This window comes from Triticum urartu, chromosome 3A (assembly GCF_056163025.1).
Source record: "Triticum urartu cultivar PI428250 chromosome 3A, HENAU_Tu73, whole genome shotgun sequence".
Classification (NCBI taxonomy): domain Eukaryota; kingdom Viridiplantae; phylum Streptophyta; class Magnoliopsida; order Poales; family Poaceae; genus Triticum; species Triticum urartu.
The window spans coordinates 646,810,210-646,882,298 of record NC_141875.1 but is presented as its reverse complement, the minus strand read 5'-3'; the positions used below and the strand labels follow the sequence as shown (position 1 = coordinate 646,882,298).

The 72,089-nt window shown below is 45.5% G+C and overlaps 3 protein-coding genes and 1 pseudogene across 3 annotated transcripts; all 4 read left to right on the top strand.

The window, feature by feature from the left end:
- The first annotated feature begins 17,232 nt into the window (after positions 1-17,232).
- On the top strand, positions 17,233-17,914 carry LOC125549015 (uncharacterized). Its single transcript, XM_048712519.2, has one exon. It carries the CDS (start codon positions 17,335-17,337, stop codon positions 17,569-17,571), a length of 237 nt encoding a protein of 78 aa, XP_048568476.1. The 5' UTR covers positions 17,233-17,334; the 3' UTR covers positions 17,572-17,914.
- Positions 17,915-25,335: 7,421 nt separating this feature from the next.
- LOC125549014 (uncharacterized) lies at positions 25,336-26,148 on the top strand. The gene is made up of 2 exons (XM_048712518.2): positions 25,336-25,438; positions 25,543-26,148. Exons 1-2 carry the CDS (start codon positions 25,375-25,377, stop codon positions 25,938-25,940), a joined length of 462 nt encoding a protein of 153 aa, XP_048568475.2. The 5' UTR covers positions 25,336-25,374; the 3' UTR covers positions 25,941-26,148.
- Positions 26,149-35,780: 9,632 nt separating this feature from the next.
- LOC147981060 (uncharacterized) lies at positions 35,781-39,842 on the top strand (annotated as a pseudogene).
- A 10,659-nt stretch (positions 39,843-50,501) lies between these two features.
- LOC125549013 (cationic peroxidase SPC4) lies at positions 50,502-51,731 on the top strand. The gene has a single exon (XM_048712517.2). The coding sequence runs from the start codon at positions 50,565-50,567 to the stop codon at positions 51,594-51,596; it is 1,032 nt and encodes a 343-aa protein (XP_048568474.1). The 5' UTR covers positions 50,502-50,564; the 3' UTR covers positions 51,597-51,731.
- Positions 51,732-72,089: the final 20,358 nt, after the last annotated feature.

Here is a 72,089-nt window from a genome sequence, read left to right as displayed (position 1 = left end):
GTGAGGAGCTCGCCGGACGGCGAGGTGGTCACGGTGGAGCGGTGAGGCGGCGCTTGCCGGCGCGGTCTTCGGGCGGCGGCGACGAGGGAACCGGGCGGCGGGGCAGGCGGGCCGCAGCGGGGCGATGGTGGAGTCGACACGTGGCGGCTCCGGATACGCCGGAAGCGGCGAAGGCGAGGCGTGCCCGGCGCCGGCGGACACGTCCGGCACGCGGATGAGGAGTGGGGCTAGGGTTAGGGTGGAATGATCCGAAATTTTCGGGGGAGTGGCCTTTTTATAGGTAGGAGGAGCTAGGAGGCTCCAAATTGAGCACGGTTTTTGGCCACGCGATCGTGGTCGAACGATCTAGATGATGGAGGGGGTTTAGGTGGGTTTTGGGCCACTTTGGTGGGGTGTTGGGCTGCAACACACACGAGGCATTTACGGTCCCTCGGTTAACCGTTGGAGTATCAAACGAAGTCCAAATGGCAAGAAACTTGACAGGTGGTCTACCGGTAGTAAACCAAGGCCGCTTGGCAAGTCTCGGTCCAATCCGAGAACGTTTAACACCCGCACACGAAAAGAGGTAGAAAGGGACACCCGAGGACTTAGGAGCGCCGGAATGCAAAATGGACAACGGGGAAAATGCTCGGATGCATGAGACGAACACGTATGCAAATGCGATGCACATGATGACATGATATGAGATGCATGACAAAGACAAAAGCAACACGAAGACAAAAACCCGACACGAGGAAATATCATAACTTAGTGCCGGAAAAGGCAAGAGTTGGAATACAAATATGGCAGGTTACATACGGGGTGTTACACAAATAATATTCATAGATAATCTTGTTCATAAACCCACAATTCATCGGATCTCGGTAAACACACCGTAGAAGAAAATTACATCGAATAGATTTCCAAGAACATCGAGGAGAACTTTGTATTGAGAATCAAAGAGAGAGAGAAGAAGCCATCTAGCTAATCACTATGGACCCGAAGGTCTATGGTAAACTACTCATGCTTCATCGGAGAGGCTATGGTGTTGATGTAGAAGCCCTCCGTGATCGATTCCTCCTCCGGCAGATCGCCGGAAGAGGCCCCTGCTGGGTAACGTAGTAATTTCAAAATTTTCCTACGCACATGCAAGATCATGGTGATGCATAGCAACGAGACGGGAAGAGTGTTTTCCATGTACCCTCGTAGACTGTAACCGGAAGCGTTATGACAACGCGGTTGATGTAGTCGTACGTCTTCACGATCCGACCGATCCTAGTACCAAAAGTACGGCACCTCCGCGATTTGCACATGTTCGGCTCGGTGACGTCCCACGAACTCACGATCCAGCAGAGTGTCCAGGAAGATCTTCATCAGCACGACGGCGTGATGACGATGATGATGAAGCTACCGGCGCAGGGCTTCGCCTAAGCACTACGACAATATGATCGGGTGGATTATGGTGGAGGGGGGCACCGCACACGGCTAAGGGATCAATGATCAACTTGTGTGTTCATGGGGTGCCTCCTCCCCCCGTATATAAAGGAGTAGAGGAGGGGAGCGGCCAGCCTCTCTATGCCGTGCCCTAGGGCAGTCCTACTCCCACCGGGAGTAGGATTCCCCCCTTCCCTAGTTGGAGTAGGAGACGAAGGGAAGGAGGAGTAGGAGAGAAGGAAAGGCCCCCCCCCCCAATATTCAAATTCGGCCTCCTGCCCAAGGGGGGCGACCAGCCCCTTGTGGGCTGGTGTGCTTCCTTCTTATGGCCATAAGGCCCATAACTTCTCCCGGGGGGTTCCGGTAACCTCCCAGTACTCCGGAAAAATTTCCAAACCACTCGGAACCATTCCGATGTACAAACATGGGCTTCCAATATATCGATCTTTATGTCTCGATGATTTCGAGACTCCTCGTCATGCCCGTGATCACATCCGGGACTCCGAACAACCTTCGGTTCATCAAAACACATAAACTCATAATATCGATCGTCTCTGAATGTTAAGCGTGCGGACCCTACGGGTTTGAGAACTATGTAGACATGACCGATACTCGCTTCCGGTCAATAACCAATAGCGGAACCTGGATGCTCATATTGGTTCCTACATATTCTACGAAGATCTTTATCGGTCAAACCGCATAACAACGTACGTTGTTCCCTTTTTCATCGGTATGTTACTTGCCCGAGATTCGATCGTTGGTATCTCAATACCTAGTTCAATCTCGTTACCGGCAAGTGTCTTTACTCGTTCCATAATGCATCATCCCACAACTAACTTATTAGTCACAATGCTTGCAAGGCTTATAGTGATGTGCATTACCGGGAGGGCCCAGAGATACCTCTCCGATACTCGGAGTGACAAATCCTAATCTCGATCTATGCCAACTCAACAAACACAATTGGAGACACCTGTAGAGCACCTTTATAATCACGAAGTTACGTTGTGACATTTGGTAGCACACAAAGTGTTCCTCTGGTATTCGGGAGTTGCATGATCTCATAGTCATAGGAACATGTATAAGTTATGGAGAAAGCAATAGCAACAAAATAAACGATCATCATGCTAAGCTAACGGATGGGTCAAGTCAATTACATCATTCTTTAATGATGTGATCCCGTTAATCAAATGACAACTCATGTCTATGGTTAGGAAACATAACCATCGTTGATTCAACGAGCTAGTCAAGTAGAGGCGAACTAGTGACACTCTGTTTATCTATGTATTCACACATGTACTAAGTTTCCGGTTAATACAATTCTAGCATGAATAATAAACATTTGTCATGATATAAGGAAATAAATAATACTTTATTATTGCCTCTAGGGCATATTTCCTTCAGTCTCCGACTTGCACTAGAGTCAATAATCTAGTTCACATCGCCATGTGATTTAACACCAATAGTTCACATCTTTATGTGATTAGTTCACATCTCCATGTGACTAATACCCAAAGGGTTTACTAGTCAATAATCTAGTTCATATCGCTATGTGATTAACACCCAAAGAGTGATCATGTTTTGCTTGTGAGTTAAGTTTAGTCTACGGGTCTGCAACATTCAGATCCGTATGTATTTTGCAAATTTCTATGTCTACAGTACTCTGCATGGAGCTACTCTAGCTAATTGCTCCCACTTTCAATATGTATCTAGATCGAGACTTAGAGTCATCTAGATCAATGTAAAAAGCTTGCATCGATGTAACTCTTTACGACGAACTCTTTTATCACCTCCATAACCGAGAAATATTTCCTTACACTAGTAGAAAACGGAGCTTTAAAACCGGTTCGTAAGGGTGGGCACTAAAGCCCCCCCCCTGTAGTACCGGTTCGGCACGAACCAGCGCTAAAGTGCCACCACATGGCGTAAGCTCGCGCCCTGGTATGGGGGCACCAACCGGTACTAAAGGTTTTTTTTGAATTTTTTTTTTGAAAATTTTGGGAAAAAATTGATTTTTTTTCAATTTTTAATTTTTCTGAATAATTTGATGATTTAGTCTCTAATCACCCCTCTTAACTGCTCAAGTGTGGATCACTCATTCCAAATCGCCTAACTTCCCGGCCGGTCACCCATCCTCTCACTCCCCCAACCTGAGCACGCTTAACTTCGAAGTTCTATTCCCCCTACATACCAAGTCTGCACTTGTTGTTTTCCTGACAAATGTAAGCTGTCAATCCTATTAACCCTCAGCAGTTTAGCTTGAGCATTAGGTCACACGTTTCACCATTTGAGTTTGAAACTATTATTCTAAAAAACAGTAATTATTTATTAACACTAATATTTCTTGAATAAGTTTGACCATAGTTTGACCATAGTTTGACCAGATTTGACCAAAATTCAAAAAATTGAAATAATTATTTAGTAACACTAATATTCTTGAATAATTATGTAGTAACATTAATACTTCTTGAATAAGTACTTTGACCAGATTTAACCAATTTTTTTTAAAAAAACTGAAATTTGACCATATCTTTTTTTCCTTTTGGAATTTGAGGATTCTAAAAAATTGCAAACAGGCCGTAGGCGGTCTCCATCGAATATGGATTTTCGTGCTGAATTTTTTGATATACTATACGTTTTTTCCGACATCGTATGCAAAAGTTATAGCCGTTTTACATTTTCCCTACACTTTTTGCAAAACATGTCCAAATTTAAGTTTTTAAATTTTCCTAACTAGTAGATGTAGTAATATAACTACCTCTCGAAGGATTTTATTTTTTAAAGTTTTTATCATTTTCTTTTGATTTTTTCTAAACTGAAATGGCGATACACCAGGGGGGTAGAGTTCGAAAATTGCCCTATAGTCCCGGTTTGTGTCTCCAATCGGGACTATAGGTCAGAACCCTTTAGTCCCGGTTCGTGGCACGAACCGGTACTAAAGGATAGCCCTTTAGTACCGGTTTGTGCCACGAACCGGTACTAAAGGTGATCGTGGGGCCCCGGCCTGACGCCAGCCTGCCACCAGCCCTTTAGTACCGGTTCATGGCACGAACCGGTACTAAAGGTTCAACACGAACCGGCATTAATGCATAGCCGTTCGAACTGCCACTAATGGTACCATTAGTACCGGGCCAAAATTGAACTGGCACTAATGTGTCTCACATTAGGTCCTTTTTCTACTAGTGTTTGTCCTCTAAGGATAATTTTGACCGTTGTCCAGTGATCTACTCCTAGATCACTATTGTACTCCCTTGCCAGAATCATGCTAAGGTATACAATAGGACTGGTACATAGCATAGCATACTTTATAGAACCTATGACTGAGGCATATGGAATGACTTTTCATTCTCTTTCTATTTTCTGCTATGGTTGGGTTTTGAGTCTTTACTCAACTTCACACCTTGCAACACAGGCAAGAACTCCTTCTTTGACTGTTCCATTTTTAACTACTTAAAAATCTTATCAAGGTATGTACTCATTGAAAAATCTTATCAAGCATCTTGATCTATCTCTATAGATCTTGATGCTCAATGTGTAAGCAGCTTCACCGAGGTCTTTCTTTGAAAAATTCTTATTCAAGTTTCCTTTTATGCTATCCAGAATTCAGTATCATTTCCGATCAACAATATGTCATCCACATATAATATCAAAAATGCTACAGAGCTCCCACTCACTTTCTTGTAATACAGGCTTCTCCAAAAGTCTGTATGAAACTATATGCTTTGATCAACTCATCAAAGCGTATATTCCAACTCCGAGATGCTTCCACTAGTCCATAGATGGATCGATGGAGATTGCACACTTTGTCAGCACCTTTAGGATTGACAAAACTTTCTTGTTGTATCATATACAACTCTTCTTTAAGAAATCCATTAATGAATGCAGTTTTGACATCCGTTTGCCAGATTTCATAAAATGTGGCAATTGCTAACATGATTCGGACAGACTTAAGCATCGCTACGAGTGAGAAAATCTCATCGTAGTCAACACCTTGAACTTGTCAAAAACCTCTTTTGCGACCATTTGAGCTTTGTAGATAGTAACACTACCATCAGCGTCTGTCTTCCTCTTGAAAATCCATTTATTCACAATGACTTGTCGATCATTGGGCAAGTCCACCAAAGTCCATACTCTGTTCTCATACATGGATCTCATCTCAGATTTTATGGCCTCAAGCCATTTTTCGGAATCTGTGCTCATCATCGCTTCCTCATAGTTCGTAGGTTTGTCATGGTCTAGTAACATGACTTCCAAAATAGGATTACCGTACCACTCTAGCGTGGAACGTACTCTGGTTGACCTACAAGGTTCCGTAGCAACTTGATCTGAAGTTTCATGATCATCATCATTAGCTTCCTCACTAATTGGTGTAGGAATCACTGGAATTGATTTCTGCGATGAACTACTTTCCAATAAGGGAGCAGGTATAGTTACCTCATCAAGTTCTACTTTCCTCCCACTCACTTCTTCCGAGAGAAAATCCTTCTCTAGAAAGGATCCATTCTTAGCAATAAAGATCTTGCCTTCGGATCTGTGATAGAAGGTGTACCCAACATTTCGGGTATCCTATGAAGACGCACTTCTCTTATTTGGGTTCGAGCTTATCAGGTTGAAACTTTTTCACATAAGCATCACAACCCCAAACTTTAAGAAACGACAGCTTAGGTTTCTTGCCAAACCATAGTTCATACGGTGTCGTCTCAACGGATTTAGATGGTGCCCTTTTTTAACGTGAATGCAGCTGTCCCTAATGCATAACCCCAAAACGACAGTGGTCAATCGGTAAGAGACATCATAGATCACACCATATCTAATAAAGTGCGGTTACGACATTCGAACACACCATTATGATGTGGTATTCCAGGTGGCGTGAGTTGCGAAACTATTCCGCATTGTTTCAAATGAATACCAAACTCATAACTCAAATATTCGTCTCCGCAATCAGATCGTAGAAACTCTATTTTCTTGTTACGATGATTTTCTACTTCACTCTGAAATTCTTTGAACTTTTTCAAATGTTTCAAACTTATGTTTCATCAAGTAGATATACCCATATCTGCTCAAATCATCTGTGAAGGTTAGAAAATAACGATACCCGCTGCGAGCCTCAACACTTATCGGACCGCATACATCAGTATGTATTATTTCCAATAAGTCAGTTGCTCGCTCCATTGTTCCGGAGAATGGAGTCTTAGTAATCTTGCCCATGAGGCATGGTTCGCAAGCATCAAGTGATTCCAAAATCCCATCAGCATGGAGTTTCTTCATGTGCTTTACACGAATATGATCTAAACGGCAGTGCCACAAATAAGTTGCACTATCATTATTAACTTTGCATCTTTTGGCTTCAATATTATGAATATGGGTATCACTACGATCGAGATTCAATAAACCATTTATATTGCGTGTATGGCCATAGAAGGTTTTATTCATGTAAATAGAACACAATTATTCTTTGACTTAAATGAATAATTGTATTGCAATAAACATGATCCAATCATATTCATGCTCAATGCAAACAGCAAATAACACTTATTTTAGGTTCAATACTAATCCCGAAGGTAAAGGGAGTGTGCGATGGTGATCTTATCAACCTTGGAATCACTTCCAACACCCATCATCACCTTGCCCTTAACTAGTCTCTGTTTATTTTGCAACTCCCATTTCAAGTTACTACTCTTAGGAACTAAAACAGTATCAAATAGCGAGGGGTTGCTATAAACACTAGTAAAGTACACATCAATAATATGTATATCAATTATACCTTTGTTCACTTTGCCATCCTTCTTATCCGCCAAGTATCTAGGGAAATTCCACTTCCAGTGACCATTTCCTTTACGGTAGAAGCACTTAGTTTCAGGCTTTGGGCTTCTTCATGGGAGTGGAAACTTGCTTGCCATTCTTCTTGAAGTTCCCTTTCTTTCCCTTACCCTTTTACTTGAAACTAGTGGTCTTGTCAACCATCAACACTTGATGCTTTTCTTGATTTCTACCTTCGTTGATTTCAGCATCACGAAGAGCTTGGGAATCGTTTCTGTTATCCCTTGCATATTATAGTTCATCATGAAGTTCTAGTAACTTGGTGATAGTGACTAGAGAACTCTGTCAATCACTATATTATCTGGAAGATTAACTCCCACTTGATTCAAGTGATTGTAGTACTCAGACATTCTAAGCACATGCTCACTAGCTGAGCTATTCTCCTCCATCTTGTAGGCAAAGTGCTTGTCAAAGGTCTCATACCTTTCGACAAGGTCATGAGTCTGAAATACTAATTTCAACTCTTGGAACATCTCATATGCTCTGTGGCATTCAAAACGTCTTTGAATCCCCGATTCTAAGCCATAAATCATGGTGCACTAAACTATCAAGTAGTCATCATATCGAGCTTGCCAAACGTTCATAACGTCTGCATCTACTCCTGCAATCTGTCTATCACCTAGCGATGCATCAAGGACATAATTCTTCTGTGCAGCAATGAGGATAATCCTCAGATCACGAATCCAATCTGCATCATTGCTACTAACATCTTTCAACTTAGTTTCTCTAGGAACATATCAAAAATAAAACAAGGGAGCTAAACGCGAGCTATTGATCTACAACATAGCTATGCAAATACTATCAGGACTAAGTTCATTATAAATTAAATTTCAATTAATCATATTACTTAAGAACTCCCACTTAGATAGACATCCCTCTAGTCATCTAAATGATCACGTGATCCAAATCAACTAAACCATGTCTGATCATCACGTGAGATGGAGTAGTTTTCAATGGTGAACATCACTATGTTGATCATATCTACTATATGATTCACGCTTGACCTTTCGGTCTCCAGTGTTCTGAGGCCATATCTGCATATGCTAGGCTCGTCAAGTTTAACCTGAGTATTCCGTGTGTGCAAAACTGGCTTGCACCTGTTGTATGTGAATGTAGAGCTTATCACACCTGATCATCACGTGGTGTCTCGGCACGACGAACTGTCGCAATGGTGCATACTTAGGGAGAACACTTATACCTTGAAATTTAGTGAGAGATCATCTTATAATGCTACCGCCAAACTAAGCAAAATAAGATGCATAAAGGATAAACATCACATGAAATCAAAATATGTGACATGATATGGCCATCATCATTTTGTGCCTTTGATCTCGATCTCCAAAGTACTGTCATGATTTCTATCGTCACCGGCATGACACCATGATCTCTATCAATGTGTTGTCATATGGTCGTCTCGCCAACTATTGCTTTTGCAACTATTGCTATCGCATAACGATAAAGTAAAGCAATTGCATGGCGCTTGCATCTTATGCAATAAAGAGACAACCATAAGGCTTCTGCCAGTTGCCGATAACTTCAACAAAGACATGATCATCTCATACAACAACTTATATCTCGTCACGTATTGACCATATCACATCACAACAAGCCCTGCAAAAACAAGTTAGACGTCCTCTACTTTGTTGTTGCAAGTTTTACGTGGCTGATATGGGCTGAGCAAGAACCGTTCTTACCTACGCATCAAAAACCACAACGTAGTATAGTGATTGCTTTTTGATCTTCAGAAAGAACCCTGTTCATTGAAACCGATTCAACTAAAGTTGGAGAAACAAACACCCACAAGCCACATGTGTGCGAAGCACGGCGGTAGAACTAGACTTGCGTAAGCGTACGCGCAATGTCGGGCTGGGCCGCTTCATCCAACAATACCGCCGAATCAAGAATCAACTAGTAACGGCAAGCAATATGTATATACTCACGCCCACAACTCCTTTGTGTTCTACTCGTGCATATAACATCTATGCATAAACCTGGCTCTGATGCTGTTGGGTAACGTAGTAATTTGAAAATTTTCCTACACACGCAAGATCATGGTGATGCATAGCAACGAGAGGGGAAGAGTGTTGTCCACGTACCCTCGTAGACCATAAGCGGAAGCGTTATTACAACGCGGTTGATGTAGTCGTACGTCTTCACGATCTGACCGATCCTAGTACCGAAAGTACGGCACCTCCGCGATCTGCACACATTCGGCTCGGTGATGTCCCATGAACTCATGTCCCAGCAGAGTGTCGAGGGAGAGCTTCGTCAGCACGACGACGTGATGACGATGATGATGAAGCTACTGGTGTAGGGCTTCGCCTAAGCACTACGACGATATGACCGAGGTGGATTATGGTGGAGGGGGGCATGGCACACGGCTAAGGGATCAATGATCAACTTGTATGTTCATGGGGTGCCCCCTTCCCCGTATATAAAGGAGTGGAGGAGGGGAGCGGCCGACCCTCTCTATGGCGCGCCCTAGGGGAGTCCTACTCCCACCGGGAGTAGGATTCCCCCCTTCCCTAGTTGGAGTAGGAGAGGAAGGGAAGGAGGAGTAGGAGAGAAGGAAAGCCCCCCCAACCTATTCCAATTCGGCCTCCTGCCCAAGGGAGGCGCACCAGACCCTTGTGGGCTGGTATGCTTCCTTCTTATGGCCCATAAGGCCCATAACTTCTCCCGGGGGTTCCGGTAACCTCCCGGTACTCCGAAAAAATGTCCAAACCACTCGGAACCATTCCGATGTCCAAACATAGGTTTCCAATATATCGATCTTTATGTCTCAACCATTTCGAGACTCCTCGTCATGCCCGTGATCACATCCGGGACTCCGAACAACCTTCGGTTCATCAAAACACATAAACTCATAATACCGATCGTCAACGAACGTTAAGCATGCGGACCCCATGGGTTCGAGAACTATGTAGACATGACCGAGACTCGCTTCCGGTCAATAACCAATAGCGGAACCTCGATGCTCATATTGGTTCCTACATATTCTACAAAGATCTTTATCGGTCAAACCTCATAACAACATACGTTGTTCCCTGTGTCATCGGTATGTTACTTGCCCGAGATTCGATCATCGGTATCTCAATACCTAGTTCAACCTCGTTACCGACAAGTCTCTTTACTTGTTCTATAATGCATCATCCCGCAACTAACTCATTAGTCACAATGCTTGCAAGGCTTATAGTGATGTGCATTACCGAGAGGGCCCAGAGATACCTCTCCGATACTCAGAGTGACAAATCCTAATCTCGATCTATGCCAACTCAACAAACACCATTGGAGACACTTGTAGAGCACATTTATAATCACCCAGTTACATTGTGACGTTTGGTAGCACACAAACTGTTCCTCCGGTATTCGGGAGTTGCATGATCTCATAGTCATAGGAACTTGTATAAGTTATGGAGAAAGCAATAGCAACAAACTAAATGATCATCGTGCTAAGCTAACGGATGGGTCAAGTCAATCACACCATTCTCTAATGATGTGATCCCGTTAATCAAATGACAACGCATGTCTATGGTTAGGAAACATAACCATCATTGATTCAACGAGCTAGTCAAGTAGAGGCAAACTAGTGACACTCTATTTGTCTATGTATTCACACATGTACTAAGTTTCCGGTTAATACAATTCTAGCATGAATAATAAACATTTATCACGATATAAGGAAATAAATAATACTTTATTATTGCCTCTAGGGCATGTTTCCTTTAGCCCCAAGATGGGATCTCACGGGTACAGAAGGTTGCGGCGGTGGAAAAGTGGTTTCGTGGCTCTCCGCGATCGATCTAGGGTATAAGAGTATATATAGGTGGAAGAAGTACGTCGGTGGAGCTATGAGGGGCCCACGAGGGTGGGGTGCGCGCCTACCCCCCTGGGCGCGCCCTCCTTCCTCGTGGCCGCCTCTTGGCGTTCCAGACTTCAACTCCAAGTCTTCCGGTTTGGTTTTGTTCCAAGAAAGATCATCGTGAAGGTTTCATTCCGTTTGGTATTCCTTTTCTGCGAAACTCTAAAATAGGCAAAAAAACAGAAACTGGCACTGAGCCTCCGGTTAATAGGTCAGTCCCAAAAATAATATAAAAGAGCATATTAAAACCCATTAAACATCCAAAACAAATAATATAATAGCATGGAACAACCAAAAATTATAGATTTGTTGGAAAATAAACCCAATATAGTCCAAAACATTAGATAATATAGCATGGAGCAATCAAAAATTATAGGTACGTTGGAGACGTATCAGGCATCCCCAAGCTTAATTCCTGCTAGTCCTCGAGTAGGTAAATGATAAAAACAGAATTTTGATGTGGAATACTACCTAACATAATTATCAATGTAATTTTCTTTATTGTGGCATGAATGTTCAGATCCGAAAGATTAAGACAAAAGTTTAATATTAACATAAAAATAATAATACTTCAAGCATACTAACAAAGTAATCATGTCTTCTCAAAATAACATGGCCAAAGAAAGTTCATCCTTACAAAATCATATAGTTTAGCTATGCTCCATCTTAATCACACAAAGTATTCAAATCATGCACAACCCCGATGACAAGCCAAGCAATTGTTTCATACTTTAGTATTCTCAAACTTTTTCAACTTTCATGCAATACATGAGCGTGAGCCATGGACATAGCACTATAGGTGGAATAGAATGGTGGTTGTGGAGAAGACAAAAAGGAGGAAGATGGTCTCACATCAACTAGGCATATTAATGGGCTATGGATATGCCCATCAATAGATATCGGTGTGAGTGAGTAGGGATTGCCATGCAACGGATGCACTAGAGCTATAAATGTATGAAAGCTCAACAAAAGAAACTAAGCGGGTGTGCATCCAACTTGATTGCTCCCGAAGACCTAAGCATTTTGAGGAAACCCATTGTTGGAATATACACGCCAAGTTCTATAACAAAAATTCCCACTAGTATATGAAAGTGACAAAATAAGAGACTCTCTATCATGAAGATCATGGTGCTACTTTGAAGCACAATTGTGGAAAAAAGGATAGTAGCATTGGCCCTTCTCTCTTTTTCTCTAATTTTTGGCCATCTCTTTTTTTAACCTTTTCCTTTTTTTCTTTTTCTTTTTTTATTTCCTCACATGGGATAGTGCTCTAATAATGATGATCATCACACTTCTATTTATTTACAACTCAAGGATTACAACTCGATACTTAGAACAAAATATGACTCTATATGAATGCCTCTGGCGGTGTACCGGGATGTGCAATGAATCAAGAGTGACGTGTATGAAAAAAATTATGAATGGTGGCTTTGCTACAAATACGATGTCAACTACATGATCATGCAAAGCAATGTGACAATGATGAAGCGTGTCATAATAAACGAAACGGTGGAAAGTTGCATGGTAATATATCTAGGAATGGCTATGGAAATGCCATAATAGGTAGGTATGGTGGCTGTTTTGAGGAAGGTAAATGGTAGGTTTATGGTACCGGTGAAAGTTGCGCGGTACTAGAGAGGTTAGCAATGGTGGAAGGGTGAGAGTGTGTATAATCCATGGACTCAACATTAGTCATAAAGAACTCACATACTTATTGCAAAAATCTACAAGTCATCAAAACCAAGCACTACACACATACTCCTAGGGGGTAGATTGCTAGGAAAAGACCATCGCTCGTCCCCGACTGCCACTCATAAGGAAGACAATCAAAGAAATACCTCGTGCTTCAAATTTGTTACACAACGGTTACCATACGTGCATGCTACGGGACTTGCAAACCTCAACACAAGTATTTCTCAAATTCACAACTACTCAACTAGCATGACTCTAATATCACAATCCTCATGTCTCAAAACAATCATCAAGCGTCAAACTTCTCATAGTATTCAACGCACTTTATATGAAAGTTTTTATTATACCCATCTTGGATGCCCATCATATTAGGACTAATTTTATAGCCAAAGCAAATTACCATGCTATTTTAAAAGACTCTCAAAATAATATAAGTGAAGCATGAGAGATCAATAATTTCTATAAAATAAAACCACCACTGTGCTCTAAAAATATATAAGTGAAGCACTAGAGCAAAATTATCTAGCTCAAAAGATATAAGTGAAGCACATATAGTATTCTAATAAATTCCGATTCATGCGTGTCTCTCCCAAAAGGTGTGTATAGCAAGGATGATTGTGGTAAACTAAAAGGTAAAGAATCAAATCGTACAAGACGCTCCAAGCAAAACACATATCATGTGGTGAATAAAAATATAGCCTCAAGTAAAGTTACCGATAGACGAAGATGAAAGAGGGGATGCCTTCCAGGGCGTCCCCAAGCTTAGGCTTTTGGTTGTCCTTGAATTTTACCTTGGGGTGCCTTGGGCATCCCCAAGCTTAGGCTATTGCCACTCCTTGTTCCAAAATCCATCAAATCTTTACCTAAAAACTTGAAAACTTCACAACACAAAACTTCAACAAAAAATCTCATGAACTCCGTTAGTATAAGAAAATAAACCACCACTTTAAGTTACTGTAATGAACCCATTCTTTATTTATATTGGTGTTAAACCTACTGTATTCCAACTTCTCTATGGTTCGAAACCCCCCCCCCCCCAGATACTAGCCATAGATGCATCAAAATAAGCAAACAACACACGAAAAACAGAATCTGTCAGAAATAGAACAGTCTGTAGTAATATGAAGGTTTCGAATACTTCTGTAACTCCAAAAATTCTGAAACATTAGGACGACCAGGGTAAAAAGTATATTGATCTACTGCAGTTAGAATTGGTATTTTATCGCTCTCTAATAAAAATCAAAATAATTTTCGTGAGCGCATACTTTCTGTTTTTATCAGCAAGATGAAACAACAATCACCCAAGAAGATCCTAAAGGCTTTACTTGGCACAAACACTAATTAAAACATAAAAGACACAATCATAACAGAAGCTAGATGAATTATTTATTACTAAACAGAAACAAAAAGCAAAGAACAAAAATAAAATTGGGTTGCCTCCCAACAAGCGCTATCGTTTAACGCCCCTAGCTAGGCATAAAAACAAGAATAAATCTAGGTATTGTCATCTTTGGCCTTTATCTTTTTAATGGAGTTATGCTCGAATCCGGGAGGTTCCTTATGTTTACCTTCATACTCAGAGATTTTTAGATCTAGAGCATCCAACCGCTTATTGCAAAGAGTGATCAACATATTCATGCGGTGAAGGTTCCCGCTAACATTTTTAAGAGGTTCAGAAGATTTTTGCAAAAATTTAGTTACTTCGCATAGTTTCTCAAAAACTTGGGTTCCTTCTTGAGTATGATGTAGTATCGTTTGTGGGGGTAGTACTCCTACTATTCCCTCTATAATCTCATACGCAATACTGGGATCAATTTCAATAAAATTCCCTTTAGCGGCAAAATTCAAGAGTTGTCTATGGGACATGGTTAGCCCAACATAAAAATTACGAAGTAAAACCTTGAAATCTACCTCTATTGTGCAATTACGATAAGATTCTATCATCCTGTACCAAGCATCTTTTAAGTTTTCTCCTTATATTTGTTTGAAGTGAAGAACTTCAAAATCGGGAGACAAAGGAAGAGATAAAGGGCTAGCCATGAAGGCGAAACAAACGATCTAACACACGGACGCACGAGAAGCAAGCGAAAAGAGACGAACGGAAAAGGGAAGAAGAAAAGGCAAAGGTTGTGAAGTGGGCGATAGGAAAACGAGAGGCGAATGGCAAATAATGTAATGCGAGGGAGAAGAGTTTATGATGGGTACTTGGTATGTCTTGACTTGGCATAGATCTCCCCGGAAACGGCGCTAGAAATCCTTCTTGCTACCTCTTGAGCATGTGTTGGTTTTCCCTTAAAGAGGAAAGGATGATGCAGCAAAGTAGCGTAAGTATTTCCCTCGGTTTTTGAGAACCAAGGTATCAATCGAGTAGGAGACAACGCACAAGTCACCTAGTACTTGCAAAAACAATCAAGAACCTTGCAACCAATCGATAAAGGGGTTGTCAATCCCTTCACGGTCACTCGCAAAAGTGAGATCTGATAAAGATAATAAAGTAAATATTTTTGGTATTTTTGTTGTATAGATTGGAAAGTAAAGATTGCAAAATAGTAAACGAGATACGATTTAAGTAAAAGAGATGAAATATAATAAGAAAGAGACCCGGGGGCCATAGGTTTTCTAGTGGCTTCTCTCAAGATAGCATGTATTACGGTGGGTGAACAAATTACTACCGAGCAATTGATAGAAAAGTGCATAGTTATGATAATATCTAAGGCAATGATCATGAATATAGGCATCACGTCTGTGTCAAGTAGATCGAAACGATTCTGCATCTACTACTATTACTCCACACATCGACCGCTATCCAGCATGCATCTAGAGTATTAAGTTCATAAGAACAGAGTAACGGTTTAAGCAAGATGACATGATGTAGAGGGATAAAGTCAAACAATATGATATAAGCCCCATCTTTTTATCCTTGATGGCAAAAATACAATACGTGCCTTGCTGCCCCTACTGTCACTGGGAAAGGACACCGCAAGATTGAACCCAAAGCTAAGCACTTCTCCCATTGCAAGAAAGATCAATCTAGTAGGCCAAACTAAACCGATAATTCAAAGAGACTTGCAAAGATATCAAATCATGCATATAAGAATTCAGAGAAGAACCAAATAATATTCATAGATAATCTTTTTCATAAACGCACAATTCATCAGATCTCGGAAACACACCGCAAAAGAATATTACATCGAATAGATCTCCAAGAACATCGAGGAGAACTTTGTATTGAGAATCAACGAGAGATAAGAAGCCATCTAGCTAATAACTATGGACCCGAAGGTCTGTGGTAAACTACTCATGCTTCATCGAAAAGGCTATGGTGTTGATGCAGAAGCCCTCCGTGATTGATTCCACCTCCGGCAGATCACCGGAAGAGGCCCCAAGATGGGATCTCACGGGTACAGAAGGTTGCGGCGGTGAAAAAGTGGTTTCGTGGCTCTCCGCGATCGATCTAGGGTATAAGAGTATATATATAGGCGGAAGAAGTAAGTCGGTGGAGCTACGAGGGGCCCACGAGGGTGGGGGCACACCTACCCCCTGGGCGCGCCCTCCTGCCTCGTGGCATTCCAGACTTCAACTCCAAATCTTATGGTTTGCTTTCGATCCAAGAAAAATCATCGCGAAGGTTTGTTCCGTTTGGTATTTCTTTTCTGCGAAACTCTAAAATAGGCAAAAAAAAACAGAAACTCGCGCTGGGCCTTCGGTTAATAGGTTAGTCCCAAAAATAATATAAAAGAGCATATTAGAGCCAATTAAACATTCAAAACAGATAATATAATAGTATGGAACAATCAAAAATTATAGATACATTGAAGACGTATCAAGTGAATAGATCAAAAGTTTCTAAAAAAGGAAAAATAAACATGTACATTGGTCCCCGCACGTTGTTGCGGGGATATTTTGCAATATTTCAATGTGATTCGTTGCATGATACATGAATATTTGAAGTAATAATATAAAAAGCTCAAACAGAAAATACATATAATTTATTATGTTTGATTACTATATAGTTATAATTCTTTTACTAATTATAAATAGCATAATAGAATGAAATTTCTTATGTATGTTTGGATGTTGAGATGAGTCTTTTTTTTCATGCATGTTTAATGATGAAGTGCCATGCTTGTATGTAGAGAAATATGATAGTGTGGGGTGAGCATTTTCTCATGCATGTTGTGGGATGATGTGGCGTGCTTGCATGTTGAGAGAAATAGTTAGTGGGGGCTAGCTATTTAGATATAAAAGATTACTGTGTGAGCCTATAAGCACCCAAATGGTTAGTGTGCCTCTCAGCCTCAGGTTGAAGGCATGATCACCATGCAGTTCGCTCCTGATGAATGTAATTAGTGTGCCTCTCAGCCTCAATTGGTTAGCCAAGTTTAGCCAAGTTGTTCAACCACCACCCGTCTTGCCTTCTCCTATACCACTATAAATCCACAAGAACACCTCCTCCTTCCTCCACCCACCAGAGCTTGCGAATAATCCACCGCAATAAACAAATAAACCCACCTCCATCCGCGCAATCTCTCAATCTTCCACAGGCATCAATGGCGGGCGCAAGGAACAACGAGCTGCGCATGACCCTGCTCGGCCTGGCCCTGCTGGGGCTCTTGCTGCTGAGCCACACCGCGGCGCCGGTGGAAGCCGCCGCGGGCGTGCAGGAGAACATCTTCTCCGTGAACAGCGTCGGCGGCCGCAGTCTCAAAAGCTTCAGCATGAACACCGCCGAGAGCGGCGAGGTCGCCAAGGGGGGGAATGCCAAACCCGCCGCCGGCGACTTCTGATCGACGACCCTCCATCCGCCGTTGTCGAGTATTAGTTAAATAATTTATCCTCCGGCTACCCCGTGCTTGTGCATGCATGCGTGCATGGCTCCTGCGGTGGGCGCGCAGGATCGATCGCATCGGCCGGCCGCCCGGAGCTCCTGCATGCACGCGCGCGAATGCTGCCTCGTTTGATTAGGTATTATGATTTTTGTTTGTGTGTGTAATTTGGATGTGCAGATGCAGTGCGTGTGCTGCACCCATCCGTTGTGTTCTTCAGTGTAAGGGCCGTCTGTTCGTTTGTACATGGCCTCACTGATCATTATGAAAGTTATTATTATATTACTAGTATTTTTTAAACCAATGGACCGTAAGAGCATGGTTAATAGAAGAGCCGGCAACGGGCTCTATACGAATGCCAGGTCACTTGTAGCCACCAAGAAAGAACTCTCGTATAATAAAGTTGGTTGTAGGCATTAGCTATAGTAATTAATGTCTACATGCATGGCAGAGAGAAAAATGCAATTGATTGGAGAGGAGGAAGCTGCGCTAGCTTTAAGCCCTTGCATGCAATTTCTTTGTCTCGAGCCTTGCGCTGCAGCCGGCGACTCACGAAGCGCCCGCTCCCTTCTCTCTCCTGTATTCTCTTCCCTCCAGCTAGACTTTATCTGAGGTGGAACGGCTTGTAGCCAGCTGACTAGGCGCTATTATACTTGCTCTAAGTGGTCGTTTGATCTACCGACGTAACAAGGTGGCCTTGCTTTCTGCTCCTTCCATTTTTAAATACAAGCACTCCAATGGTTGTAAGATAGTTGTTGGTAGACTTTGCCACATAGAATTTTTGATGATGTGTCATACAATAAATGAGGAAAGAGAGGAAAGTTGTATGTACATGAACCAACACCCATTGCACAAGCTCCAATGTAGAATGAGAGAGCATCTCATTTATTATCTCGCATCCTATTAGGCAAACTAGATACAACCCATTGGAGTTGTTGTATGTTAAGGTGTTGATTGATGACATAGCATATTTTACCAACAAGCTAACATACAAATTATTGGAGATGCCCTTAGAAATTTCAATACGAACTACATACGGGTCAAGGATGAACTAAGACAAAAATGCCCTGGTGTCCATAGGGAATACTATCACATATGCATGTATATCAAGTAATGCTATATTACCAATTAAAAAAGGTAATGTGTTATTACAATGCTTAAAGATTATAATTAAATTTCAGCAATTAAAAATGTTGGACGACAAAAGGCTTATCATGACGGTTAAATATTTCTTTCTGTTTGAGATAATATATAGCTGATTGTATACTGTATAACAATAATAGAGCATAAAAGACTCCAAACTGTGGAAACGGAGATGATTTGTAAAATTGAAAAATTACTCCAAAACTGAAAATTCCCAGTAATACAATTTGTAAATAGATGTGAACCGCCGTAAAATTTCAAATAGATGTGAATTACTCCAAAATAAGAAAATCACAATAATCCAATTGGAAGGCAAAAATGGAGAGATGAGCACGTTGCCTTGCCATAATGTCTTGACCGATCTAGGCAACCCCGGCATGCCGCGGTGAGATGGCGAGTTGCGAGTTGGCGAACAGGATGAATCAGACCGGGGAGGCGAGAAATCAGCAGGCAACAACAGGCGCACGACACACGTCGATTCAATCAATCAGATTGGTCAATTGATCTTTTTTTTGGCATATTTTCTTCTCTTTTTTTTGAGAAAATTTTGAGGCATAATTGATCAATTGATCTTGTGTGCTTCACGTATTGCTTAACCACATGGGCCGTCAGATGGGCTTGTGCCTGCGCGCCAGTGTCCTGTGACACTGGTGGGGTGCACGAAGGTCCACCCCTGATATAGATGTATATAGACATATTTCAGACTGTAAATTTATTTATTTTGCTTCATATGTAGTTTAAATTAGAATTTCTAAATGGTCTTATATTTAGGAACGAAGGGAGTAGTTCCATGGGCAACATAATGAACAATCCTAAACTTTTTGACTTCGGGCTAGCAAAAGTATTCACGTAAGTAACGCATGAAAATTATTACGTCATTTCAGCGGCTTCATTACTCCCTTAAATGCTTCCAAGGGCCTAGTCTCTAGCAAGTCCGATGTGTTCATCTTAGTGTTTTAATATTTGAGATACTTAGCGGGATAAGAAAGTATGGTAGCCGTCAATGTTAGTTCAACTAGCTGCATTCGCTTGTACTCATAGAAAAACAGATTATGCACCGTATTGGGGTCAAGCACTTTCTCAAGGAAGGGGGAATGTTAACACTTCTACTTCGAGTACTCGTGCCTCGATTACGACACAAGGTTGACATCGGCTCATGAGATAGACCTAGGAAAAATATGAATTCAATTTCCCCAATCATGCACATGGATAAGTCAGAAGACAGTTTCAGAGGGATAGGATTCTTGATCGGGCCAAGCCGGCATAACATTTAGTAGTTCGCTTTACTTTCCCTTCCGAAGCACGCACATTCGAGTTCAGTATGGGTGCACTGAGCGCTTAGGACCACTCAGCTGCATACATCACTACACTTCCATTTGACACCTATTTAAATAGCTCATCTCGCCGCTACCTTATCATATTTCCATACTTCTGTCGCTCCATCCCCATCCGGGTGGGGAACCCGTCGATGTGTCAGCTGACACGGCCTCTTTTTGATCCTCATTGCCTTGTAAAGGAGGGTCAAATGCTTGGAAACTAGCATAACTCTTGCACAGAATGAACCTTACCATCAGTCACAATGAGAAGCACTAGGGGGGGGGGGGTCTGAACAAGGAGAAAACACAACCAACAATTCATATCAAAATCAACCATTTATCATATAAAACAGGAATCTTCATTCTAATTTGATTAGCCACCCCCTCCCCCCCCCCCTCGCCCCTCGAGTCGTATACTTTCTGATCACTCTCATATGCTGGTTAGTTTTCTTTTAAACGTTATATCATTGCAGGTCCTCGTCCTTCAGGTTGAAGGAGATGTGTACTCGACTTCCTTTAATTAAATGGTTGCCCATAATAATATAGACGTATATAATGGTAACTTAACCAAAGTAATAGACTCGAACTCTTCCACGCCCCCTTGCCAGCGGTTTTAGAGTGAATCTATTAGAAGTTTCTCACAAATAAACTAACATGTTACTCCCTCCGTTCTACAATACAAGATGTTATTACAATCAATGTACTCATATATTGGTTGTAACAACATCTTATATTATGAAACAGAGGGAGTAGACGTTACTACAATATTGCTAAACCGCAAGACTATGTACCTGCTTGAGCCTAAGCACCCACCTTATTCTATATAAAGGTAGGTAATGAAGACGAAATCTTTGCTACTTGGTCCTTCCGTGTCAACACTATGCCCATATGTGGCGCAACTGCTAGATAATTTTAGTTTTTTTTTTAACACAGATAATTTTAGTTTCTATCTTGTGGTTATTGCTGAGCTGTTATAGAATAAATAATATGTTAGATGTCGTAAATGCATAATTTTAGTTGTTCCATATAGTGCATATTTTTCTCTCTAAACTATTGAAGAATTGGAATGTATGTTGCATTGTGGATGTAGCCAATCAAGACCATAGTTGTGATTGTGCATTCCGGTATACTTTATGAGAAATATGGTGAAATGATCGATTAAGTAAGATATATGAAAATGTTAATGTTATAAATGAATGTAAATTTGTAAGGTACTTTGTCTTCTTAAATAATATCAATCTAATGATTAAAGAGTGCCAACTACTGTTCCACATTTACAAGGGGAGGCGGACATACATACCACTTATTTAGCTATTTCATCTCTTTTTTCTTACCAGTTGAGTAAATGACAACGATTAGTGTGCCCCTCTACCTATGTTGGTTAGCTAGGTTCATCCATGGCTCGTGGATGGATAATCACATGTAATACGTATTCTTGGGCAACTTCTCGTGGTTCGTGGCATTCTAGCTCTGCAAAGCCATCCATAGGCACATGATTATTTTTTCTGACGCCATATAATTCTATGTGTTTCTCCTTCATTTTATTGGTATATCAACATATACACACGCTTATGCCGATGTAAGGAATTGCACATGGTATCAATTTTTATTGAGTGTTGGCCGTGCCTGAATGAACGGTGAAGCTTGTGTTGCCTGCCATCTACTCCCTCCATTCCAAATTACTTGTCGCAGGTATGGATGTATCTAAATGTATTTTAGTTCTAGATATATCCATTTCTACGACGAGTAAGTTGGAACGGAGGGAGTATATATAGAAGAAGGAAACATCAACTAAGGGTTGGTGTGCTATTCGATACTGCTGACTGAAACACTGTCCTACACACATGGCACATGGAAGATCTTACTTCTTTATTATTCATCTTAAAGTGAGTTATTGACCAATCTTCTTTCTTAATTGTCTCCTACACTAAGTGCTTTAATTTGTGGCTTTAGGTTTTTGGTTCCTAACAGTCTTGCATTTTATCCTTAAGGTGGTACATGGCGAGGAGGGGGGTCTGGTGGCAGCGGATCTGGGGCTCTCCCCAGCCGCCCGCGGGGGCGACGTGAGGAGAGACACGAAGAGGCGCGAGGAGGGGCAGAGGAAGATGTGACGGAGGCGGAGAGACTCGTTGGCGGAGGAGATGCGAGACCTGACGCGGGCCTGCGAGTCGTGTTTATGTTTTTCACGTAGACCAATAGATCTATATATGTACTCTACTGTAATTATATGTGTCATGTGTATGTGTAGTTGTTAACTCTTAATCGGTCCAATCCGGCCCTTAGGTACGCAACCAAATGCCACGTGGTGCATCAGCCCAAACAGACAAGCAAACACGACTTCCCTAATGCAAGTAGCTCATATGTACCCTATCAAACTATTTCTACCATCCAACGCAGTATGTATCTAGTGGCGGATGTTCTCACGGGCCAACCTACGTTGTCCCCCCCCCCCCCCCCCCCCCCCAAGCCCAAGGATTTTTTAATGAAATACCCCTTAGCATTAGGCCCATGTGTGAGAAAAAAATCAGCCCAAAACACATATTCTTTGCCCCTAGCCCATGCCCCTCCCGGGCTTTGCGGGCGTCCGAACCACTACCACATCCACGTCTAACCACACTAGCCCACCCAAAACCCTTCTCCCTCTCCTGCGTGTGTACCCGCCTGGCGCCAGCTGCCTGCATTCATGACGTTGTAGAGTGACCACTCCGCAATGACGTCAGCCCAGAGCAGATGCTGACTTCTCACTGGCGCCGGCACTGAAGCGTCACGGGTCTTGAACCCCGCCACCATTCATGGAGACGGCAGATGGAGGACCTGGCCGCCGAGGCGGAATATAAAAGAAGTAAACGACAGCCGCCACGTAGGATAGGTTTAGGATCGGGCCGCTTTTTGTCCTAAGTGTTCGAAATGTAATGGATTTCATTTGGTTTGTATTTGTGTGAATTTCATTATGTAGTTGAAACCTGACTTGAAATATATGTAGGCAGCATTGGATGGTTGTCTTCCCACTCGTGTCTGTGGACGGATGCCAGAGCAAATTTGTGGGTCCGTGTTAGAAATGACCTTAGATCACTAAAACAGTGATCTAATAGATCTTATATATTTTTTTACACAGAGAGAGTATATGCATAAGAGCAACTCCAACGGGCCGACCCAAACGGACGGCGCTTTCGTTCACTTTTTGTTCGTTTGGGTCGGCCCGGCGGACACAAACGTCCGGCGCTATGTTTGGGTCGGCGCGAGCGCCCAACGCTGGCCCGTCTCATTTCGTCGGCGCGGCAAAAAAAATATTGCGAGCAGTTTGAAAATAAATACATGCATTTAATTAAACATAAAAGCCGGCCACGAAGGCCGACGAAAGTCCACATTACATTAATTAAAACACTAAAATCTAGACAACGCGCTGCCCTAGGCATCCTCGGCGGCGGCGGCGCCAGCGTCGGGACTGGTGAGGTCGATTAACGTCGGCGCAAGGCCGGCCCAGGGGAACGTCGTGTTCCAGACGGCGGTGATGTCGGGCTTTGCCGCCACTGCCTGGGCCTGGCGCGCCTCCTCTTCGGCCTCGTGCTCGAGCATCTGCAGACACTTGCCCTCCCGGCGCTCCCCGGCCAGCCGAACGCGGCGCCAGTGGTCGAGGTAGGCCGCCTCCTGCTTCTCCGCCGCCCCGAGCCAGATCGGCGGAGCGCTGACCCACTTGCGCACTACTCTGGTCCAGGAGTAGCGCTCGCGGTAGACCGGCTCCTCCGGCTCGGCTTTGGGCGGGGCCGGCGGGGCCACCGGTGGCACGACACAGTCGCCCGCCGCGGAGAGGGCCATGGCCTCTGCCATGGCAGCCTCGAAAACCGCCTCGTCCGCCTCCCTCCACCGCTCCTCCTCCTCGCTCTCCTTGATGGTCGCCTGGTAGGCGGCCTCGGTCTCCTGGTCCTCGTCGCGGACAACGAGCGCGGGCGACGGCAGGCTGTGATCGACGCCGCGGACGCCGCGTCGCCTCACCTCCTCGTGCTCGAAGGCGAACCATCGAGCCCAGTTGGGCGAGTCGACGACGAAGTGCGGGTCGGCATGCTGCTCCGACGTCAGCAACGCCCGCCGGCGCCGCACCTCCTCCGCATGGGCCCTCACCGTCCGCAACACCGCCGGCACTGGGATCCTCTCCGGATCCAAATGCTAGTCATGCGGCAGCGTCACGTCCGGGTACGGCAGAGGCACGCGGTGGTGCCAATGCCACTCGGCCTGGTGCAACGGCACGTTGATGCGCTGTCTCTGCCGGGGAGCACGTGTCGGCGTGGGGAGGGAGGGGGAATGGCGGGCGGGGGCTTTGCCCTTGCGGCTGCTGCCGATGCCGGACAAGAAACCCATGCTGGCGGTGGCTAGGGTTGTCGCCGGCGTGGGGGCAGGGGTGGCCAGATGGGGACGGGGGGCGAGTGGTAGTGGATGAGGACGGCCCCGCCGCACGCCCGGCTTAAAAAAGGACGGCCGCCGTCGCTGATGCGTGGGTCCAAAGTGGGCGGTCGTCATAAATTATGTTGACCGTGGCGGTTGGGTGGCTTCCAGGTGGGGACGCGGCGGGCGGCGAGGAGACGCGCGGCGCGTCCGCTTCGCGTCCGCGCCGACACATTCCAGGCGCAATTTTGGGACGGAAATGGGTCGGCGCGGACGCCGGGCGGACACGATTTGAGTTTGGGTCGGCGTGTTGGGCAGTCACTTTTGTTCGTGCCGACTCAAACGAACGCGGACGGACAAAATGGGTCACCTCATTGAAGTTGCTCTAGCATGACTTTTTTGCGTGCATCCACTCAGCTTATCCCAGTTGAGCCACGAATGGAGAGAGGCCAAAAACGATGCAATCTACCGAGCGTCTCCTGTCTACTGAATACATGGGCAGAGCGACAACCCCAGCAGTGCAGCAAACCTGTACTTAGCATGGTGGCATCTCAGGACCTTATGTCGCTGACTCACGCCAAGCCCTGCACTAAATTATTCAGATTAAGAACTGAACAAACTGAATCTAACTGAAACTAAATAAAGACAAAAGTGCAGTTAACTTGGCGTGAGGTTTGCAGCACCTAACGAGGCCTACCAGCCACTCCGCTCTACCCGGTCTCGAGGCAGAGGCACTACAACCAACTTGAACTCATACGTGCAACTACCCCACCTTTACATCCACATAAACCACCATAACCACCTCCATTCTTTGACTGCCTTCCCTTGCACTCCACACTTCCTCTCTCTATATAACAAAGACCAGACACCAAACTGAGGCACCCACGGCACACTTTCCCGCCTCGCCTCCTGAGAGCACTCCAGAATGACATCGATGATCAGCACGGACGATGGTGCTGCGACGAGCCATGTCGACGCTCCACTCCCAGGTAAGAGTGTGGATCTTTTGTACCTTCTCTCTCGCACAATTCTCTCGATCGTGCGCCCAAAGGATCGACATGATTCTGTCTGGTGCGCGCGTGCGTGCATGCAGTTACGACGAGGGATCACGGGGAGGCGGCGGATGTCGCCGGCAAGGGCGCCGCGTCCGCGGAAGAACAGGAGCAGGCGGCGGCGAGGCGCGACGTCTTCCTGCTGGCCGGGATCAGGAAGCTCATCAAGAGCTTCAGGAGCCTGTCCCACATCTTCGAGATGTACAAGGACGAAGAGGAGGAGGACGACGACATCCAGATCGGGTTCCCGACGGACGTGGAGCACGTGGCCCACATCGGGCTGGACGGCTCCAGCAGCGTCGCCAGCCTCAGGGGGATGGACGGGGCCAGGGAGCTGCTCTCCCTCTCCACCAACATCTCCCTCCAGCAGTTCGAGTTCGCCATGGCATCCATCGCCGCGCATGACGACCGCAGCGCCGCCATAGCAGCTAGCCCGTAATAATTATTTACAGTGCTTAATTAATAACTGGGCCACAACTCGCGCCGCGCACGTACGTTCTACTAGTTCTTCTATCCCACTGGCGCTGTGTAGCCTACATGCTCTTCCCCGTTCCAGGCCAATGCTGGCAGCCACTACGCCAAAACAGCGATTGGCAGATGGTGTATATAATGTCACCTATGGAAATTTTTGTAATTTGAGACGCCAACTGCTTTGGTGTGGGACGTGAATGTACATGGTGTGTCACGCACGGAGATCTCGACCATTTTTTTATCTGCGAAAAAACAGCTTCCTTAGATTAACCTTTTTTTTTGGCAACAATTTTACTTACTTAATCGCCGCAAAAACATATATTACTTTTTTAACATCATATGTGGGACTTTTTTAGCTCAGATGGTTAGCCTGACATCAATAACCGAGGGTGGGGTGTTAAATTAAGAACTACTCAGTGGCAATGGCGGACCAAACATGGTCATGAGGATCGAGACAGCAACAAAAACTGCACACACACACACACACACACACACACACACACACACACACACACACACACACACACACACACGCACACACACACACACATGAGTTTGCCAAATCAAATGGTCTATCAAGTGGCGTTTGAAGAAGCAAAACCCATTGTCAGGTCAATCAAAATTCGACAAATTTCATACATTTATTGTCAGGCGTTGCAGTAAATTAATCTAATGAAAAAAAAGCACATCAAAAATTACTTAAACCGCTGTAGTTCTTTACCTCTTCCCAAGAATTGAAAATCTCATCGATGGCTCTCGTTACTGTTGTCAATCTCCTTTCCATTATCGGGCCCTAGTGACGGAAACTTTGAGGGACATTAGACTATTGTAGCACAACGTAGCATAGCGTACCATCATAGCACTTGTTTTGAATTTAAGTCATGATACCATGCTCTGAATAATAATGATCTCAAGGTGCTGCTGGGAGGCTGAGTATTTTGGCTAAGTTATAAAAGAGATATCATTGCGTGCATTTGTTTCTTTGCCTATCCCTCCTTCTCCCATGTGTTTGCTGACACCGTTTCCTTCTCTGCCTACTTCAATAATCTTGTCATACATTTGTATTTATGTTGATTGTACCTATTTACCATGACGAAATGATCAGAGAATTTATTTCCAAAAAAAAGTTCAGAGAACAGTGTAGTGACATCAAAGTGTAAATTGTGGACGAAAGATATGACAGACATTGCCACTAATTACTGAGGTGAAGATGTGTCACGTCTGACGGAGCAACCCCACCGCCACCGCAAGGCACTGACGAGCCGGGACCACAAGGCAGGAAGATCGAAGCTGGGCAAGGAGCTGAAACTCTTATAGGCGGGCCCGGAGAGGCAGAGTAGTAGGTGTGCGTGATTTGGCTGCGGCCGTGATGTATTAAAGCCTCCAAGCTGGGTGTGAGTGGGTATGGTTGAACACGCAACTGAAACAGATCGAGAAGCTGCCCTTCTCTTATCGGCCTCCTTTCCCCTCCTCAGATCCTCTCTCTCTCTGTCGATCCCCTTCTCCCACCTGCCCTCTAGATCGGTGCTGTTACAAGTGGTATCAGAGGTCCGCTCGATCTAGAGACTGCGTATCCCAAGCCGCGCTACCAAACCAAGCAGGCGAAGCAAGCGGCGGCAATGGAGCAGCAGCTCGCGGATCTGATCAGATCCGTCAACGAGGGGCGCGCGGCAAACGACGCTCGCCTGGAGGCGATCCAGGCGTCCCTCGAGCTCTGGAGGCCGGCGGTCTCCAACCTGCAACGCGAGCTCGACGAGCTCCGCACCCAGGTGGGACGGATCGCCCTCCATCCAGCCCTCGCGATGCAAGGCGAGGTGGTGGAAGAGGTGGTGGTGCCCCTGGCACCGTCTCATCCGACGACGGGCCCCGAGCACCACGGGCCAAGTGGCCACGGCGAGATCTTCAACTCCGGGGGTGGGGTTCATGGGGTAGTCACTACCTTGCAGCCGCCTCCGGTCAAGGATACGTACCAATCCCCACTGGAGAATTACGCATCTGTAGGAGTCGAGTCGAGTCGCATGATTAGTGGGGAGTCACCGCACGCCGCACAGCAGTCACCACACGCGCATCACTGGGCATTGCCGAAATTGGATTTTCCCCAATTCGACGGCGAAAATCCACAGTTCTGGAAGTCCAGATGCGAAAAATACTTTGATGTCTACGGCATCCAGCCCGATATTTGGGTGCGTGTAGCCACCTTACACTTCACAGGCACCGCAGCTCACTGGCTGCAGTTGCACGAGACGGCGAGTTGTCTGTCCACTTGGGATAGCCTGTGTGCAGCCCTGAAGGAGAAATTTGGACGGGACCAGTACCAGATGCATCTTCGTCAGTTTAATGTTCTGAAACAAACTGGGTCCGTAGAGGAGTATATGGGGCAATTTGAGGAGTTAATGCATCTTATTCTTGCTCATAACTCTGGGTTCGACCCAATTTACTTTACAACCCAATTCCTAGATGGGTTAAAAGCTGAAATTTGTGCTGGAGTTGCTTTACATCGACCCCAAAACTTGGACTCTGCGTTTTCCTTGGCCCTGTTGCAGGAAGAGCTGGTGGAAGCGATGCCACGGCGGGAATACAGACGGTATGATCCAGCGCCACCAAGACCTCCAGCGCGGCCAGCGCCAGCGGTGGCCATGCCAGCAGCACCACCACGCATACCGTTGCCTGCTCCACCAGCTGCAGCGGAAGATCGCCGAGCACTAGACGCCGCCCGTGCATCGGATCGTCGCCCCGAACCAGGGCGAGGCGAAGACCGTGTAGCTGCACTGCGCAACTACCGCAGAGCGAGAGGACTATGCTTCAAATGCGGCGAACACTGGGGCCAGGGCCATCAATGCGCGGCCACTGTCCAACTACATATAGTGGAGGAACTCCTCGAGCTATTGCAGGCAGAAGAGCAAGACAGGCACGAAGCAGACTCAGATTCAGAGGAATAGGTGCTCATGTCCATCTCGAAGTTAGCCACGACAGGGCAAACCACTCCACGCACAATTCGGCTGCTGGGGCAGATTGGTGAACATGAAGTGTTGATACTGGTGGATTCAGGCAGCTCCCACAGTTTTGTCAGTGAAGAAGTGGCGACAAGTGTAGCAAGCCAAGTGCAAGCGATGGCGCCTGTGTCAGTCAAGATAGCAGACGGAGGGTTATTGTCGTGCAAAGGGTACATACCGGCGTGCGAATGGACGACGCAGGGGCACCAATTTACCACAGATCTGCGAGTGGTGTCTTTGGGATGCTATGACATGGTGCTGGGAATGGACTGGCTAGAACAATGTGGACCGATGCTAGTGGATTGGGGAGCTAAAACACTTCGGTTTCAGCATGAGGGGAAGAGCATTCTGCTTCAAGGCCTGACGAACGCTTCACCAACAGTGATGGCAATATCAATGACAGAGCTGCAGGAGTTAGAGAATAGTAATTCCATTGCTCATGTGGTACTGCTGAGCATGAGTGAAGGGCAAGTTGAAATTACACCGGTACCAGCCACCATCCAGCAAGTCCTTGATGAGTACCGGGACCTGTTTCAGGAGCCAACGGAGTTGCCACCTCACAGAGAGTGGGACCATGCCATTCCCTTACTACCAGGAGCAAAGCCAGTAAATCTCAGACCATACAGATACACACCAGAACAGAAAGACGAGATCGAGGCTCAAGTTAAAGAAATGTTGGAAAAAGGGCTTATTACCACCAGCACCAGTCCATTTGCCTCCCCAGTTCTGCTTGTAAAAAAGAAGGATCAAACATGGCGACTGTGTGTGGATTTCAGACATCTGAACGCAATCACCCTTAAGGCCACGTATCCAATGCCAATAATTGAAGAACTCCTGGATGAACTAGCAGGGGCATGCTGGTTTCCAAGATGGACCTGCGAGCTGGATACCACCAGATCAGGTTGGTGCCGGAGGATGAATTCAAAACCGCATTCAAGACGCATATGGGTCACTTCCAATTCAAAGTGATGCCGTACGGTCTTGCTTATGCCCCAGTCACATTCATGGGAAATATGAACACGGTATTGGCCCCAGTCAACCGCAAAGGAGTTGTGGTTTTCATGGACGACATCTTAGTCTTCACAAAAACATTGGAGCAACACAAAGTCCTCCTTGCACAGGTGTTGCAGCTGTTGAGGAAGCATCAGTTCTACATAAAACTGTCCAAATGTTCATTCGCACAGCAAACAATCAACTACCTGGGGCACTATGTGAGCAAAGATGGAGTGTCAACAGATAAAAGCAAAGTTCAGACAGTACAGGAGTGGCCAGTACCTGAATCAGTTAAACAACTCAGAGGATTCCTTGGGCTAGGAGGCTATTACAGGAAGTTTGTTAAGCACTTCGGGATAATCTCCAAACCATTGACAGATCTTCTCAGGAAGAATACACCGTTTGTGTGGACGCCAACCACAGATGCAGCCTTTCGGGCACTCAAGCAGGCATTGATCGAAGCCCCGGTGTTGGCCCTGCCCGATTTTACCAAGCAGTTCATGGTAGAAACTGACGCAAGCGGCACAGGCATTGGAGCGGTCCTCATGCAGAACTCGCATCCCATCGCCTACCTGAGCAAAGCGTTGTCGCCACGCAATTTGGGGCTCTCAGCTTACGAAAAGGAGTGTCTGGCATTACTGTTGGCAGTGGACAGATGGAGGCCATACCTTCAACACGCAGAGTTCATGGTGAGAACAGACCAGAAGAGCTTGCTACACCTAACTGACCAGCGGTTACACACTCCGATCCAGCAACGTGCATTCACTAAGCTAGTGGGGCTGCAGTTTGCCATCCAATACAAAGCAGGGTTGACTAATCGCGCTGCGGATGCTCTGTCTCGTCGAGATCATGGCGAGGGGGGCGAACTGGCGGCGATCTCAGTCTGCAAGCCGGCCTGGCTCGAAGCAATCAAAAACAGTTACCAAAACGCCCCTCATGCTACAAAGAAGCTCACCAGCTTAGCTGTCGACCCAGCCAGTGAATCAGAATTTTCGGTACAGGACGAAGTCCTCCGATTTCAAGGCAGAATCTGGATTGGAGAGGATGCGCAAATACAACGCCATCTAATCAACTCACTGCATTCGAGCGCGGCCGGGGGTCACTCTGGGTTTCATGCCACTTACAATCGCATCAAACGATTGTTCGCCTGGAAAGGACTAAAGAAGCAGGTCAAGGATACAATCAAGAATTGTATGGTATACCAGCAAGCAAAAACAGAAAGGATATCCCCGGCAGGCCTGCTCCAACCATTACCAATACCGAAGAAGCCATGGGCAGTGGTATCGCTTGATTTCATCGAAGGCCTGCCCAAGTCCTGTGGGTATGACGTGATCTTGGTGGTAGTGGACAAGTTCTCGAAGTATGCCCACTTCGTGCCGATGGCACACCCTTACACAGCTCTCCAAGTGGCCAAGCTGTTCATGAGAGATATATTTCGTCTCCACGGGCTACCACTGGCTCTCATATCAGACAGAGACCGAGTGTTTACGAGCAACGTGTGGCAGGAATTGTTCAAGTTATGCCGCACTGAACTGCGAATGAGCTCATCTTATCATCCACAGACGGACGGGCAGACAGAGAGGGTGAACCAGTGCTTGGAGACCTACCTCAGATGTGCCGTCCATGCATGCCCGACCAACTGGGCGAAATGGTTAGCGCTGGCCGAATTCTGGTACAATACCTCGTTTCACTCCTCACTGGGCAGAACTCCGTTCGAAGTCATATATGGCCACATGCCTCGCGAGTTTGGAGTGTCGCAGATCGACAACTGTTCTGTTCCAGATCTGGCAGCATGGCTACATGAGAGAGAAGTCATGGTGGAGCACTTACAACAGCAGCTGAAGAGAGCACAGGATAGCATGAAGGCGCAAGCTGACCGACACCGAACTGAGCGTCCGTTTGAGGTCGGGGATTCAGTATTGCTCAAACTACAACCATTTATTCAGACTTCCATCGCCCAACGGCCATTCCAGAAACTTGCCTTCAGGTATTACGGTCCTTACAAGATCGTTTCCAAGGTGGGGGCAGTGGCATACAAGCTGGACCTGCCGCCCACAAGCAAAATCCATCCAGTGGTGCACGTCTCTTAGTTGAAGAAGGCGGAAGGCGCCGAAGTGTAGGTAAACCCTGTCCTACTGCCGGCTAACGAGATTTTGAAGGCAGAACATGTGCCGCTGGCCATCCTCGACACCAAGCAAGTCAACAAAGCGAACAAGGCCAGTACCCGTCTCTTGATACACTGGGCGGGACTGCCGGCATCGTTGGCCACCTGGGAAGATCCAAGTCGACTTCAACATCGGTTCCCCACCACACCGCCTTGGGGGCAAGGCGGCACTCAAGGAGGGGCGAATGTCACGTCTGACGGAGCAACCCCACCGCCACCGCAAGGCACTGACGAGCGGGGACCACAAGGCAGGAAGATCGAAGCTAGGCAAGGAGCTGAAACTCTTACAGGCGAGCCCGGAGAGGCAGAGTAGTAGGTGTGCGTGAGTTGGCTGTGGCCGTGATGTATTAAAGCCTCCAAGCTGGGTGTGAGTGGGTATGGTTGAACACGCAACTGAAACAGATCGAGAATCTGCCCTTCTCTTATCGGCCTCCTTTCCCCTCCTCAGATCCCCTCTCTCTCTGTCGATCCCCTTCTCCCACCTGCCCTCTAGATCGGTGCTGTTACAAGATGGGATAGGAGCACGTTTTGGGAAGAGACAAGCTGGGCACTTGGGATTTGATCCATCTGAAAACAATCGATTTCATGATAGAAAGAATATGAAGATAATCGATGCATGCTTTTTATTGAATGAAATACTCAACGGAATCCCCAACAAATTCTTCAAGATTCTGTAGGAATCATCTTTCATTCTCGAGAAGGGAATCATCTTTCTTCCTCACGTTTATGGGAAGGGAGTCATCTTTCGTCCTGAAGATTTTGTTGGAGAAAAATTGCAAGGCTGTAAAGCATGTCATGCTGAACACTAGCAAATGACAATGATCCCTAATTTGCACGTAGAGACCATAAAGAGGTGGCTAATCTCCATACCAAGATGAACAAGCTCTGTTGTGCTTTCTTGATGCCATCGGGAGCCACTATGGGCAGCTAGAGAACATACTTCTTCCGGGACGCCTCTCATTCCCAAGTATCCGTTGGCTGCTAATGAAATACATGGGAAACTATAACAAGATCGGCACTCGGCAGATTGTTTAACGGCGCTGTGATGGATCTACCTCAAGCTACCTGCCTCGCAACTTCTCTAGTTCTTTCTTTCCTGTCTTTCCGTATTTAACTTCTGTGTGTTTCTCTCGACCTCTTCTGTGAGGCTGAGCAACCCCTTCTTCTTATGCTCCTCTTTGCATCCTCATTGACGCCTCTTGGTGTACGGCAGTTAAGGGCCGCACGGCTGTAATTTTCAACTCCTGTCAATGAAAAGATACGCAATTTGCGTATTCACGAAAAAAAATTGTTTCTCTCGACCTCTTTGGCAATGAATGCTGAGACTGTTTTTCCACATGGAACATCAGGCCTTTGTACTACGTCCGTAAAAAAAAGGAACAACGTACTACTTCCGTATTTCTGAAGCAATATGTTTTGATAGCTCCACCAAACGAACAAGTTCATATAATCCTGTAACTGACGTATTGTTCATCATGGTACGTTATTTGTAAATGGTAGAGCGCTCGCTTAGCATGCGAGAGGTACGGGGATCGATACCCCGCATCTCCATGATATTTTGTTGTAATTTTTGTGTGTTTTTTTGACAAATGTACTTTTTTTAGGTGAACAAATGTACTTTCTGTGTTGAAAGCTTTTTTTCTGGACGCTAATGTAGTACCAGTGGGCCGTCCAAGTGTGTACGTGGGCCATTCACACGGCCCAATAGATTTTTCACCCCTTCCTAAGAAAAAAGGTTCGCTTCAGAAAATCAAGACCATGTTGCGATGCACGCAAGCAAAAGCATCGGTTCTTATTCTTTTTGAAAATGGAACACCGGATTCCATTAGACTCCAACCACAACTGTCGGAGTACTACCTCCGTCTAGGTGAATAAGTCATGGACGCGTCTAGTGGGCGGCCGGCCGCCCTGGGATCACTAGCCAGCGACCACCCGAAAAAGGAAACCACCTGGTCCCCCCTCGAGCGAAAGAGGAAACAGTCCCCCGCTCGCCCACGTGGTCCACCTGGTCCCCGCCGTCGGAGTGAAAAAGGCAACTGCCCCGCCCGCCAGCTGGCCGCGGGATCACGTGCACCCTCCTCGCCAAACCATGCCCCGCGGGATCACGTGCACCCTCCTCTCCAAACTGCGCCCTGGCTATCTTCTTCTTCCTCACGAAAGAAGGAGGATCTGCCCAGGTTGCAGAATCCATGCCATCGCTCGCCCCCACGCCTCAGCCCCACCGACGCTGCCTTCTTCTTCTTCTGCACGCCAGAAACAGATCCAAACGCAATCGCCCCCAGCCCTTCTTCCTCCTCCTACACAGCCGCCATGGGAGCCCCAAAGTAGAAGGAGCTGCTTCAAGATCTAAAGGGCAGGGTGGCCAGAGCCATACCAGGCAGTAAGATCGAGCAGGTAAGCCCCCTCTCCACTTCACTTCCCCCTTCTCCATGGATCCATGGAGAATCTGCTTCAAAAAAGAGGTGAATCTGGCACATCACACCAGATGTTAAACATGCTGGATGTGTTAAACATGCCAAAAACTACCACCTGGATGTGTTAAAACAAGCCAACTAAAAACGAGTTCTCTGGCCAATTAAAACATGATTAAAGCCAACTTCTAGTTATTGTTTGCAAAATGAACAAAAAAAATGACTGCCCAATGCTTTGTTGAACATGTGCAACGAAAAATTCATAAATGTGCAACTGAACATGCATCCCAGCCAACTGAACATGTATCCTGGGCAACTAAACATGTATCCTGCCAACTAAACATATATTTGGCAATACATGTTTCTGAGTGAACACTTTGGAAAAATGTAGTATATGTGGAAATAAAAAACATGTTTTCTGGCCAACTAAACATGCATGTTGGCCAAAAACTGATGACTAACTAAGACATATATTCTAGGAAACTAAGACATCTATTCTAGCCAACTGAATGCATTAACTGTCCAACTGAACATGCATGTTTGGCCACAAACTGAAAAAATTGCAACCTGGCCAGGTGAGACATCTATTCTAGCCAACTAAAAGCATTGAATGTCCAACTGAATATGTATGCTGGCCAAGTGGAATTCCTGGAAATTGAGACGTCTATTCTAGCGAAAACCAGAAATCTGTAGTGCAACAGGAAAAACATAGGAACTTTTGTCCATGGCTAATGAAGCCACAAATCATATTAACATATTCACACACGTAATCTTGTCCCACGCATATATTCTGGTCCCACACCTATTGCAAACCATATTAATATGTTCAAATATACCAGATCTAGAACCATATTAACTATAATCTGTTCTCCAATTCTTCTTTCTTCTTTCATCTGGATTTTCCTTCTCAAATGTAGCATCCAATTATGTGCAGAAAAATCTGAAAAGAGCTCCTTGCGAAACGGAAACCTACAGATCATTGCAACAAAACAAAAAGGGAAAAGGTAAGAAAAACTCTGTAGCAAAAAGAAGTCATGCTCTTGGCAGTTATTTACTGCAAATTGTGCAACTAACATAACAACTCTGTGCAAACAAAAAAAATCATAACTGTTATAATAAAAGATTATGCTATGGTCATGTTGCTTTTAGGTTGTTTGAAACACAGTTTTTCTGTGTTTACCAACTGATGACATCAATTTCTTCTCTTTTTATATGTGTAGGGAGTGTGTGGCAGCATCCAAAAACAAATGGAAAAAATGCTTGATCTCAATGAGTTGCCTCCAGATCTCAATGAGCTTCCTCATGATATGGATCAGCAGCAACCCAGCATACAACAAGGAAACTGGACAGAAAATGGTCGATCTGTTTACTACACGCAGGCAAGTCGTGATGGTAATCCTACGGGCCATGACAATGTGGCAGGCCAGTCATCAGCCCGTGGTGCCTCTGTAGTGGTGTCTTTGCAGTCAGAGAGCCATACTCTTGATGACACAGGAACCGAGGCAAATGTTCCTGGTCCAACCAGGACTGAGCTAGGAGCTCGGGCTGTTGACGGAGCTGTGCAAGTAGAAGAAGGAGAGGATGAGGCTGGTTCTCAACCTATGGAACCCTATGTTGGCATGAGGTTTGACAGCCTTCAAATTGCTAAGGATCACTACAACAGTTACGCACTACGAATGGGTTTCTCTATCAAGATGAACACCTCTAGACGGACACACCGCACCAATGAATTGATAAAACAACAGTTTTGCTGCAACAAGTTCAAGAAGTCCAAAGCTGATGATGGAGGAGCTGAGGCTCCTCCTTACCTGGACCCTATTCCAGATCCAACATCTGTTAACAGTGATGAGGAGATGGAAGAAGAACCTCCAATATTTGCTGAAGAGGAGGCTGGTACTAGTAAGAAGAAGAAGAAGCGCAAACGCGAGACAATAAAGCAGACTGAATGCAAGGTGAAAATTTTGGTGAAGCTGGTGGATGGGCGATGGGAGGTGACGCACTTTGTTCGTGACCACAATCATCCGCTCGTGAACAAACCTTCATTGTCCAAATACTTGAGATCCCACCAAGGCATCTCACCTGATGAAAAGGAGTTTCTGCGCATCTTGTATAACTGCAACTTGACTACAGGTGTGGTGTTTTTCTATATCCCTTGAAGAATTAAGTTTCCCTCTAGGTAGTCCAGTGTGCAACTGTTATGGTACTACTGTGCAACTGAAATGGCTTAACTATGCAACTTCTGTCCAACTTCCCATGCTTTTTATATATCACTTTGGGTGCTTCTTGTGCAACTAGATTGTCTTTACTGTGCAAATACACAATGTCCTGTATGCAAAAACTGCAAAGTGTTTTTAAAAAGGTGCAGCTAGGTGTCCATTTCCTGTGATTATCTTCTGTGCCAACACGTGTCCTATTACTGTGCAGCTGGATGTGCGCATTTGTGCAACTAAAAAAAGGATATACTGTTTGTTTTTGTATTATGCAGGACGAATGATGCATGTAATGGCAGAGTTCTATGGATCTGAGATGATGGTGCCGTTCGGACCAAAGGCAATAACAAATCTTTGTACAAGTTTCCGTAGAGATGACACAAAGGAGGGTGATCTGATTGAGATAATTGCGCACTTCAAGGATATACAAAAAACCGATCCAGACTTCTTCTATAAGGTGAAATATGATGAAGAGGACAGAGTTGTCAACATATTTTGGGTGGACGGCTTAGCTCGAAAAGCTTATGCGGAGGCGTACCACGATTGCATATCGTTTGACACCACCTACATGACCAACTTGTACAATATGCCGTTCGCGCCCTTCATAGGAATAAACCGACATGGCCAATCTTTCATGCTGGGTTGCGCGTTTGTGAGGCAGGAGTTGGCATCGAGCTTTGATTGGGTCTTTGGAGCATTCCTAGAGGCTATGGATGGCAAACCTCCTGACAACTTCATCACCGATCAGGATGGTGCGATGAGGCAGTCAATACAGAGCATCTTTCCAACCACCGTGCATCGTTGTTGTCGATGGCACATCATGAAAAAGGCTCAGGAAAAGGTTGGTTGGTTGCTGTGCCGGAATCCAGGACTCTCTGATGATTTCAACAAGTGTGTTGACTTCAGCTTCACTATAGACGAGTTTGAGCAGAATTGGGCTGGGTTAACGATGAAGTATGAGGCTATGGCACACACGCATTTGAGAAGTTGTACGAATACAGGTCAACTTGGGTGTCGTGCTACTTCAAACACAGGTTCTTTCCCTTCCTCCAGTCTACACAGCGTAGTGAGGGGTTCAATGCCGTCCTCAAAAGATATGTGAACCCACACAACTCAATGCTGAACTTCGTCAAGCAATATGAAAAAATACAGAACCACATCCTTGCCAAGGAAGGCTGCAATGATTACAGGACACAACACCTTGAGATTGAGTTGTGGTCCAACTTCCCAATAGAGAAGCAAGCTTACAAAACCTATACTAGAGACCTTTACCGCAAGTTTAGAGAAGAGTTTGAGCTGATTGGACGTTATAATGCATTCCAAGTTGGTGCTGATGCGTTTGAGCTCAGACCGAACCAGGAATTTGTTGCGAAATATGGTTCTCGAGACTACTTGGTGCAGGCAAGGGTGGAGGAGGGTTCCTATTTGTGTGAGTGTTGTAAAATGGACAAGGACGACATCCTCTGTTGCCACATCCTCAAGGTGGTCACCCATGTTGGCGTTGATGTCATACCGGAAAGGTACCTGCTAAGACAGTGGACACCTACTGCTGTACCTAGTGCGCCAGGGACTGGTTATGAGCAACGGATGAAATGCCTCCTCAATCAAAGAAGCAGATAAGGGAGAGGAACATGATATATGATTTTCGGAAACTAGCAAAGTTTGCGAGTGGTTCTGATCCAGCACAAGCTATTGTATACAAGCATATGCGTGCAGCACGTACCGAGATCGGCCACCTGAACAAGTCCAAGAAAAAGAAAAAACCGACTGCTGCAACGGGGCCATCAGATGATGGCAACCCTCGAGGACCTCCTCCACCTCCAGGCAGCAATCAGGGGGCTCATCATCCAGGTAATTACCTGCCCCAACTCCTGATCTAACTAGGTGTGTAACTTCAGTTGCACACATCATTGTGCCCAGTTGCACACACCATGGTAGCCACTTGGACAGAACATACTGCCTAATTGCGCACGCTGTGTTAGTTCAAGCATCAAGATAACACAGCTAACTTATTTTTCCAGTTATGCATATATGTGATGTCAACCCTCAAGGACCTCCTCCCCTCCTGGCTGTACACGGCATCCTCCGCCACCTCTTCCCCCACATGCTCCTCTCAATGGCCCTACAGGCAGCACTCAGGGGGCTCGTCGTCTAGGTAATTACCTTCCCCCAACTCCCCATCAAACTAGGTTTGTAACTCCAATTGCACACATCATGGTGTCTCAGTTGCACCGAACAGGCTACCTAGTTGCGCATGCTGTGTTAGTTCGAGCATCAAAAAGATAAACACAACTGACTTGTTTGTCCTGTTCTGCCTATAGGTGATGCCAACCCTCAAAGACCTCCTCCCCCGTCAGGCCCAACTAGCAGTGCCCTTTGTGCTACTCCCAATGGACCTGCAGGCAGGACTCAGGGGGCTCATAACCCAGGTTAGTACCTTCACCGACTCCAAAACAAAAACTAGGGTGAGTGACTTTAGTTGCACATATCATAGTGCCCAGTTGAACAGAAACATGCTGCCTAGTTGCATGTGCTATGTTAGTTTGAGGATCAAGCTAAAAATCTAACTTGTTTTTCATGTTCTGCCCATAGGCGACTACAATCCAAGTACCATGACAAGCCGTGCTACTGCAGGTGTTTTTTTCAACTTAACTTGCACACAGCAACCAGTTAGTTGCACAAAATGTACTGTGTGGTTGCACAGAACATCAGTGCTGGTTGCACAATAACAAAAATACTAAACTTTTTATATGATTATTACACAGGTGATCGTGACGGTCCTACTGCCCCGTTGGAGGCTGCATCCCTTGCACAAGCTTCTGATGATTTTGTGCCCAGGGATCCTCCAAGGTCTACTACAAAGGGTAGGGCAAGGAGTCGGCGGTACAAATCGGCGCTAGAGCTACACCCAAAGAAGAAAAACAAATGCAGCCAGTGCCAATCTACAGAGCACACTGCTGGTGTGTGTCCACAGAGGCTCCTGTGATTCTGTTTCCTCATTTGTAACTTTGGAACAAAAAAGGAAAATAATGATGTCTTTTTTAGCAATGTTGGGACCAAGTGGACACATTCAGCATCTATGATTCCTCTTTATCTAATTTATGCTGCTTGAATTAGTTCATGCACTATGTAAAAAAAAGTTGCTATTTGTGCCTTTGTTGGCAGCTGGTTAAATATTTAGTTGTTGAACAATTGTATATCCAGTGCTCCTAATGTATCAACAAAAGTGATGATATTGAGTTGCAAACGCAATTACTAGCAGTGTGCAACTACAAAATCTACTTAATAAAATTGTACAAACCAGAAACTTCCTCCATGGAGCAGAAAAAAAATAGTACTGACCTACTCCTTGTCGTATCTCAGCAACTTCCTCCATGGGGCGGTGTTGTGCACGCTGGTGACCCAATCATACGTCAGCTTCTTCCTGATGTTGAGTACTTCCTTGGGGTCGTAGTTGGGCAGTTGGCTACCATTCCACTCGGTGGCGTTAAGCAGTGCGAACAACCCACACTCATTACTGCAAAAAATGGGCAAAAAATGGGCAAAAAAAATTGTAACATAAAATTAAAACCAAATAAAGGTAATGCACTCTGTGCAACTACTTATGTCCTACTGTGCAACTGCTTGTGTTCCACTGCAACTCATTATGTGCCACTGTGCAACTACTTATGCGTCACTCTGCAACTAGCTAGATAATCCATTAGAAACTCATAAAAATGATAAAACAGATTGAAGACTAGTACTGTGTCTTAAAAATACTAAAGATTGCACGTGTAGAAAAATTTAAAAACTACAAAACGATTGTATTTGATTGAGAAGGAATGAAATGCTTATTGTCTTACTTGCCAAGCTGCTTCGGTACGTCAATGTCAATAACCTGGAAGTGCTCGATGCTGAACTTTGGGTAATGCTTCCTCCATAGCTGGCGTACTGCCCCCGCAATGGTAGAGGCGTTGTTCATCAGCTCAATGTTGTCCAGCGTCCTGCTTGAATCAAGAACTTCGAAGCGTCCGTCCCTCAAGTTGACACTGAAGACCCAATAATGCCTCCCTCCGTCCTTATCGGTTACATCTGCACACTCGAGCACTGGCAGCATGACCTGCAAGCGTGAACGATTTCAGACACATACAATATGTAGCTAAGAAAAACAGTAAAAGACTTGGTCAAGTTAAAAACGGGTTGCAACAAGTATCTGCCAACTAACAGATGTGTCATGTGCAACTGGACATGCTGTGGGTGCCAACTAAAAAAGATTGATGATGTGGGCACAACACTCACCAAGTCTTTCTTGTCGAGACGGTTCTTGTAATCAAACTTCTTGTTCATCTCATTCACATTGTGGATCCCTTGCTGTAATTTTATCTGCAGAGATTATAAAACATGGCTCAAAACTCATTAGTAGGTGAAAGGCCTCCCTCAAATGGTCAACGAAAAAGTGCTACAGAACAAAGATGAGGGTAAAAAGAAGGTTTTGGAAAAACTTACAGAAAACCTTAGTGGCATAACAACCTTCTTTGACCCTTCTGGTAAGTTATCCATGATGTGTAAGATTCCAGTCTCAATAACAATTTTTGACAACCATTGAACCGGCTTCATCGAATCAACTAACTCCTTTAAAGAAATGTAGAAAGCACCATACCTGATTATCTCAGGGCTGATTTTTTTTGAAAGCAATAAAAAGACAAGTTAGCTCGAAGGGTCACAGCAGGAAAAAAAATGTGCATGAAAATGAAAAAAGAACAGTGTGCAACTAAAAGCCCTGTTCTGTGCAACATACTATGCTTTCTGTGCAACTAAGTGGCTGGTGCTATGCAACTGAAAAAGATATGTATGTAGGCTGTGGGGAGTTAGTTTACCTGGTAGCTCCATCATTTGCTCCTTTGTGATGCCTGACCCAATACAAGAGGGCAGCGTAAAGCTTGTTCACTACCTCATTGGTGCTGAAAGTCTTGTTCTTGTTGTAGTCGATGAATGGAGACCTTTGAGATGCTGCGGGCCTTCTTACCCTCCTCTGTCTTTGTACAAGAGGTGGCCCCGAAGAATGCTCGTGCCAAGTTCTGGTTCTGCGCATATCGGGGTGTGGCAATTCTCTGGTGAACCAACATCTAGTTCTTGAGCTATTGCCTTGCCAGCATCAGCAGCATCACATCCTTCATTCACAGCTGCTGGGTTGAACTCACACTCATCGATACTAATCACACCGGCTTCCGCTGTATCTACTGCTGGAGCAGGTGCTGGAGCATCACCATCTATGCCGAGGTCAAAAGATGGTGCATCGCAGAACCCGTCACCATGATAAGAGTTTGATCTTCGTAAGGGTTCAAGGACCAGGGCATCTCCTTGCGGCACAAACACGGGTGCATCATTCACTGACTTGGTTCGCAATAGTGTTGTAGTTGGCGGCCTTGGAGGCTTGCACCTACTTATAATGTCGAACACCTCCTCTTGTGTTAATGGTTGCTGAAAGACAGCTCTTGGGGACTGCACTTTGATAGTTGGATCACCACCTTTTGTGTTTGGCATTGAAGCATCTCTATCAGTAGGCACCTTGGGACTTGCAGTTGCAGTGGTGCCTTCCTGACCAGCTGTGGTGGTTTTGACTGTGACCATACTGCTAACTGACACATCAGTTGGCACACTGGTATCTGTAGTTGGCATCTTTCCAGTCTGGGTTGGCAGCAACCTGGCAGAACTTGGCACCCTGCATCAATGGCTGCGGCTCGCAGCTCTCTCTCGTCTTTGAACCCTAAATCTTTTGTGGCCTGTTCCCCCTTTGCGCCCCTGGCAAACTTGACAATCTTCTGCTTAGGTGGTTTTGGTGGGACTGTTGAAAGGGGAGTCTTCCCCTTGATCTGTTGAACTTCTCTGACATTGGTTGGCTCTCTGCTCACTACTGTTGGCATATCAGTTTGAAGCACAGCTTCCTTGACCATATTTACTTCAGCATCTGCACTCACCATCTTCTCCTTGGTTTGAGGCAACTGCAGATTCTTCTTCATTGAAACTGCTTTACACTTCTGGACCACGTGAGGGTTTGCCGTGGATGCTGCCTTGCTCTTGCTGGAGCTTAGGTCTGGGAGCTGCTTTAAATATTCCTTGTATTTTTCCTTTGAATGAACCCAGTCAAGACCCTTTCCTGCTTCCTCCATGTCAATTTGATTCTTTTCAGCATCAGTTGATAAGAATAGGCTCTTGTCAATGGCAAAGTTGATCTTCTCACACATATCTTTGTCGCTGAAATCTGGCACGGGAAAGGTGGTTGGCAAAGCTGGCTTCAAGTTGCAGAGCTTGAACATATCAATGCTTCCCTGAGACTCTGCTTCGTCATTTTTCTTTGACTTTGGCAAATCCTTGTCTTTCCAGCAAGTCTTGTCAATCAACATCTGTAGTGTGCTCCTGCTACTCAATGAATTGCTGCTGCTCGCAGGGGTGGCGTGAGTGCTAGTCCTCCTGGATGTGTTGCCACCTGTACCACCAGAACCAGGGGCGTTGTCATCATCATCGTCATCGCTGCTGTCGCTGCCTCCATTGGATCCCCCTTTATCATCACCATAATCATCCTCGTCTTCTTCATCCTCGTCTTCTTCCCTCTCACTGCCATCAGCTGCTGCGCCTTTGTCTTCTCCCCTCTCACTGCCATCAACTGCTGCCCCTTTGTCCCCGTCCCCCTCTCTGGCCTCACCTTCTTCTTCCTCCTCCTCTGCATCACTATCTTCTTCCTTGTCCTCCTCCTCTCCTTTGTCCTCTTCTTGTTTGTCCTCCTCCTCCTCCTCCTCTTCCTCCTCCTCCTCCTCCTCCTCTGCATCTTCTTCATTGTCATCCTCATCCTTGTCCTCCTCCTCTGATTCATCCGCATCTATCTCCTCATCGTCGTCAGCATCTATCGCTGCTTCCATTTCCTCATCTTCTTCTGAATCATCCTCAACAAATTCTTCTTCTTCTTCTTGTATAGTTGACCGCCGTCTCTTTCTTTTTGGAGCACGGTGTGATGCCCCAGTTTGCATTGATGGCTGCTGTACGTAAGGATCAATATCTGGTTCCTCGTCATCAATCTTGGCAACTTCTTCAATGAAGGTGCCAACTTGTTCAGTTACAGCCTTGCATAGCTCATTGACCACTTTCGCAATTTTTGCCTTTTTCTGCATCAACACAAAAAAGATTCAGTACTGATTCAGTTAGAAAAAATAATAAAAAGTAAAAATGTCTGCAACTGGCCATGATGTGATAAGCAAAAACGACTAATACACACTTTCTGGCCAACTAAAAACATGATTCTAGCCAACTACACATGCACTGTGGCACAAAGTAAAAACCATGCATTTCTGCCAAAACTTGATGACAATGGTTGTAAATGAACACTTTGACTATCCAAAAGAACATGTGCAACTACAAAAGCTTATATGTGCAACTGAACATACATTACAGCCAACTAAATTCTGAATTTTCGCAACTACAAAAGTTATACATGTCCAACTGAACATACATCCCAGCCAATAGAAAAAATATTGGTAAGTGATACAAGTTTCTGTATGCAAAACACTAACCTGCGGATTGTATGTTATTGGTAACTTGGATGCCACAAATGCTTCAGCTTGCAAAATTCCACCAAACAGTGGTGTCTGCTCCGTGCCTCTATAATCCTCTTTAAGCTGGTGTGAAAAAAAAGAAACAGAAAATAACAAGGTTATCAAAATAGATTTGTGTGTTGAATGAAACCACACATTACAACCTGTGCAACTACAACAAGATACTGGGGTAGACAAATTCAACTATACATATATGCAACTGAACAAAGACACAAAAACTGTGCAACACACACGGCACCTAAAAAAAAGTTCCTACCAACTGATGCAACACATCTGTGCAACAAGATTAGTAAAACTGTGCAACTTAAAAAAGATGGTGTGCCAATTTAAAATGAACATGTGTGCAGATTGCCAAACTTAAAGCTATAATCTGTGCAACTACATGCATTGTTGTGCCAACTGATGACAGTTTCCTGTGCAATTTCCAAAAAGAGTGACCAGACATCAAAAGAACATAGAAGGAAGACACTGTTGGAAAAAAAAAGAACTCACTTGTAATTTGCCGAACACACCAGGAGAGATAGTATCCTTCTTGATCACCTTGGCAATTAGAGTACTATCCCATGCATTCGATCGTATCGCGCAGTTGCTTACTGGGATGTCATGTACGAGCGCATCAAGGTATAGTATCTGCACCAGACCCAAACAAAAGAAAAAGCCAAGTTCAGTTATTGTTATGAGAATTTCAGCAAACTATAACTGCACAGAAAGAACAGGAACAGATGGAAAAAAGTGGTCGTTTTCACTAACCATCAAGTGATACAAGCAGCAGCAAACAGTTTGCTTCTCCTGGTCCATGTTCTGGAAAGCTTCGTTAATGTGTTCTGCTACAAAGAGGCAGATGTTTGTATTCTTTAGCATTTGATGATCTAGCACAAGTCCATAACACTTTGGGCTGAGCTTCAAGGCCGTGGTTGGTGCTAGAAAAGTGCTGAAGGCAACCGCAAGCCAGGCCATAAAGAATGTGTCATCCGTTCTTCCAGCCATATGCTCAATCATCTTGAGCCATGTAGTGATCTGGGGATGAGAATTTCCAGTTATGTTGAAAGCCTGTTTGAATCTCCTAGTGGCATCCTTGTCAACTAAATATCTGACTTTTGGACCCTTGTTCGGGAGATCAAATACCCTCTGAACACTGTCAGCATCGACACGGATCCTTCCCCTTCCTGGGAAAACCATTTCAGAGGTCTGTGGTTGGTAGGACTGCACCAGGAACTTAGTGAGGTCCGCTGGAAGTGTGTCTGATAAGTTCAATAGCCCCCCGACCGACCTCGAAACTAGCTCTGATTTCTGTAGTGGAGTTAGAGAGGCGTTGAAATTTGCAAAGCGCGCTGGTGATGCCCTTATCCGGCCTGCTTGTGATGGTCGCTCCACATCTTCCCCTGGAGCCACCTCAACTCCTTCACCGCTGCCCTGTTGATTAGAAAATGAAAGCATTACACAAACATTAAACACAAGAGAAAAAACAAGAATGAAAAAAACTAGCAATCATCATTTGGATCAGTATTAGAATGAGCTATATATTCATAAAATGGATCATGCCAACTGCAAAGACTGCCAGTGTGCAACTGAATGTGCAACAATAAAACAGTAAATAAAAAAGAACGAGACCTGGCAGCTACAAAAAGTTCTAGTGTATGTGCAACAACAAGAAATGATATTGCAACACAAGAAAAATAGTAACTAAAAAAAGGTTTGCAAAGAACTATTCAAATAGCTCATAAAAACACACAAAAAACCCACATACCTCAGCATCTGCTGCGGAAGATGCGATAGCTTCTCCAGCAACTGCTGCCTGCACAAAAAAATGACCACTGATGTCAACTATGAAAAGATGCAAACTAGTGAACTACAAGATGCCAACTAATGCCAACTAATGTCAACTGTATTTAAATCAAAATGACTAGAGATGTCAACTACAAAAGGTTGTTATTGACAGACTAAAAACAAAAGTAGTGTCCCGAACTGCTGCATAATTTCATCACTATCTAAAAAAGGCGAGAAAAACACTTATATTTGAGATTTTACTTACCCTAGAAGATGACTCAGCTCCCTTGCCAAGTGCTGCACGTCTAGTCCGCTTTACAACACGGAACTGATCAGCATCCTATGAAAAAAAACATGAGCATGGGAAAAAATAAAAAAAATGTTATATGACCCAAACAAAACCAAAAAAATGGACTTGTGTCATCAACATGCCACTTACCTCAACATCCTCTCCCTGCTCAACACTCTGCGCAGGTCGTGGCTGGCGATTAGCAGGACGCTTCGAGTTCCGGCGAAGAGGCTGACTTCCAGAACGCTGATTAAGCAACCAAAAGAAAACATGAAAAAAAGACATTAGCATACATGCATAAGTTGAAAAACAACTCAAAAACAAAAGAAAAAAATGGATAAAAATACATCTCCTTCATTGCCACCCGCATCTCCTCCTATTATAACCATTTTTGCCCTGCAGCAGGAAATACAACAAAAAAACATAGTTAGAAGATGTGGACAACCAACTACTACAATCATGCAGCCAACTGGGCAGTAAACCTTGTGCAAACTGGACATCAAATAAGCCAACTAACTTTTTTCTGCCTAATTATTACTTGCCAACTGTGACAAGTAATACCTAGACAGAAAAAAGTTAAGTAAAGGCAACAAGCTCAGTGAGATAACTTATTCTGAAAAAAGCGTCCCTAGTTGAACATGAAGGGAGACACATGAAAACAACCACATCCACAACAAAAGACTTGCACATTGAGAAAAATTAAAATGGAAAATTGGCAAGCATTGGTACTAATTTGCACAAATCAAGGGGTCCTAGTTGCACAAAGCAGGAGAATAACACATAAACCACCACAGCCACCACAACGCTGGTGGATTGGGTAGATTATATTGGAAAATTGGCAAGCATTGGTGCTAAAATTGTACAAACAATAGTCCCTAGTTGCACACAGCAGAGGGGGGAACAGCCAACTAGTAAAAGTGTATAACATATGCAACTAAGTAAAACCAACTAAGTAGAGCAACTGGCACAAGTGTATAACATATGAATAGCCAACTTAGTAAAAGTGATGCAGCCAACCGAGCAGGCAACTTGTGCAACTGAACACAGTATAGAAAACCACCTAGTACAAAAACAGTGAGCCAACTGACCAAAACAACTGCTGCAACTGCAGAGCATATGGACAACCAAGTACTATATGGACGCAGCCAACTGAGGAGAATTTTTTGCAACTAACCACTTAAATCTCTGAACACCAACTACGAAATCAGCCAATGCATTGCACACAAAAACAGTGAGCCAACTGACCAAAACAACTGCTGCAACTGCAGAGCATATGAACAGCCAAGTACTATATGGACATAGCCAACTGAGGAGAATTTTGTGCAACTAACCACTTAAACCTCTGAACACCAACTACGAAATCAGCCAATGCATTGCACACAACATTGTGCACATCTAATACAACTTACAGAATAACTAAGAATCATGAACAGATCTCAAATCTCTGCAAAATTGAACAGAACATGAAGTAAACAGCCAAATCGCCCTAAAATCGCGCAAACGGGGACTACACGTTGACCCTGTCCAGCCACCCCCGTGCTGTGAACTACGCCTCCAACGATTCCCCTGCGAGGAGAACCACCCGCAAGCCGTCGCCAAACTGAGCACTCCGCCGCGACGCCCCGTTCGGTGGAGAGGATGGCGAGGAGGAAGACGAAGACGGAATGGGGAGAGAACTCGTTGTGCGAGGGATTTCAGGCCACCTTGTAGATCCCGACCACCGTTGGGCGCGTGCTGCGAGATGGGAGAACGGAACTCAACGTGACCAAAATCGAAGAAATCGAAGATAAGCGGGGGTAGTTCGCGCCGTTCCCGAACCCTAGATAGCATTCCCCTCGCATTTCGGCACCATCCGCGCTCCGCGAGATAGAGAAAGGGAGGAGAAGCACGTAGAAGTGGAGGGAGAGCATACCTCCGGCGGCGAGGAGCACCAGCGATTCCCCGGCGAGGAGAACCACCCGCAAGCCGCCGTCAAATCTGAGCACTCCGCCCGCCACGCCCCGTTCGGTGGATAGGATGGCGAGGAGGAAGACGATGAAGGAAGGACGGGAGAGAGAGCACGCTGCGGCGAGGGATTTCAGGCGCAGATTTTGAAAACCGCCACTCACGACCCCCACTACTCTCTCCTCTACCACTTACAGGTGGGCCTCCCACGTCCGGATGCGGACAAAACCGCCCACGACCGCGGTGCACGACGAATCCAGACTAGGTGGCACCTGGCGGATCTGGAAGCGATCGCTCGCGCGATTGAACGGCCACGGGCCGGCCGGCCGTTTCGGTCAGTTAGTGGCCGGCCACTTTTTAGACTTTAGGATAAGTCATTTGTGTAGTTTTAGGTCATCGATTTGAGGAATTAAATATGTATTATATGTCATGACAAATATATCACTAAATTTCTACACAATTGTAGTTTCTAAATATTTTTTATCACATAATACATATTTAGATAGTTAAATCGTCGACCTAAGACTACGCGAATGACTTATTCATCAAGATGGAGGTAGTACCAAAGAGCTAGCTCCACGAGAAGTTGTAGCATGAGCTACTTTATTACATGCCCCGAGGGTTAAAAGTGTAAACCGTCAAATTATCTCTACTCCTAATGTCTCATTTGGTAGGCTAGCTTTCATGGGTTTTTTTCTCCCACTTTCGTCAGGTTTTTTTTCATCTCCACGCCCCCTACGCACCACCAAAAAAGAAACCCCACCCTCGCACGAAACTTTGCTCCTCTCAATCCCCTCAAACTCTCAGTGTAGACGTCGCCGCCGACGTACGATCTTCCTGACGCAGCCGCATGAGATTGCCGCCGACGCTGACGTCTAGGATCGACTTCTCTCGCTGCTGCGATCTCGTGCGAACTCCCTGCTGCCGACGAACAGGATCGCCGCCACCGACCTCCCGGATCGGTGTCCCTCGCTGCCGCCGACGTACGTCTGGGATCGATGCTCTCGAACTCCCAAAGGAGAGGTCGTCGACGACATCTGGGATCGACGCTGCGGACGTAAGGGATCACCACCTCCACCCACGAGATCGTCGCCGCCGCCGACGACATCCGGGATCGACTTCTCTTGCTGTCGCGATTGATGTGGTCACCTTTTACAGGTAGGGTCAAGGACCCGTCATTTGGGACCCACATGGGGCCCATCACCATCATAGGCAAGTACCTGGACCATGCCAACATTCGGATGCATACATCAGGACGTTCACTCGGACTGCTCGCGGCACTCGAACAACCACACGTCACTCGACTGATGTACCACCACTCAGACATAGAAGGCGCTGAGCCTCCACGAGTGGCACCCGCATGTCGGGTGCCGCCGGGTAGTCCGCCTCGTATAGGAGGCGACCCTCCGCCTCATGCAGGTGGCGGCGGCCGAAGCCGTTGGCCGCCGCTCCGTCGCTGAGGAAGCGCTCGGCCATGATCACGGCTTAAGACAGGGGGAGAGAGGGCGTCGACGGCGAAGAAGAGAGGGTCGTCAGCGGCAAGAGAGAGAGGTTGTGGCGAGCAAGTGTGCGGCCAGCGGCGAGGGAGGGCTGGCTTTTATAGCAGCGAGTGAGCGGCGAGCGGGCGGCATCAGTGTGGACGCGTGGCGGGAGGGGGCGGGACGCGCGGCGGTGGCGCGTCTTCACTGCGCCGCCCGTGAATCAATGGAAGGCTGACCGGTGGCAGCCTTCGCATTGATTCCTGTGGGAAACCGAGGCGATGAGGACGACGAAGATCCTCGGCATCGCCCAGTCGCTGACTCGGCGGGTCCACCAGGCTTTCGCGCCAAAAATGTTTCCCCCGGCGTCCCGAGCGCGCCGGGTTCTGTCTGAATCCGCCGGCGCTAATTTCGGTCCCTAACAGCAAAAATTAGGCTTCTGTAGACGTGACTGGACCGATTTTTTCGAACCGGCGATAAAAAAAAGGGCTTGAGAGGTCCTTGGGGAGTGGAGATGCTCTAACCAGTTGACCTGAGTTACTCGGCTCACACACAGGTGCCACCTCGGCACTCCTCAGTACATGCTGATACATAAAACTTCAAGATTTTTACAGCTAACAGACGGAGTAGTTGGCGCGTGATCTTAAGCCCGGATTGTTGCCGCTGTTCCCGTTATAAATGACACCCACTGGTTGCCGTGAGGACGCCAGAAGCCCAGTCAAGCTAGCTTCAGCTCAGGCTCCGCACCAAAGAAGCCATGGCGACCAGCAGCTCAGTAGCAGTACTGGCCGTCCTGGCCACCGTCGCCGCGCTGGTCTCCCCGGCCATGTCCCTACCCGTCTTCACCGGCGACGTCGGCGTCTCTCCGGGCTTCCACGCCGCGTCGTGCCCGCAGCTGGACGGCATCGTGCGGTCGTCCGTGGAGGCGGCGCTGCAGCGGGAGGTGACGCTGGCGGCGGGCCTGCTCCGGCTCTACTTCCACGACTGCTTCCCGCAGGGCTGCGACGCCTCCATCCTCCTCAACACCACCTCCGCCCGCGAGACGGCGCTGCTCCCCAACCTCACCATCCGGCCGCGCGCCATGCAGCTCATCGAGTCCATCCGCGCCAGGGTGCACGCCGCCTGCGGCTCCGTTGTGTCATGCGCCGACATCACCCTGCTCGCCACCCGCCACAGCATCGTCGTGTCCGGCGGGCCCTGGTTCTCCGTGCCGCAGGGCAACCTCGACAGCCTCGCCCCGGCGTCACAGGACAAGGTGTCCAACCTCCCGTCGCCCACGACGGCCAGCGTGGCCAAGCTGGTGGAGTCCTTCCGCACCCGGGGCCTCGGCGACGTGGCCGACCTCGTGGCGCTCTCCGGCGCGCACACCATCGGGCGGTCGCACTGCGGCAGCTTCGCCGACCGGTCCCGGCGCGCGGACGACACCTTCTCGCGGAAGCTGGCGGCCAACTGCAGCAAGCACCCGGACCGGCTGCAGAACCTGGACGTGGTCACCCCCGACCTCTTCGACAACGGGTACTACAAGGCGCTGCGGTCCAACCAGGGCGTGCTCACCTCCGACATGGCGCTCGTCAAGAATAAGACCACGGCGGCCATCGTGAAGCGGTTCGCCCAGAGCAAGGACGCCTTCTTCCGGCAGTTCGCCAGGTCCATGGAGAAGCTCGCCAGGGCGCCCAAGCCGGCGGGCAACGTGGGCGAGATCCGGCGCTTCAGCTGCTTCAGGACCAACGCCCAGCGCGCCGACGCTGCCGGTGAGGAGGAGGAGGAGGGCTTCGCCGCCTCCGCCTGATGGCTCGGTCAAGTACGTGCGTACGGTCGTCGTCGGCAAGCAGGCTCTGCCCGTGTTTGAGTTCTCGACTTGCTTCTTTTTTCTACGTGCATGGTTCATGTAGCAATAAAGAGACAGAGCTTTCGATTGTCGTTGCATCTGATCTTGATGAACTATGTCAATTAATCTCGACACCTATGTACGTGTCGCATTGCTCTAGATAGCGATAATAATACTAGTAAGCGTGTGTGAGGGCAAAGGTGATGGGTCGAGAAACGCAAAGGTGGTGGGTCGAGCTTTTTTCTTACGAAAATGCTAGACCTACGTACGGCTATTACGTGACTTACGTAAACTTCCATTTCACCTAACTAAACACTCCCTTCTTGATTCTCAGGGTGGGCCCCAGCCTCCACTAATGTCCAATCAAAGACAGCCAAATCATCCTATATGTAAGGTACGTAAAAACCTTTTCGCAGGTGTAGCATTGCTTTTTTTCTTATGGGTTCGTGTAGTCATAAAGAGGGACCTTATACCTAGCGAACGTTCGTCAGGGGAGGCGGCACACGCGAACGGTTGCATGACAGTTTCTTCAGGCGACATGTCCTTCTGAGAAGGCAATTTCGTTTAAAACCTACTTGTTGTCATTTGATCTCGCTTTTTCACTCAACAGTCATCATATATGATTCGCTTGCCACCCCTACAGCGAGCGTTTGCTAGCTACCATTACCGACAAAGAGACTTTTCTTTTCTTGACACAGAGCTTTCGAGTTTCGTCCTTGCATCTGCCGGTCCATGTTGTGTGTTCTACTATATCTAAACTGCCCCCGACAACTTATATTTAAAAATGAAGGTAGTACTTACTATATGAAACAAAAAGTCTTAGGAGAATTGGTCACCATTAATTAATTAACAGTGCACAATGCATGCGCCGAGTTGCTCCCTCAATTAAGCTGGACAGGGACTTCACGATCCTGGATGTAAGGTGTGTTTGAATATGAATAAATGGCGCCTTCAGGTGCCTTTGTCTTTAAAAAAAGAAAGTTGAGGGAGATGTTTGGTGCCATGTGGGCACGCTCGTGGCTGGTCTAAACGCCGTGCGCGAGGTGGCCTCGATCGATACCTTCGATAATCTGTGTACCCTTGCTAGACTCGTCAAGAACAGCCTTTTTTCTTTTCTGGGTGAAGGGTCCGATCCATGCGAGAGTTGATGACCATTTGTCCATTTGACCACTTTTGGCAAACGAATATATTCTATTCCCTACAACCTGTAAAAAAGCAAACAATTTTTTTCTTTTTTATTGACAAAGAAATAATTTCTTTTTTAGGTCCACCCCACTTAATCCGGTCACGTGAGCGTTGATGGCGTCCATTTGACCAGCTTTAGCAAACGAATATATTCTATTCCCTACTACCTATAAAAGAGCAAACAATTTCTTTCGTTCTTATTGACAAAGAAACAATTTCTTTCTTATGTCCACCCAACTTAACCCGATCATGTGAGCGTTGATGGCGTCCATTTGACCAACTTTGGCAAACGAATATATTCTATTCCCTACTACCTGTAAAAGAGCAAACAATTTCTTTCCTTTTCATCGACAAAGAAACAATTTCTTTCTTAGATCCACCCCACTTAACCCGATCACGTGAGCGTTGATGGCATCCATTTGATCAGCTTTGGCAAACGAATATATTCTATTCCGCACTATCTGTAAAAGAGCAAACAATTTCTTTCTTTTTTATCGACAAAGAAACAATTTCTTTCTTAGGTCCAACCCACATAACCCGATCACGTGAGCGTTGATGACCACTTGTCCACTTGATCGGCAACCAAATGTATCCCATCTCTAATATTTATTCTTTTTGGGGGCAAAGAAGCAATTTCCTTTTTAGGTGCACCCCACTTAACACTATCAACATGCGTGTTGATCACCACTTGTCCACTTGACCATCTTTAGCAAGCGAATATATTCTATTCCCTACTACTTATAAAAGAGCAAACACTTTCTTTTTTTTGGACAAAGAAACAATTTCTTTTTTAGGTGCACCCCATTTAACCCTATCAACATGAGCGTTGATGACCACTTGTCCACTTGACCAGCTTTGGCAACAAATGTACTCTATCTCTACTACCCCTTCGTTCCAAATTACTCGTCGAAAAAATGGATATATCTAGAACTAAAATACATCTAGATACATTCATACCTGCGACAAGTAATTCGGAACGGAGAGAGTACTTATAAAAGTGCAAACAATTTCTTTCTTTTTTCGACAAAGAAACATTTTTTTGTCTTAGGTGCAACCTACTTAACCCTATCAACGTGAGAGACTTGTCCACTTGACCAGCTTTGGCAAACAAATGTATTCCATCTACTACTTATAAAAGTGTGAACAATTTGTTTCTTTCTTTTTTTGACAAAGAGACAATTTCTTTCTTAGGTGCACCCCACTTAATCCTATCGGCGTGAGCGTTGATGATCACTCGTCCACTTGACCAGCTTTGGCAAACAAATGTATCCTATCTCTACTACTTATATCAGAGCAAAGAGTTTCTTTCCTTTTCTCGACAAAGAATCAATTTCTTTCCTAGGTGCACCCGACTTAAACCGATCAATGTGAGCATTGATGACATCTTGTCCACTTGACCATCTTTGGCAAATAAATGTATCCTATCTCTACTACTTATAAACAGTGGCGAAGGCAGAAATAATTTATAGGTGTGGCGGATTTCACGAGGTAAAGACCAATGTACAATATAACTATGTGCCGCTCGTGCTCTGCCTCGCCCGCCCGTGTCCACTGCCATGCCCGGCCCGGCACTTTCAACCTCACACGGTTGCTCTCTGATCGATGCCTTACTCGATCTTCTGGCACTTAGCCGGCTAGGGACGGCAGGTCGGAACCAGGAAAGAATCACACGAAGCTATGCAGGCTCGCGAGTTTGGAGAGTAGCTGTGCGGAGTGCCACATTTAATGGGTATTCAAAGTCTAGAATGAAAATCAAAAACATAAAGGTTCACAAATCGTTCACTGCAAAACATAAACGTTTGTCGGTGTTGAATTAGTGCTCTTTGAAGCTTTCTTCCATTTTTTTTTCTAAAATTGCTTATTAGTCTCTCTAGTTACTACTCCCTCCGTCCCAGTGTGAAAAAACGTCTTACATTATGGGACGGAGGGAGTACATAGTAGATTCCTTTTTTAACACAACTTGCTTCATAGATCAGAAAAACAAATTCACTGATGATAGATCACAGAACAACTAATCGAATTCCCCTAAAAAAACAACTAATCAAATTTATAAAAAAGAATTGATGTTTACTAGTGTATGGACTGAAAAAATGGACACAAGAAGTACGAAATTTTAGAACCAATACGGCCAGGATCCTGACCTGACGTCATTGCTCCGGCCTCGCCGTTGTTGGCACATAGAGGCATTAAGCTCGTCGCTTTTGGGTCTGCGCCGCGGCTGTGTCACTCGCCACCTAATTCCTTGCAGTGCCACCCGCCGCCGCCGCGTTCGCCGAGCATGGTCGCCGCCGGAATCCCCGTAACCAAGAGCTAGATTCCGTAATTGCGGTTGTGTCTCTGCATGATTTCCATCAGCGGGCTCGATTTGTAGCGTAACTGGACTACTAGAGGCTGGAGCTGGGCTTTTTATTTTGGAAAAGGACTGGAGCTGGGCTAACATGCAGCTAGGTGGGCTGCTGGGAGGATAATTGGGCCATGGGCAATTCGACGCGCCTCTGAGAGTGTTCTCCTCCTCCCAACTAACGAAACTGAACTCAGCTCAAATCTTCAGACAAGTATAGTATATATACGTAGTATTTTTGCCAAATTTTAGGTATGGCACCTGCCAAACCTCGCCATATAGCTGGCTCCGCCCCTGCTTATAAATGAGCAAATAATTTCTTTCCTTTTTCCGTCAAGGAAACAATCCCTTTCTTAGGTGCACCCTACTTAACCTGATCAATGTGAGCATTGATGACCACTTGTCCACTTGACCATCTTTGGCAAACAAATGTATCCTATCTCTACTACTTATAATAGAGCAAACATATTTTCCTTTTTCAGGCAAATAAACAATTTCTTTCTTAGGTGCACCCCACTTAACCTGATCAATGTGAGCGTTCATGACCACTTGTCCATTTGACCAGCTTTGGCAAACAAATTTATCCTATCTATACTAGTTATAACAGAGCAAAAAATTTCTTTCTTAGGTGCATCCCACTTAGCCTACACAAAGCACTGACCACCTCACGATCAGATCCACTTAAAACATCTAATTATCCAGATTAGTTTAACCCTTGGCTAAAAAGACCTTTAGCAATTTACATGGCGGACCATAGAGGGAGCAGACAAGGTTCCACACCCATGTCCTGTATTCGCTCTTGCACGGTTAAATCTATACCTACCAATAAAAGGAGGATTGTTTCTATAGCCTGTCGCTCATTTTTATAGAAAAGCCCATGCCTTTTCTAAGAATAACCTCGCTGTCTAGTTTTAAGTCAGAGTTTTGCTTTTGTAGAAAATCCACTAATGTTTCTGTTAATCAACCCACAGTTCAGTTTCAAGTCGGATTTTAGCTTTTGCAGGTAACCCCCTCCCCCCCGGATATTTGGATTAATCAACCCATAGTCCATATCAAATGCTTTTTAAAAATATTCATATCTTTTCAACCCTTACTCCGAACTTAACATGTTATAAATGGAATTCGATTAGAAAAATATGTACAATCTGAATATGATATTATTTTATGTGTTAACCATTTTTAAAATACTTCTTGGGATGAAACCTTAATCAATACTACATGATATGCCTTTCTTTTGTATCGGTGCAGATTCGGATTGGAAATTAACACCTCCGCAAAACCAGATTGGAGGCAAAAGAACCCATCTATAACCACGCATGCATGCCTTGTCAAAACCTCGCAGAGAAAAAAACAAATTTCTCATCTTATGTTGAGAGAGAGACGCCTTATAATTGATCACATTCAAATATGTTGTGATTGAGTGAGCACTAAGGCCATCATCGACGAGGGTGGGAGGGAGGATAAGCAAAAAAACAGATGTGATGCCATGTTTTGAAATAAAGGATGTAGACCTATTGGCGTCTTGAGTTATGATTACTGGGTTTGGGATATATGGTATTTTTTCCCTGATGCAATGCACGTGCTCCTTTGCTAGTAAAAACAAAAAAATGGATGTGTTCCTCCTCCCCAAATCCCATATGCTCCTTTGTCTAGGATGTCGTCCTCTGCCTCTCCTCACCCATTGCCTCCGGATGCTCGCTCCCGTCTCCTCTCAATTCCCTTGCCCATCGCCCTTCACCTGTTGTCCTCCTAGAGCTCTCCACTCCGTCTCCTCGGCACCAAATATTGGTCATGGATGGGAACAAGACTGCAATGTAGATGGCCCAATGAAGGGAGAGGGAGGGTCAAGCAGACTTCGGTTCATGTCGCTGCGCCGCCACTGGACGTCGAGGGTATAGGGAACGCGCGCTACTCAACAAAGGGCATTGCCGCCGTGGCTGCGCCTGCGACTATTTCGCGGGGAGTTTCTCGAGGCTGAGGCCGTGCGGGACAAGCCTCATGGCACTGTGGCTCGCCATCAGGAGGCTTCTTGGCACCAAGGACATGGACGAGGGCTACACCTGGACCGGGACTGGAGGGTGTAGTCGTAGTGATTGGTGGAATGGCCTACTGGAGGCTTCTTCGACAGGACGGCCACCGGGGTCCGCGGACACGCCAATAAGTAGTGGCGGAGCTAGCACTTGATAACGGGGTGGTCCGCCCCCCATTTTTTATAAGCAAAATGACGTGTGAACGTTCTAACTAATTACCAATATCACATAGAAATAGATCAATATGGTCTTACAAACATGCTAAAAATCTCAATTAAATCTCAGTTTTTCATAAAGAATCCTACATACTACATACTACATGGACCATATTATGTACCTTGAGAAGTTCAACAGACTATGTTTCTGGCCAACGCTTTTGCATTGCCATGAAGATATAGATTATATCATCTTCATTCACCTTGGAGAAAGCATCCCTCTCATTCACAAGTTCTCAAGTTGGTTCTTCGGTCACATCCGGCACATTCCCTGCCTTCTTCTTCCGTGTCTTCATGGCTTCTCTCTGGAAAAGGGAAACAATGTCTCCGGCCCTCTTCATTGTTCAATAATTCTGCAATAAAAATTACTTTCTTTCAGTAAATCTAATTGAGGCAGAAATGATGTGCAAAAATATACAGTACATGTGCTGATGTACTAGAAAGCATCATGCAAATCTCATCCGCTCTTCGTGGATGATTGCCTTATCCCTTTGAAATTTGATGCTAGAAATGCTTCTCGGCTCAATGAAATTTTGGAGGCTTATAGCCATGGTTTAGATCAATGTGTTAATAAGCAAAAGAGCTCAGTGTTTTTGAGTCCAAACATGGGATCATCCTTCATAAGAGGGGTCAGAAGTGTGTTGCAAATATACAAAGAGGCCTTATGTGAAAAGTATCTTGGCCTTCCGATAGTTGCAGGTAGAATCACAGAGCGGCTCTTTGAGTACATCGTTGAGCAGGTACGTTCGAGGGTGCAAGGGTATTGTGAGAAGAAGATGTCATGTGGAGCAAAAGAAACACTTCTCAAGTCTACTATCCAGACCTTACCGATCTTCTTTATGAGTTGTTTTAAACTCACTAAGGGGTTATGCAAGAAAATAACGACACTTATGTCAAAGTACGGGTGGGCTGGATCTTTAGACAAAAGAGGTATGCATTCGCAACCTTGGGAGAAAATTTCAGTGTCAAAATTCAGAGGTGGCATGGGGTTTTGGGGTGTTGAGCTGTTTAATGAATGTATGTTGGCGAAACAATCATGGCGCCTGATGGATAAACCGGAGAGCCTATGTGCTCGGGTGTTAAAGGGGAGGTATTACCCTCATTGTGATTTCCTTGATGTAGATTGCCCGAAGAATGCATCTCAAACCTGGAAAGAAATCGTGCAGGGAAGAGAGGTTCTGAAGGAAGGATTTATTCGAAGAGTTGGGGATGGGTGTACTACAAAAATCTGGCATGACCAGTGGATTTCAGATACAACTTCGATGAAACCAGTATGTCGGCTGAGTGATGAACCGGTGCAATTGGTTCATGATTTATTGGAAGAGGAAACATAGAATTGGGACAAGGAGCTAGTTTGGAAGCTGTTTATCCCACCGGATGCTGAAGCTATTTTCAGCATGCCTAGGTCGAGATCTACGATGGGGGAGTTCTGGCCATGGGAGTGGGAAAGTTTAGGATTTTTTCCAGTACGGTCTACTTACCAGGCGTTGATGGAGTGACGGTGCCCAACAGTGTCTGCACCGAACAATTCGATGGTGAAGAGGAAACCTAGAGGGTGTTGTGGAAGCTAGCACTACAATGTAAAATGTGTGTCTTCTGGTGGCGCGTTCTGAAGAATATGATGCCTACTTATGGTGAACTTCGGCGAAGACATGTCACGGAAATGGCTTTCTGTCCAATGTGTGGACACGAGGAGGAGACATTATTTCATGTGTTGATGCAATGCGATCACACAATATTATTTTGGGATGCAGTGCATGATTTCTTTGGCATTGAACTATCGAGACTACATCCAGCTAGATGGACAAGAAATATACTGGATCCAAGCTTTTTGTCCAAGGAAAAAGCAGAAGTAGCTGTCTCGGTGACGTAGGCTATTTGGTCTAATAGGAACAAATATGCTCATGAGGAGATTAAGTATCAGCCAGCAAAATCTATGCAAATTATACAAGAGCTCATAGCGGCAGTGGATGTGCCGGAACAAGCTGCGCCAGTGCAGAACTGGGTGCGACCACGATGGACTCCATCGGAGACGGGATGGACAAAAATTAACACGGATGGGACTACATCGGTGCAACAGGAGCTCGCATGAACTGGAGTCGTTGCCCGCGATGATCAAGGGTCGGTTCTTGCTGGTAGGCTCACCAAGTACGAATCCATAAGGGATCTGCTGGTTATTAAGACTCTGGCCTGCAGAGATGCTCTCGCGTTGGCGTTAGAGAAGGGCTTTTCGATGGTGATAATTGAAACAAATTGCCATAATGTGTGAAACCAGTGGATGAAGGAAGACGCTCGTTCTGTAGCAGGTCAAGTGCTAAGGGAGATGAAATCTGATCTCCGCCACTTGCAGGGGTTTAAGTTGTAATTTCGTAGCTCATACGTGTGCTAGCTAGGGAGGCGCTGACTCTCGAAGCGCTGTCTTCTCACTTTGATGTAACCTCTGTGTTTTGATTGACGTTGTACAATCGGATTCGATTCCGCCCTCAAATGAATAAAGTGCCCTAAGGGTAGATTCTCAAAAAAGAACTTGTATTCCGTTCTTGTCCATGCACGTATGTGTCATGTTTCTTGCAAAACCTGAGCCTCCCTAGCGTGGATTATTGCTAATTTAACGGATTCAATTTTGAAACGTGATCCATTTCCTGCCTAACGCACTCCCGGAGAGAGCCTCTTTCTGGGAAGAAAAATTATTAGCCTGACATCAATAACAGTGGATGGGGTGGAAGAAGAACTACGGAGCGGCAATATGGTGGACCAAAACATGGTCATGAGGATCAGAGACAACAACAACAAAACTATGCGCGCGCGCACACACACACGTTGTTTATTAAATCAAATGGTTTACGGATCAGCTGGCGTTTGAAGAAGCAAAGCCCATCGTCAGGTCAATCAAAATTCGACAAATTTTGTACATTTATTGTCAGGGGTTGCAGCAAATTGATATAATAAAAACAATGACATAAAAAATTACTTAAACCACTGTAGTTCTTTACCACTTCCTAAGAATTGAAAATTTGATCCATGTTTTTTGTTATTGCTGCCAATCTCCTTTTCATTATCAGGTCCTCGTGTCTGGCTGCTGGCATAGGCGAAAGGCTTGGGGCTCGCTACCCAGCCCTACTACCGCGAAAGGCGACCTAGCGTTGCCGCCCAGCCAATGTTTTAAATAGCGGGTTATTGCCAAATAGCGGTGTTCCTAAAAATCAGCTATAGCGGAGCTATAGTGGGCTATAGCAGGCTATTTGTACATGGGACTATTTAGCGGCACCCTGCTGCAAAGGCTATATAGCGGGCTATAGCGGAGCTATAGCCGGTTATTTAAAACATTGCGCCCAGCGCTACCGGGATCCCTCCTCCCACGCCCATCTCATCCCTCCTCCCCCTCGTGGGCCTTGTGTCGCTCCTGCAAGCGACTGAGGGGCGAACCCTAGCCGCCGGGACTAGGTCATCTTTGGGCATCTTCTCCCCTCGTCGCCGCTAGTGCGCGCTGTCGGGCAAAGCCCAGTCAGTGCATCTGGCGGCAGGGCTCGCTCCTCTCCATGCTCGAACCATGCGGCGCGGGACGATGGTTGGGTGATGGGGCGGCACCTAGACGGGTTTGAATGTCTATTCGGGTCATAGAGGGATCGACTGGCCGGGACGCTACTTTACCGTCGGCGACTGGCTGGGCCTCGTCCCAGATCCGGTGTGGCCGGGGCCTTGGGGTGCGTTGGTGGCTTCTTATGGCGTCAACTCGGTCATGGCGGCCATGGACGCAATGACCGGCGGTTCAATGACGGCGGAACGTGCTTGTCTGGATTTGGGTCTGCGGCATGGGGGGTGGCAGCGTTGTGGCGAGCGATCTGGTGCACAAGATGCTAGATTGAGGCCCGTCGAGTAGATCCAGGTGAACCCCGCTCTCGGCTAGTTGCTAAGGCCGGCGATGGTGGCGTTCTTCATCATGGAGAAGCTCCAGACCTCTATCTGCTACCTCTAGGGGAAACACTAGATCAGTCAATCGGATGACGGTGGCTGATAACCCACAGGTATAGGGGGTCGCAACAGTTTTTGAGGGTAGAGTATTCAACCCAAATTTATTGATTCGACACAAGGGGATCCAAAGAATATTCTCAAGTATTAGCAGCTGAGTTATCAATTCAACCACACCTGGAAACTTAATATCTGCAGCAAAGTGTTTAGTAGCAAAGTAATATGATAGTAGTGGTAACGGTAGCAAAAGTGATATTTTTGGTGTTATACTGATTGTAACAGTAGCAGCGGGAAAAGTAAATAAGCGAAGAACAATATATGAAAAGCTCGCAGGCAATGGATCAGCGATGGATAATTATGTTGGATGCGATCAATCATGCAACAGTTATAACCTAGGGTGACACAGAACTAGCTCCAGTTCATCAATGTAATGTAGGCATGTATTCCGAATATAGTCATACGTGCTTATGGAAAAGAACTTGCATGACATCTTTTGTCCTATCCTCCCGTGGCAGCGGGGTCCTATTGAAAACTAAGGGATATTAAGGCCTCCTTTTAATAGAGTACCGGACCAAAGCATTAACACATAGTGAATACATGAACTCCTCAAACTATGGTCATCACCGGTAAGTATCCCGATTATTGTCACTTCGGATTTAACAGATCATAACACATAATAGGTGACTATAGACTTGCAAGATAGGATCAAGAACTCACATATATTGATGAAAACATAATAGGTTCAGATCTGAAATCATGGCCCTCGGGCCCTAGTGACAAGCATTAAGCATAGCAAAGTCATAGAAACATCAATCTCAGAACATAATGGATACTAGGGATAAAACTCGAACAAAACTAACTCGATTACATGATAAATCTCAACCAACCCATCACCGTCCAGCAAGCCTATGATGGAATTAATCACACACGACGGTGAGCATCATGAAATTGGTGACAGAGGAAGGTTGATGATGACGATGTCGACGGATTCCCCTCTCCGGAGCCCTGAACGGACTCGAGATCAGCCCTCTCGAGAGAGATTAGGGCTTGGCAGCGGCTCCATATCATAAAACGCGATGAATCCTTCTCTCCTATTTTTTTCTCCCCGAAAGTAAATATATGGAGTCAAGATGGATGTCGGTGGAGCATCAGGAGGCCCACGAGGCAGGGGGCGCCCCCCACCCTCGTGGACAGGGTGTGGGCCCTCTGACGTGGATTCTTATTCCAGTATTTTTTTATATATTCCAAAAATAATCTCCATTGATTTTTAGGTCATTTCGAGAACTTTTATTTCTGCACAAAAATAACACCATGACAATTCTGCTGAAAACAACGTCAGTCCGGGTTAGTTCTATTCAAATCATGCAAGTTAGAGTCCAAAATAAGGGCAAAAGTGTTTGGAAAAGTAGATACGACAGAGACGTATCAAATCCCCCAAGCATAAACCTTTGCTTGTGCTCAAGCAATTCAGTTGATAAACTGAAAGTGATAAAGAAAAACTTTTACAAACTCTGTTTGCTCTTGTTGTTCTAAATATGTAAAGCCAGCATTCAAGTTTTCAGCAAAGATTATGAACTAACCATATTCACAATAACATTAAGGTCTCATGTTTACTCATATCAATGGCATAATCAACTAGCGAGCAATAATAATAAATCTCGGATGACAACACTTTCTCAAAACAATCATAATATGATATAACAAGATGGTATCTCACTAGCCCTTTCTGAGACCGCAAAACATAAATGCACACCTTTAAAGATCAAGGACTGACTAGACATTGTAATTCATGGTAAAAGAGATCCAGTCAAGTCATACTCAATGTAATCTAACGATAATACATGCAAATGATAGCGGTGCTCTCCAACTGGTGCTTTTTAATAAGAGGATGATGACTCAACATAAAAGTAAATAGATGGGCCCTTCGCAGAGGGAAGCAAGGATTTGTAGAGGTGTCAGAGCTCGGTTTTGAATTAGAGATGAATAATATTTTGAGTGGTATATTTTCATTGTCAACATAAAAACCGAGAAATCTCTATATCTTCCATGCTACACACATTATAGACGGTTCCCAAGCATAATGGTAAAGTTTATACTCCCCCACCACCAACAAGCATCAATCTATGGCTTTCCCGAAACAACGGGTGTCTCCAACTAACAACAATCCTGGGGGAGTTTTGTTTACAATTATTTTGATTTGATTTGAGCATGGGACTGAGCATCCCAGTGACCAGCCATTTTCTCCTGAGTGAGGAGCGGAGTCCACTCCTCTTGAGAATAACCTGCCTAGCATGGAGGATACAGACAACCCTAGTTGATACATGAGCTATTCAAGCATACAAAACAAAATGTTTATTTGAAGGTTTAGAGTTTGGCACATACAAATTTACTTGGACGGTAGGTAGATACCATATATAGGAAGGTATGGTGGACTCATATGGAATAACTTTGGGGTTTATGGAATTGGATGCACAAGTAGTATTACCGCTTAATACAAGTGAAGGCTAGAAAAAGACTGGTAAGCGACCAGCTAGAGAGCGACAACAGTCATGAACATGCATTAAAATTAATCAACACCGAATGCAAGCATGAGTAGGATATAATTCACCATGAACATAAATATCGCGGAGGCAATGTTGATTTTGTTCCAACTACATGCGTGAACATGTGCCAAGTCAAGCCACTCGAATCGTTCAAAGGAGGATATCACCCTATCATACCATATCACAACCATTTTAATAGCATGTTGGCACGCAAGGTAAACCATTATAAACTCCTAACAAATTAAGCATTGGCATAAGCAACTATAATCTCTAATTGTCATTGCGAACATGTTTCATTCATAATAGGCTGAATGGGGAAAGATGAACTAATCATATTTACAAAAACAAGAGAGGTCAAGTTCATACTAGCTTTTCTCATCTCAATCAGTTCATCATATATCGTCATTATTGCCTTTCACTTGCACGACCGAATAGTGTGGATAATAATAATAGTGCACGTGCATTAGAGTAAGCTGGAATATGCAAGCATTCAATTCAAGGGAGAAGACAAGGTAATTTGGGCTCTTTGTTAGATCAACAATAATGCATATAAAAGCCACTCAACAATTTCGTTAAGGTCTTCTCCTCTCGGCCCCCAAAGAACAAGAAAAGAAATAAAACTATTTACACGGGAAAGCTCCCAACAAGCAAAAAGAAGAACGAGAAATCTTTTTGGGTTTTCTTTTTTTAATTACTACTACTACATGCATGGAAAGTAAACTAGCTAAAAGCTACAACTAATTTTTTTGGTTTTTCTTAAGGGTTTTTCTAACACACAAGAAGAAAGCTTAAAAACAAAACAAAATAGCATGGATGATACAATGAAAAAGTATGAGCTCCGACAACTGGCATGAGTGTGTGAACATGAATGTATAATGTCGGTGAGAAATACGTACTCCCCCAAGCTTAGGCTTTTGGCCTAAGTTGGTCTATGCCCATGGATCTGAAGGAAATATGCCCTAGAGGCAATAATAAAGTTATTATTTATTTCCTTATATCATGATAAATGTTTATTATTCATTCCAGAATTGTATTAACCGGAAACTTAGTACATGTGTGAATACATAGAGAAACAGAGTGTCACTAGTATGCCTCTACTTGACTAGCTCGTTGAATCAAAGATGGTTAAGTTTCCTAGCCATAGACACGAGTTGTCATTTAATTAATGGGATCACATCATTAGAGAATGATGTGATTGACTTGACCCATTCCATTAGCTTAGCACGATGATCGTTTAGTTTGTTGCCACTACTTTCTTCATGACTTATACATGTTCCTCTGACTATGAGATTATGCAACTCCCAAATACTGGAGGAACACTTTGTGTGCTACCAAACGTCACAACGTAACTGGGTGATTATAAAGGTGCTCTACAGGTGTCTCTGATGGTACTTGTTGAGTTGGCATAGATCGAGATTAGGATTTGTCACTCCGATAGTCGTAGAGGTATCTCTGGGCCCTATCCGTAATGTACATCACAATAATCCTTGCAAGCAATGTAGCTAATGAGTTAGTTATGGGATGTAGCATTACAAAACGAGTAAAGAGACTTGCTGATAACGAGACTAAACTAGGTATTGAGATATCAACGATCAAATCTCGGGCAAGTAACATACCGATGACAAAGGGAACAACGTATATCATTATGCGGTTTGACCGATAAAGATCTTCGTAGAATATGTAGGAACCAATATGAGCATCCAGGTTCCGCTATTGGTTATTGACTGGAGATGAGTCTCGGTCATGTCTACATATTTCTCGAACCCGTAGGGTCCGCACACTTAACGTTCGGTGACAATCGGTATTACAAATTTATGTGTTTTGATGTACCAAAGGTCGTTCGGAGTCCCGGATTTGATCACGGACATGACGAGGAGTCTCTAAATGGTCGATACGTAAAGATCGATATATTGGAAGCCTATATTTGGACATCAGAATGGTTCCGAGTGTTTCGGGCATTTTTCCGGAGTACCGGGAGGTTACCGGAACCCCCCGAGGAGTATTTGGGCCTTATTGGGCCTTAGTGGAATAGAGGAGAGGGAAGGGAAAAGAGGGAGTTGCGCCCTCCCAAGCCCAATCCGAATTGGGAAGGGGGCCGGCCCCCCTTTCCTTCCTTCCTCTCTCCTCCTTCCTTCCTCTCCTACTCCTACCTGGAAGGGCTCCTACTTCTACTAGGAAAGGGGGGAATCCTACTCCCGGAGGGGGTAGGACTCCTCCATGGCGCTCCATAGAGAGGGCGGGCCCTCCCCCTCCTCCACTCCTTTATATACGGGGGAGGGGGCACCCCATGGACACACAAGTTGATCAGTTGATCTTTTAGCCGTGTGCGGTGCCCCCCTCCACCATAATCCACCTCGGTTATATCATAGTGGTGCTTAGGCGAAGCCCTATTCCGGTAGCAGCATCATCACCATCATCACGCCGTCGTGCTGACGAAACTCTCCCACGAAGCTCTACTGGATCGTGAGTTCGCGGGACGTCACCGAGCTGAACGTGTGCAGATCACGGAGGTGTCGTACATTCGGTACTAGAATCGGTCGATCGTGAAGACGTACGACTATATCAACCGCGTTGTCATAACGCTTCCGCCTACGGTCTACAAGGGTATGTAGACGATACTCTCCCCTCGTTGCTATGCATCACCATGATCTTGCGTGTGCGTAGGAAGTTTTTTGAAATTACTGCGTTCCCCAACAGTGGCATCCGAGCTAGGTTTATGCGTAGACGCTATATGCACGAGTAGAACACAAAGGAGTTGTGGGCGTGGGTATATACATATTGCTTGCCGTCACTAGTTGATTCTTGATTCAGCGGCATTGTTGGATGAAGCGGCCCAGACTGACATTACGCATACGCTTACGCGAGACTGGTTCTACCAACGTGCTTCGCACACAGGTGGCTAGTGGGTGTGTGTTTCTCTAGCTTTAGTTGAATCAGATTCAATGAACAGGGTTCTTTCTGAAGATCAAAAAGCAATCACTATATCGCGTTGTGGTTTTTGATGCGTAGGTAAGAACGGTTCTTGCTCAGCCCGTAGCAGCCACGTAAAACTTGCAACAACAAAGTAGAGGACGTCTAACTTGTTTTTGCAGGGCATGTTGTGATGTGATATGGTCAAGACGTGATGAGATATAAATTGTTGTATGAGATGATCATATTTGTTAAAGTTATCGGCAACTGGCAGAAGCCTTATGGTTGTCTCTTTATTGCATAAGATGCAAGTGCCATATAATTGCTTTACTTTATCGCTATGCGATAGCAATAGTTGCAAAAGCAATAGTTGGTGAGACGACCATGTGACAACACATTGATAGAGATCAAGATGATGGAGATCATGGTGTCATGCCGGTGACGATAGAGATCATGACGGTACTTTGGAGATGGAGATCAAAGGCGCAAGATGATCATGGCCATATCATGTCACATATTTTGATTGCATGTGATGTTTATCCTTTATGCATCTTATTTTGCTTAGTTCGGCGGTAGCATTATAAGATGATCTCTCACTAAATTTCAAGGTATAAGTGTTCTCCCTGAGTATGCACCATTGCGACAGTTCGTCGTGCCAAGACACCACATGATGATCGGGCATGATAAGCTCTACGTTCACATACAACGGGTGCAAGCCAGTTGTGGCACCCCGACTCAGAAAAAAACGGAACGCCCCGTATTCCAGCCCAAAGATCGAGGTGAAGTCTTCTGGAATATGGCACTGCTTAGTATAGAACAAACCAGCTCTCTATTATAACATGGGTATGAATACACGGGTCCCGATATTACAATGAATAACATCGGCACGGCGACACTACGCCAACCACGATTGCTCTATACAAGCAGCATAACAACTTGAAGCAACAGAACAACTACTGGCAGCGGAACAACGAACGGCAATGATGGACTCCAATCCGCAGGGACTCTGGCTGGAGCGCTTATCCTAGCTTGCGAACATAGGAACAACACCAAACAAGCAAGCAATCCAGGCATGACCTGCAAACTGGCATGACACGACAGGTCAGTACATTGAATGTACTTGCAAGCTCACAATAACCAGAAGCATTCAAGACAAACAATAGCATGGCAATTATAGGTTAAGCAGGAATTAACATGAAATCATCAAGATAACATAACATGAACCACATGAACATAATACTGCTAGAACAATATGATCATGGCAAGAACATATAAATCTAATGATACTAGCATGCAACATGATGACACTACATGCACCATTTATTCTACTTGGGTTACCTCGTAACCATCACATACATCACTTACCAACCTCGGACATGACACGATCATCTCAGGATCAAATCAAGCTTGGTATAAACAATACCATAGTAATCATCAAATGACCACAAGGAGCTTGATCTTTACCCACGATTCTCGCACAACATCACGGATATCCAACAACTCGATATCCTCGATACCACGGTGATCATTCCGGCGATCACAACCATGACCAACACTTGGTCTCAAACCGTGATCCTTCCGGTGATCACAACCAACTTATCTCCTCATCGAGTCGTGGTTGTTATTAAGCACATTATTATTATTACTGTTGACTCATAGTGTGACCGACACGAACTGGGCCCTTATCCATGGGCGCGGCTATCGATAGGTTTAGTATACACTATGCAGAGGTTGGCACACTGTACCCACACTACGGAACCCATGGCCTTGCACTCCCATTCGGGTGGACCAATGGCGTTCCGATAAAACCGATCTACTGCCATGACACTCGCCCGGCCACTCCGACCCACTCCCAACTGGGCTAGTCCTGGGTGGCCCCGTGTCTACCAAAGACACAACGACCACCGTCGTGGCCCATCCCTCACGGGGACCGGATCCATAATAACAACAACAGGCACACAAGGTTATGTCCGCCTACCTGATCAGGGTAGCGCGCGCCCATAACCTTCCCTAGTTGGAGGCACAGGCGAGAGGCATGACAATAGACCCAGTTAGGACCTTCCCATAAAGGTAAGCGTGGTTGCACTGGTCAGTTTCGATATGGTGGCACCATGACTCAGCCAACAGTTGTTCAAGTTCAATTAAATCCGGTTAAACTTGAATGCAATATGCTGAGCCATGAAAAACTAACATGATGCATATACAAAAGCATGAGCATGATATCAACATAAGCACGGGATGCAACATAAATATCCACCATATCAACTATGAATAATCTCCAACTGAACATGGCATAATGACGAGCATAAATATTACAAGTGCAACACTACTCATAGTATAACATGACCACTAGCATCAACCATAAATACCATGCAAGCACTCATCAATAACATTACCGAGTAACACTTACCCAACTAACAGCAAAGGAACAACGCATATTAACAGTACTCGATAACCGACGTTAGTCATGCACCGAAGAACATGACCAACCCAACATGTACTACTATCAAGCAAGGCAATATGAAAGTAATACTAGCAACTAGCGGGGCATGCTAACCAGGTGCATAACAACATAGCAAGAAAGTAAGCACTAATCCAGAAGCATTACCGAAGCAACGATAACCATATTTTAAACAAGCAATCATTTAATAAATATTCAAGTTGAAAACCATGGCTACTGCATGACTATCATGCAAGTGGGTATTGTGGCTTGCCTGGGGATGAAGAAGGCATCAGGGAGAAGTGCGGTGAAGCCGCAGAGGGGCTGTTTACATGCAAGGGAAATAAGGTCATTTTCACAGTGTCAAACCATAGTGAAAATGAAACTAACAGAACGGGCTCGACAAAACAAAGAAATGGGCTTTGGAATCACCTGATTTGTAGTTGTGGTTAAAAAGGTATGAAGGGTTGAAGTTTAGGGACTTTTCTACAAAAATATCATCATAAACAAGTCCCTGAGTGGATAAGGCAGAACCACAAAGTTAGAAATACGCTTTCTTTTTAAGAAAACGCATTCTGGGCTGAAACAGAGAGGTAATACGCTTTCAGTAAAAGAAAGCGTACTTTGAGCTGAAGCAGAGGGAAAATGCGTTTCCCGAAGATGAAAACGTACTTGACCGAGTACGCCTCCACTTAATCCAGTCGGTCGAGGCTGGACCGGGGCGTGCGACGCTGATGTGCGGGTCCCACATGGGTGGGGCCCGTCACTTATCCATGCTGGATCGGGCGAGGTCAACACCGTGCGGCTGACTGGTGGGGTCGAGGAAGGAGATGGGGCCCACCTGGCCTCTGTCTTCTTCTTCCTCGCCCTGTTCCTGCACGGGACAGAGGAGGCAGGGGAGGGCGCGTCACCGGCGACGGGCTGGCCGGCTCCGGCCGTCTCCAGTGAGGGCGACGCCACCGGTGGTCTCGGGAGACCACACCGCCTCCATTCAGGGAGGAAACAGGCGCCGGGGAGGGCTAGAGCACGAGGTGGCCGCGGCAACAGAGAACCGGGCAGCGGCCGATCCTGGGGGAAGCGCGGCCACGCCTACTCCCGCGACTAGGCAAGGGGATGGGGAGGCTAGGTGGGTAGTAGGGAGGCCTATGGTGGTGGAAGAACGATGAGGGAGGGCTCGGGTGGCCGGAATTTAGGCGCACCCGGACGGCAGCCATGTTGGCGATGGGAGGGAATGAGAGCTCCCTGAGCTTGGGGAAGTAGCTAGGCGGGGCACTGGGAGGTGGGTGAGGCGAGTGGTGAGCTCGGAGAGGCTCGGGGAGTGCCATTTATAGGCACGGGGCGAGGTGTCGCGCTGTCGTCGCCGCGGACGCGTGGCCGGCGCCACGGACACGTGTGCTCGCACATGAGCTCGGGGAAGGCGACGGAGAGGTGCACCAGAGCTACAACGATGCACAGGGACGAGCAGAGCTCGGGGACAAGAGGAGAAGAAGCCGAACGCCATAAATGCCCGGTCGGCTACAGCTCGCTCGTGGGCGCGCGGTGACGAGCACCGACGGAGAAGCGGACAAAGGGGGAAATGGTTCCAGGAGGACAGCGACGACACGAGGAACACGGTAGACAGGCCCGTGCTCGTTGAGACGCAGATCAGAGAAGGGGCCCGAGCAAGAGGCAATTCTGGGCGCGGCCGATGCACGCCAAAGCGGTGCTCACTGCGCAGACTGGCATCAAGAAGAGCCAAATGGCTCGCAATAGTTGTCTATGGGCAAGTCCTTCCTGGGTAGGTTGTAACTGAGGTGGTAGATTGGTTAAAAGTGCTCTGGTTAAGTGGTAAACCACCTCTGAAGTTTACTGCAGTAAACTTGTGTGAGCACTAGTGATCAACAGGAAGGGTTTTGGAGCCATAGAGTTTGTCTGCAAGGTTTAGGGTAAAAAGAACTTTCACCCTGGTAATTTTGAGAAGATTTGTATCAAGGATTAATGGAGTTGCTTTGCAAGTGCCAAATCTGGTCAGAAATGAGAATTGGATGATGCACTCACATGGAGTGTAAATTTGATCTCAAATTTGGCAAGGCTTCATGATTTGATCATATAAAGATGTTGTATAAGTTTCATACCAATTGGATTCACCAAAATGGTACTTGCTTCACCGCTATCTTCACTAACCAGAATCTTGCAAGAATTTTGGAGAATTATTGGCTCGGTTAAATGGTGCAAAATTTGGTGGAGAGCTATTATTTGGGTAGGAGAACAATCTGGTATTTTCTTAGAATTAATGAAGCAATATAAACTGCACTTGCTTCACAACCTGAAAATATTGTCAGAATCAAAGGTTTGGTCCTGTGCTCAAATAGATCAAGGGATGGAGCTGAAATTTCGAGGAGGCTAATTATATGAGCACATGAAGAGTCATGCCCAATTTCAACTCATTTGAATTCTCCTAGCTAGTACTTCCTTCATAGGGGCTTCTGTTTGACAAAAACTTTGAAAAATCCCTAAGGAAGATTGGCTAGGCAAATAAAGTTGAATTTTGGCATGTGGCAATGATATGAACATAAAAAGGTGTCCAAGGAGTTTGAGGTCAATTGGGAAAAGTAAAATAGCACTTGCTTCACAATGTGCCATTTAGGGCAGAATAGGAAATGAATTATTTGAGCACTATGATAAACATGACAAATGAAATATTTTCCATATTGGAGAAAGATATGACCCAAACAATTTATGAAAATTATTTGGGAATTTTAGGAGTGATAGAAATAAAGGTTGCTTCACAACCTAGGGCAATTTGAGTTATTCCTTTAATAGAAAAGGAATATTCCCAATG

Excerpts from the sequence above, each read along its gene's own strand:
- LOC125549015 (XM_048712519.2), top strand. The coding sequence starts at position 17,335 with ATGGCGGGCGCAAGGAACAACGAGCTGCGCATGACCCTGCTCGGCCTG.
- LOC125549013 (XM_048712517.2), top strand. The coding sequence starts at position 50,565 with ATGGCGACCAGCAGCTCAGTAGCAGTACTGGCCGTCCTGGCCACCGTC.
- LOC125549014 (XM_048712518.2), top strand. The coding sequence starts at position 25,375 with ATGACATCGATGATCAGCACGGACGATGGTGCTGCGACGAGCCATGTC. Across the intron at positions 25,439-25,542 it reads TGTCGACGCTCCACTCCCAG|TTACGACGAGGGATCACGGG; the intron begins GTAAGAGTGTGG and ends GCGTGCATGCAG.